Source organism: Ipomoea nil, unplaced genomic scaffold (genome assembly GCF_001879475.1).
Source record: "Ipomoea nil cultivar Tokyo-kokei standard unplaced genomic scaffold, Asagao_1.1 scaffold1026, whole genome shotgun sequence".
Lineage (NCBI taxonomy): Eukaryota > Viridiplantae > Streptophyta > Magnoliopsida > Solanales > Convolvulaceae > Ipomoea > Ipomoea nil.
In genome coordinates, this window is record NW_017617454.1 from 1,893,667 (window position 1) to 1,954,614 (window position 60,948).

The following is a 60,948-nucleotide window of genomic DNA, read 5'->3' on the forward strand; positions in this document are numbered from 1 at the left end:
GCCAAAACTTAACACGTTATCTAGCACGCTCTTCGGTGAACGGTATGCTTTATACATTACTTTTCTTACAAAGTGCATATTTGTTGTTAATAAAATATGTACTCTGTATGATTGAATTATATGCATTGTCTGTAAATGCTATGCGTATCCTTTATAACATAAACTGAAAATATTGCATACAATATTTTATTCAAAAATGCATATAAATATTCTGCCATGTTTATTTGTTCAAATACACATGCTGGCATGAACAATGTTGCTAATTTTTTTTTATCATTCCTAGTTGCCAAAAATGCCTATAATTGCATATTTTGTGTTCTATGGATATGTGGATATGATTATTGGTTATATGCCTTTTGATTCCTTTTGAAGATATTGTTTTATATGATACATATTCTTCTGAAATTTGAAATATGAATTGCACATATTGGCTCATATATGTATGTTTGTGTAAATTCATGAATATATTTTTCCAATTCTATATCCTGCGAATTGAATGAAATATATGAACACAATATGCCTGGTTATCTTCCTAATATATTATATTATATTGTCTAGATAAGTATGATATTGTATATGTACGCATAGTTTGTATATATGCTTGCAAATTCTTGAATAAGGAAATCTAAAATCTTTGTCTCTTCGGAAGAAATGTACGTACTGCATATTTGGCTCATAATGATTATATTTGATCCTTTGTATTCTTGAAATTTACTTTCATATGATAAATAATGTGTGTATATAATCCACTATTAGATTGTATATATTTTCCCAAAAAAAAAAAAAAATAGATATTTATATATTTTGTGAAAATTTTGCATCTAGAAAGTTTTAATTCCTTCTCTTTGTGAAAATAGAATATGGTTCATTAATTTTGTTTTTGAATAGCAATTACAATTAAAATGGATTGTTTCTTTAGATAAACTGTTTTTTTTTTTTTTTCTAAATCTTTTTGGATGCATGTCATAAATGAATTATTTGGATGTATGTTATAATCAAAATTTTGGATGTATGTCATAATCGAAATTTTGTAATATATATATTTCTATTTTATTTTGCTTCTGTGAAAAACAAATGTGATTTTGCTTCTACAGTGTGTTCGTACATTTAAAAAAAAAAATTGTCTTGTCTTGTCCCTCTTGATTAAGTATTGTATGATGGAAGAATTGATTACATATACATAGCAAGAATAGATTTCTATACGTATTGTCTTTTATTATTATTATTATTATTTTGATCTCTAAGAATTTACTTTCTTTATTCATTCATATTCAAAATTCATTTTTTTGCATTGTACACATGAATTTTGATAATGTAATGTGCGTACACAATATAATGTATTGATAATGTATGATGCGCATAAGAGCATCCAAATTAAATTGCATAGATGCTATTGTTAAATTATGTTAATCATGGCTATTTTGTGATTTATTACTGCAATATGAGCATGTTACTAATAAGGTTGCTATGCTTCAATATGGAAGTTTCCCTCTTGCATGAATCTGAAAGGTCAATTTGTTTTTCAGTTTTTACCTTTCAATTTCATCTCTTGAAGTTTGCTTTGCATCTAGAGATCCTATTAAATTCCTTATTTTGCTATGAGAACATATGATTTTATGAATGTATATGAAACCATACGATATATGTTTTGTAGATCATGTCTTCTATCGCCAAAAGAGAATTTAATGAGCTCGCACTTGACGGTAGCAACTATTTGACTTGGGCTTTAGACATCGAGATTCATCTCGCGTCTAAAGAACTAAGCCAAACCATTGTTGCTGAGTCACAGTGTACAAACGCCCAGAAGGCGCAGACTCTCATTTTCTTACGTCACCACTTGAACCACGACCTGAAAAATGAATACTTGACTGAAAAGGACCCTTTGGCATTATGGGAGTCCCTGAAGGACCGCTTTGACCAGCAGTCATCGATTGTCCTCCCTCAAGCCCAATTTGACTGGCTTCACCTGAGGTTTCAGGACTATAAGTCAGTTATTGACTACAACTCGGCCCTTCATAAGATAGTTTCGCAACTAAAGCTCTGCAAACAAGAAGTTTCAGAGACAAACTTAATTGAAAAGACTCTGTCTACCTTTCATGCGAGTAACCTTGTACTCCAGCAGCAGTACAGGGCAAAGAATTATGAAAAGCATTCTGATTTGATATCTGCACTTCTTGTGGCCGAGAAGCACAACCAGTTGTTGACGAAAAACCATAATGCACGACCTGATGGGTCTGCCCCCGCGCCTGAAGCACATTATATTGCCCAGGGAAGCAATTCTAGAAGGGGTCGAGGAAAGGGTCGTGGTAGAGGTCACGGTCGAAACAATCGAAGTGGTAAAGGCAAAGGCAACAATGACTCCCGGGCCCAAGATAAGAAACAAAGTGATCAAGGTTCATCAAGGTCACAAACATGTTATCGGTGTGGATGTACGGGACACTAGTCTCGTACATGTCGTACACCAAAGCATCTGGTTGAAGCTTACAAAATGACGCAAAAGAAAAATGATAAGCAACCGTCAAGAAAGGAATCTCATCACACCAACACTGATTTGCCTGAAGCAAATGCAGTGATGAATGATGATGATGATCTTTTAAAATATGAGCTTGAAGACTTTGGTGATCAAGAATGATCTGTCTTATGCTCTTGGTTTATGAACCTATTTTTCGTATCGTTTTTTTTTTTTTGGATTATTATGAACTTATGTTTTTTTTTTCATATCGTTTTATGACTTGATTTCTATGTTTTCTATTTTATCATGATGAATGGTTCACCTCTTTTTTTAACCTTCACATGCTATTTTTTGTACCAAGGCATTGGTTAATTAGTAACGAACAACCACTGTTCGAGAAGTAACCCCGAAGATCTTACAACATTACAAAGTTGTTGTTCGCACAATGGAGCATGAACCAACATTGTGTTTGGTGGATAGTGCAACCACGCATACTATCCTAACGGATATGAGGTTTTTTCGTACCTTAAACAAATCAAGTAGTAATATTACTACCATTTCTAATGATCAGGTACAAATAGTGGGCTCCGGAAGAGCATCCATCATCCTCCCTAAGGGTACAAAGCTACTAATTGAAAATGCTTTGTTGTACCCTCAATCTAAACGAACCTTGCTGAGTTTCAAGGATATTCGTTCAAATGGTTTCCATATTGAAACCAAGACTAAGAACAAAGAGGAGTTCTTGACCATGACTCAGTTGATCACTGGTCAAAAGCGGGAGGTTGAGGAACTTGCCTCTTTATCCTCTGGGTTATATTATACCAATATACAACCCAATGATTCATTTGTGGCACTTACCATGAAACTAAAAAATCCACATTCTTTTCAAATGTGGCATGACCGTCTGGGTCATCCTGGGCAGAATATGATGGGTCGGATCATATCTAATTCTGCTGGACATAACCTGTCTAGATCTCAGGTACTTTCGCCAAATATGTTTACATGTGTGGCTTGTGCGAAAAGTAAATATATTGTACGCCCGTCGCGTACTAAGGTTGGACATGAATCGCCTATATTTCTGCAGAGATTGCAGGGCGACATTTGTGGACCTATTAGTCCACCTTCTGGACCATTTAGATATTTTATGGTCCTTATTGATGCTTCCACTCGTTGGACTCATGTTAGTCTACTGTCCACGAGGAACAAAGCTTTCGCTAAATTTGTTGCGAAAATTATTGAGTTGAATGCCCAATTCCCAGATTATCCCATTAAATCAATAAGAATGGATAATGCTGGAGAATTCACATCAACGGCTTTCAATGATTATTGTATGGCCTTGGGCATCAAAGTGGAACATCCTGTACCTTATGTCCATACTCAGAATGGCTTGGCTGAGTCTCTGATTAAGCGTATTAAATTAATCGCTAGACCATTACTGCAGAAGTCTGGTTTACCAGTCTCATGTTGGGGACACGCAGTATTACATGCTGCAGCTTTAATTCAAATCCGACCTAGTGCATATCATGATTATTCCCCCTTGCAACTACTACGTGGCGTAGAACCTAACATTTCCCATCTGCGTGTATTTGGGTGTGCAGTTTATACCCCCATACCACCTACAAATCGTACCTCCATGGGCCCGCAACGAAAACTAGGTATATATGTTGGTTATGAATCTCCTTCCATCATTAAATACCTAGAGCCCATGACAGGAGATCAGTTTACCGCGAGGTACGCTGACTGCATTTTTGATGAAGATCATTTTCCGGCATTAGGGGGAGATAAAAGACCTTATTTAACGAAATGCCGAGAAATCTCATGGGATGAAAATGATCTTCAGTATCTAGACCCACGTACTAGTCAAACTGAACTAGAAGTTCAGAAAATTATTAATTTGCAAAATTTAGCAAATAACCTGCCAGATGCTTTTACTGATAACAGAGGAGTGACTAGGTCCCATATCCCTGCTGTGAATGCTCCTTCGAGAGTTGAAGTCCCCGTGGGACCAAGTATGCACACTGACACTCCCCATCGCCAGAAGCGCGGGAGACCACTTGGTGCAAAAGATTTAAATCCACGGAAGACGAGAATTGGTAAAATATCTCAGTCACTCCAGAAAAATGTTAACCGTCCTGAAGACGACCGTCCCGAAGACGGAGAACCCATGAACCTGCATGTGCTCTAAATAATACGAACACTGGGAATGCGGAACATCCAGATCAAAATATTTTGAGAAATGACGATGATCTGGTTGATGTCAATATAGAAACGGCCATAAATTTTGTTGATACAGGAGAAACATATAACAGAGATTTAATAGTCGTCGACGACACTTTTGTCTATGCAGTTGCCTGTAATATTCCACAAAATAATCTGGATCCAGAACCAAAGTCAATAACCGAGTGCCGGAAGCGCTCTGACTGGTTGAAGTGGAAACAGGCAATTGAGGCAGAGCTCAACTCGCTTAATCAAAGAAAAGTTTTTGGTCCCACCGTACTTACCCCAAAAGATGTGATCCCAGTAGGATCCAGGTGGGTATTCGTACGGAAGAGGAATGAAAACAATGAGGTGGTTAGATATAAAGCGAGATTGGTAGCTCAGGGGTTCACGCAGAGACCCGGAATTGATTTTGATCAAACATACTCTCCTGTTATTGATGGCATCTCATTCCGCTATTTAATATCATTGGCAGTAAGTATGAAATTAGATATGCAGTTGATGGATGTAGTGACAGCTTACCTTTATGGGTCACTAGATGCTGATATATACATGAAAATACCCGAGGGTATTCAAAATTCCAATATGAGGGATAAAGATCGAAACATGTATAACATCAAACTTCAAAGGTCATTATATGGCTTGAAGCAATCTGGTAGAATGTGGTATAACCATCTGAGTGAATTCCTCCTGAAGAAGGGATATGTTAAAAATGATATTTGCCCTTGTATATTCATTAAGAAGTCATCTAATGGCTTCTGCATTATATCTGTCTATGTCGATGACATGAACATTATTGGAACAAAGGAAGACCTTATAGAAGCATGTTCATGCTTAAAAGCAGAATTTGAAATGAAAGACTTGGGAAAAACCAAGTTCTGCCTCGGCCTGCAGATCGAGCATCTTCCAAATGGAATTTTCATTCACCAAGCCAACTACATTAATAAATTATTGGAGAAATTCTATATGGATAAATCTCATCCCCTTAGCACCCCAATGGTGGTCCGATCCCTTGAAGCGGAAAAGGACCCATTTAGACCTAAAGAGGATAATGAGGAGGTTCTAGGACCTGAAGTTCCTTACCTAAGTGCTATTGGAGCCTTGCTTTACCTGGCTAATTGCACAAGGCCTGATATTGCCTTTTCAGTGAATTTACTTGCTAGATTTAGTGCATCTCCTACCAGAAGACATTGGAGTGGAATAAAGCATATCTTTAGATATCTCCAAGGGACAAAAGACCTTGGTCTTTATTTTGAAAACAACCAGGACATTACTTTGAAAGGGTATTCAGACGCTGGTTATATATCTGACCCTCATACTGCTAAATCGCAAAATGGTTATGTTTTTCTTTGTGGAGGTACAGCTATATCTTGGAGGTCCATTAAACAGACCTTAGTTGCTACCTCATCTAATCACTCGGAGATAATTGCTTTATATGAAACCGCACGCGAATGCGTATGGTTGAGATCACTGATACAGCATATTCATCGCTCATGCGGAACAATGAGCAATGTTGATTCCCCGACTGTCTTATATGAGGACAATGCGGCATGTGTTGCACAGATGAGTAACGGGTACGTTAAAGGAGGTCTTACTAAACATATTGCTCCTAAGTTCTTTTACCCACATGAACTCCAGAAGAGTGGTGAAATACTCATTGAAAAGGTTCGGTCTAGTGAAAATCTGGCAGATTTGTTCACTAAGTCCCTGCCTACATCCACTTTTGAGAAGTATGTTTATAAAATTGGGATGCGGAGTCTAGGAAGACTGTTGTCTTCAGGGGGAGCGATAAACTCGGTCTAGGAGACTTCTAAATCCTAAAGATGATGCCCAGAAGGCTTATGGTTGTACTCTTTTTCCCTTAGCTAAGTTTTTTTTTTTCCCACTGGGTTTTTCTTAGGCTAAGGTTTTTAACGAGGCAACCGATGCAACACATGATTGATACTACATGTACTCTTTTCCTCGACTAAGTTTTTCCCACAGGGTTTTTCTAGCGAGGTTTTTAACGAGGCATGAGTATAATTATTTAATGGCCAAGGGGGAGTGTTGTAAATATTTATATTTATGGCCATTAAACTATTTAGACCTTTCATTTGCTTATCATTTAATCATGTATTGATGTTGTGTACTTGAAAGGTTGTATATGACCACTATATAAAGTGAGTGAAGATGAATGAAAGGGACACACTTACATGATGGTTATACTATAACTTGGTGTTCTTCTCCTCCTCCTTTTTCTTCTCTTTACATATACAAACACTATACGCAATTCCGGGTGTATAATTGTGCAAGCATCACGCGGGGACTAACGAGTGAAAAGGCCAAAACTTAACAGTTTTTGTTTTTTTTTTTAAAAAAAAAAAATTTAGGTGATTCCAGTTTCACCGTAGTAATCCTAATTTCACTGGATTCTACTTACGAGTAGCGCAATCAGCTCACCTGTCAAATTATAGTCTGACCAATTACCTAAGCTATGGGCATAATTTTTTTGTTTGATTATAAGGGCATCCCGATTAGAAGTTCTTAATGTGATTTTTTAGGAAGGCTGATGTGGAGTAGAGATAAAGAGGAGATATAAGTTTTTAGGTCTTTGCAAGAGAAGATGGTTTAGGACTTAGCATTTAGGGCCTGCTTGGAAAAATGACACCTCCGTGATTCGCGGCACATAGTGCATTTAAAAGCTGATGTTTTAATTTTTAATTTTTTAATCAAACTTTCTTTTTTTTTTTACCTTTTTTTTCTTCTTTCTCATATTCTTTTTTCTAGTCACATTTGTAATTGGGATACTCTAAGTTGTGTTGGATGAATATTGGGTCGTTATAGTATATAAATTTGACTTTAACTTCGACCAATAAGAAGAGATTAGTTAGCTTAGTATGACATGTTGTACGTACTGGTAACTCCACTTGCCATTATCTTTGCTCGTTGTTTAATGGCATGACGTGTATCCAAAATTACAGTATTTTGTCTTATTATCCGTGGGTTGTGTTAAAATTGGATCATTTTGGTATAATGATTTAGCTATATTAATATTTCGGTCATCGGTAATACCAGATATTATATATTTATATATATAGTTGAGTCATCAGCACTACTCACATGCAAGCAATTAAGCAGTAGGTACATTCATTTGCCACATCAAATCCATTTTCAAAGAAGGAACACATAATCATTTTTATTATTTACAAAAGCCCATAATCTTTACCTTTTAATATTTTTTTCTCAACCTACTAAAACACAAAGAATCTATGACACTTTCACTGAAGCTCAAATTCACAACCTCTCATATAGAGGTTCAATTCTTGTGTCATTAAATCATAATAAGGTCTTATTACTTTTTAATATTTAAATGTGTGTTTTCTTTAAAATTTATTTTGTGATTACGGTAACTCAATGACTCTACAAAATTAACTAAATATTGATGCATATAAGAGATTTGTCTAACTCAAACAAAACCCCTACATAATTATTGTTGATGATTAAACCTTAATTTCTTTTCCAAAATACGGAGTATATATTGTCTATTGAATTAATGTCCGTGCAAACAAATTCTGCATGATTTCTGACAACCACGTACACACGCGTCAATCTCATCTCATCTTTGTTCCAGATTTCTTCCTCATCAAACCGCACCGTACGCCTATCAACAAATGGAATCTATCCCAAGAATCTAAAAAGAAGGGAACTGAATAAAAAAATAATTATCTAAATTTTAAAAAAAAAATCCGGCCTGGAAGTATCTGAGCAGAGGGATATTCATTTCCAGAAGTATCTTTCTAATTAAAGTTAGACCCACACATAATATACTATCTTAAGATAAAGTTATAAATTGTGGGACTTCCTTTAGACAAGATTATAAATTGTGGGACGAAAAACACTAGACTCCTAATATTTTCTTATTCTAATTAAACTTTTTATAATGTGACAACATCTAATTATAGGTGGTAGCTAAATTTTATTGTAACTTTGTGATGGTGTACATTAATTTATATATAATACTCAATAAATGAATGTCATATCAGGAGAAAAAAAAATTAGATGTGCAATCTAAAAGGGAAATAAAGTATTTTCTTTATGGAACAAAAATGAACCTTAACCATAATTAGTTAGATAATATTATAAACTCTGAAACAATCTTGAACAAATTACAAACTGTGAAACAGTTCTAATCGAATTCGTCAGACTGATTTGACAATAACAAAATGATCTGATTGGGTAGCTCATTATTAAGAGACTATATTAGTTCTTTCATAATTAAGATCTACTTGTATTATTTGTAATCTAGCTAGCTCTAAACATATATATTTTTAAATATTAAATAAGAAATGAAACACAGAAAAAAGAAATTAGGAATGAAATGCAGATGATATTATTTATAGATTATTATAAGAGTGGTAATGTAATACATAGGAGTGCACTAGCTAGCAACGAGCCAAATATTTACAAATTTTACAGCCCATTCCATGATCATATCACGCAAGAAAATCTTCACGGCGGCGGCGTGCTCCGATGGCCGGCGGCGACAACGCATATATGCTAAGGGGAGCAGAAAACGTCACCCATCTGCAGCAGCTTGTGTTCGTACGCCGACATATCATCGGTGTCGGCCAAAGGCGGCGGGCCGCCAAACACCGCCCGTAGATTCCTGCGAGCCTTCTCCATGCGCTTGTGGTGGCGGATACGCCGGAGAACGACGTCTCTGTCGAGAGCCTGGGAATGATGGTCGCGAGACGATGGCGATTTCTTCAGATAAAGATGGCTCGTCACTGAGGCTTTGGTTTCAGCACTGTTCTCCTGATCCGAGAGGGGATGAGACGACGAAGGTTGATTCTTGGATATCGCGAACGCCATTTTTTCTTTCTTCTGTGTGTTGTTTTCGTGATCTCTGAGGTTGTTGTGAGAAGTAGGAGAGAGAGGACGACATAGATAGTATAAATAGAGGAAGAAGGTTTCTGTGGGTCGGATCGGACACAGTTTGGTCGTTTAGTTTATGTGAAACAGCGACCCAACACAAGACAGCGGGCGTCTGCCAGTAGTTTGGAGTCCAAACCGGGGGCGGGCGGGCCTGCACGGCTACATTCACGTTAGTCTTAGCTTCAAATCCATAATTCATTCCAAATCCAAATAAACAATCAAATTGGTATATATCTCTACAATTGTTATGCCGTGCAACCGTGTGTACCGTTCTTGGTACACACGGTTGAAAACGGCACCGTATAGTGCCAGGGAAGTAACGGTGCCGTTAGTGGCACCGTTTCACTCATCCCGATATTTAAAAAAAAAAATATTATTATTATTGCCATAAAACGCCACTATACTCCTTTTTCCGCCATTTCCAACGTTTCGTCTCTAACAAGCTACACACTTCCTTCGCACTGTAGCAGTCTTCATCTCTCTCTCTGTCTACTCGGAGTCGCGATTTTCGTCGTCTTCATCTCATTGTCGCCGGAGCGTGTTTTGTTCACCATTGTTGCCATTTTCGCCATTTTCATTCTAGCATTGTCGCCTTTTATCATCGCATTCTCCATCAGGTATAATGTATTTTTGTGTTTTTTGACTGTTAACATTCATATTCGCTGTATATTCTTGTTATTTTTGACTAGGGTTTTGCAACACGATTTTGCATTTTTCTCAAACAGATCAATACTCTGTTTTTTTTCTGTTTGTTTGATTGTTTTTTGGTGTTTTCTGAAATGTTTGTGGACAAATAGTTGTGATATTGTGGATATATAGCTTTATACTTGTGGTTTTATAGTTTAATACTTATGCATGTTCGAAAATATCATTCCTGTCTTCAATTAGTGTGTTTCTGAAATGTTTGTGGACAAATAATTGTGATATTGTGGATATATAGCTTTATAATTGTGGTTTTATAGTTTAATACTTATGCATGTCTGAAAATATCATTCCTCTCTTCAATTATTGTGTTTCTGAAATGTTTGTGGACAAATAGTTGTGATATTGTGGATATATAGCTTTATAATTGTGGTTTTATAGTTTAATACTTATGCATGTATGAAAATATCATTCATGTCTTCAATTAGTGTGTTTTCTGAAATGTTTGTGGACAAATAGTTGTGATATTGTGGATATATAGCTTTATAATTGTGGTTTTATAGTTTAATACTTATGCATGTGTGAAAATATCATTCCTGTCTTCAATTAGTGTGTTTTCTGAAATGTTTGTGGACAAATAGTTGTGATATTGTGGATATATAGCTTTATAATTGTGGTTTTATAGTTTAATACTTATGCATGTCTGAAAATATCATTCCTCTCTTCAATTATTGTGTTTCTGAAATGTTTGTGGACAAATAGTTGTGATATTGTGGATATATAGCTTTATAATTGTGGTTTTATAGTTTAATACTTATGCATGTCTGAAAATATCATTCCTCTCTTCAATTATTGTGTTTCTGAAATGTTTGTGGACAAATAGTTGTGATATTGTGGATATATAGCTTTATACTTGTGGTTTTATAGTTTAATACTTATGCATGTATGAAAATATCATTCCTGTCTTCAATTAGTGTGTTTCTGAAATGTTTGTGGACAAATAGTTGTGATAATATGGATGTATAGTTTAATAATTCTTATTTACAGAAATGGCTCATGAACCTACACTGGCTGAGGCTTTTAGAGAAACAAAAAGAAGAAGAACAGAGTACCGGACAGCAGCAATTCTAGATTCACAAGCAGCTCAGAGCTCTAATCCAACTAGTGAACAACCAGCAGCAGCCCTAAATTCACAAGCAGCTCAGCGCTCACGCCCTGCTAAGGAAACAACTGTTGCAGAGACTTCAACGAGACGGCGCCGACGAACTAGAGAACACAGGAGAGATTACTTCAATACGAGGATGGGGCCAAAGCTGATGTTTGATCTTGTCCAGAGGCTCTCACCACGACAGAAACAAGCTGTCGTAGAAACTGGATTTGGTGGACTTCTTCATCTCCAACTCTGCACCAATGAATCAAAGTTGGTGCAATACCTGCTGGACAACTTTAATGTTTGCAGGTGTGATTTTGTATTAGAGGATGATAGTCTCCACATTGAAGAGGAAGATGTCGAATACACGTTGGGAATCCCGCGAGGGCCTCTGAAGGTCAATGAGGGGACAAAGATGGAAGACACCTCAACCCGTGAATACAAACTGCTGCTGACTTCATGGAGAAGGAGGTGGGGTATTACAGCAGGCTCGCCAATAACTACACAGATGCCAGATGAGATTGTTAGGAGAGCTGATCATGGTGATGAGTTCAAGAGGGATTTCGTAGTCTTTGCCGTTTCCTCCATGCTTCGAGGAAACACAACACGCTACTCCAAGTACAGGATCTTAAACTCATTGATTGATGTTGATATGATTAAAGAGTACAATTGGTGTGCCTACACATACCAATCTCTCATTGACTCGATAGATAGTTACAATGAAGATAGAAAGAGAAGCTTTTGGGGGCCAATGACATTGATATTGGTCAGTTCTTATTGTCTTTAATCTAGTTGCATGAATTTTATGTAGTTGTACGTGTATAACTAACAATTTATTATGGATATATATGCATGAAACTTGGAATATACTCAGTTTAATAAGATCCTTTATGTAGTTTAATTTGTGGATATATAGTTTTAAAATTGTGGATATATAGTTATGTGATTATGGATATATAGTACTCTGTGAATATATGAATGTATTACTCTGTGGACATACTGTTAATAATTCTGGATATATATTAATGTGTTTTTGGATGTATAGTTATGGGTTTATGGATATATATGCATGACACTTGGAATACACTCAGTTTAATGAGGTCCTTTATGCAGTTTAATTTGTGGATATATAATTTTAAAATTGTGGATATATAGTTATGTGATTATGGATGTGTAGTACTCTGTGAATAAATGTATGTATTACTCTGTGGACATACTGCTAATAATTCTGGATATATATTAATGTGTTTTTGGATGTATATTTATGGGTTTATGGACATATATGCATGAAACTTGGAATATACTCATTTTATTAATATCATTTTTTATTTCTGAATTTTGTGGATATATAGTTTTAAAGTTATGGATATATAGTTATGTGATTATGGACATATAGTTATGCATTACACTGTGACCATGCAATTAAGAATACATGGATAAATTGTTCTAAATTCATCTTTAACATAATCTTCTGTAATTTGTAACTGTTCTACTTTGATCGAGTAGAATTCAAAGGAATGAAGATCAACAGGACATACCCTAGCATACTTGCTTGGACAACCACGCTTGTAAGAAAGAGAGTCAAGGCTGAAAAAAGGGCTGGTGGGTTTGGAAAGGGAAGGGTTATCCCTAGAGTTAAGAAGCCAAGGACTAATGCTACCACCTCACTGCAACAACTTGCAGGCACTGCTGCTGCTACAACCTCACTACCACAACCTGCATTTACTGCTGCTGCTACTACTTCTTCTACTCCTGCTACTGCAACACCGACACCAACTACAAGTGAGCCACTCTCAAGTGTTGATCGGGTGACCCGTGTGCTCCAAAAGCTAGCATCAGATGTCCTGGAGTTTGGTGAAGCTATGTCTGAAATTGGAAAGCAGGGCGCACCTATTGAAGTCATGAAGAAAGCGTTCTCAGGGATATCAAACATGCTAGGTGCTGCAAGCGCAATTGAATCAACTTCCATTCCAACTGAATCTCAGTTGGATGACATATTCTTTGGGAGTGGAACTTTCACCGCTGCAGTGGATTCATTGGTGGAAGCATTTCAGAAGACAACAAGAACCATGGAATTTGAAGCTCCATCATTTGATTTGGGAATACACTGCAATGAATCGCAACCGCAGCCATGTGAGCAACACACAGAGCAAGTAGTTGAAGAGGACCTACCATTGGATGCTTTGGTTCAACAAATTGGAGAGGATGCAGGACTGTCAACGACCTTGGAAGCACAAGTAACTCCTCCACTTGTTAGGGTCCCATTTCAGAGATATGTTCGTCATGCCGCTGCTACTGATGCTGATGTTGATGACTTTGATTGGTAAATTTACAGTTTGTTATTTGCATTTGGCTTTAACGTTATGAATTTATAGTGCTAAAATTATGAATATAAACTTATGAACATTTTTACAACTGTGGACATATAGCTTTAAAATTGTGGATATATAGATATAAAATTATGAACATTTTAAATCTGTGAATATATAGTTCTATGATTATGTACATATATGTTTAATATTATGGATATAAAGTTCTAATGCTGTGGATATATAAACAACAGTGCCATGCAAGAAAGTGAGTCTGATGTTGATGACGTGACTGTTAGGATGAGACCCCAGCGACGATTCAGGAACAAACCTCTTTGTTTGAGGTCACCATACTGGACACAGAATGCAGGTTTTATACGCACTACAACTCCACGGGAAAAAATCATTTCAAACTATGCATTCTTGAGTGTGTCTACCGAACACCCAGAAGAGTATGTTTGAACACATATATTTATAATAACCTTTAAATTACTTAGATAGTTCATATTATTATAACTATTGGTGTTATTATTATTATTGTTATTTTGGTGCTGTAGTGAGTTGCTGTTCAGCTATGGTGACTACTACCTAACAAGGCGTCACTTCTCAACTTTGAGCAATGGTGAGTTGGATATAGACTTCTTGAATGTTTGGTCTTTGCGGCTAACTTTGAAGAACACAGAACGTGATGTTGGGATACCAAAACGCGTATTCTTCACCACACTGCCACATGTAAGAGTTATTTTTGACATGCAAATGCGCATTTTTAAAAATCTAGTACTCTAAGCCTTTTGAATACTCATTTTTTGCATTTCTGTGTATTCAAAAACAGCTGCAGCTTGATCCATCTGATGATTGGATGAAAAGTCTCCCAGCTGAGAAAAGGATGGAAAATTTCAATGATAGATTGAATTATGAAATATCAAGTTTTGGAAACCTGGAAATCAGTGATGCAGACCTTGTAAGATCTATTACACACACTTAATTTAATAATTTAAGATTTTATTATTGATATATATGCATGAAGCTTGGAATATACAAAGTTTAATAAGATCCTTTATAAAGTTCTGAATTTGTGGATATATAGTCTTAAAATTGTGGATATATAGTTATGTGATTATGGATATGTAGTACTCTGTTAATATATGAATGTATTACTCTGTGAACAGGCTGTTAAGAATTCTGGATATATGGTAATGTAGTTTTTGGATGTATAGTTATTAATTTGTGGATTTATATGCTTGAAGCTTGGAATATACTCGGCTTATTAGGATCTTTATAAATTTCTGAATTTTGTGGATATATAGTTTTATAATTATGGATATATAGTACTCTGTCAAATATGAATGTATACCCATGCAGTTAACAGTACCTGGGTATGTAGTTGTTTCAAATAATAACCTTTTGTTTTGGAATTAGATATTTTTCCCAGTGCATCGCCATGCACACTACTTTGTTGTGTGCATAAATGTCAAGGAATCCAAGGTTCAGGTGATAGACAACAAGGAATTGCCTGCTGGTGTTTCAGAGCTTGATAAATATGGAGACTGTCCATACAAACTGGTAGCTTATATTATATTAAAAAATCTCCTTATTGTCACCTATATATTGAATTTAAAACATTATGAACATTGAGCTAATTTTTTACCAGATTGAAGCATTCAAGGCGTACCTGGAAGCAGGACAATCCACCTTGACTCACAAACTGAACAGCATGCCAGTAGAGTTCCTTGCCATGCACTGGAAAAATGCAGAGAATGTCACCGACTGTGGCATATATGTAATGCGGCATATGGAGAGTTACATGGGTGGAGCTCTCGAGAACTGGGATCCTGGGTTCAAGAAACATATGCGCACGAATGTAAGAGTAACATAAATATATTACATTCCAACTACATCAAAAAGTGATGAAAAAATTACAATGAACTAGTTATTTATTTTTCTTATTTTACAGGCTAGCTTCATTCTTGAGTTGAGGGCAAAGTATGCTGCTTGTATCATCATGTCAAAGCTGAACAGCGTCAAAGGCGAGGTCAAGAAAGCTGCAAAGATTGAAGACAAGAAGAAGTAAAACTGGAAAGATCAATGAATGTTTTTGTGGATGAATATTTTAATATTTTCTGTTCTTATGGTTGTTTTGTAACAACTCTATCACAATTTTTGAAATTCGATCTATGAAATTCACTGAATATATAGTTCTCATATTATGGACATGTAGGTTTAAGATTGTGGATGTATGGATATAAAATTATGAACATCTTACATAAGTATAAACATACCGTTCAAATATTCATATATTCATATTTCAAGAATTATGGACATATAGGTTTAAGATTGTGGACATATTGATATAAAGTTGTGAATATTCGTTCAACTGTGAACTTACATTTTACATAAGTGATCAAGTTCACCAGTTTACATATTGATATATAGCTTCAATATTGTGGATATAATGATATAACATTATGAACACTTTTACTAATTTGACACACAATTCCAATATTTTGTGGTCATATAGTTCTCAGAATTATGGACATATAGGTTTAAGATTGTGGACATATTGATATAAAGTTATGAATATTCGTTCAGCTGTGAACTTACATTTTACATAAGTGTAAACATCAAGTTCACCAGTTTACATATTGATATATAGCTTTAATATTGTGGATATAATGATATAACATTATGAACACTTTTACTAATTTGACACACAATTCCAATATTTTATGGTCATATAGTTCTCAGAATATGTATGTATAGCTCTAATATTATGGATATATAGCTTTAGTATTATGGATATGTAGCTTTAATATTATGGATATATAGCTTCAAACCTGCAAATCAACAAGTACTAAAATTTTGAATACACAGATCAAACAACTTGTAAATTGATATCCTCAAAACAGCTAGCTACCAACTGGTATTAACCCCACTCTCAATCTACAACTGCATTATCATCTACATCATTACTATACTGACAAAACTCCGAACTCCCAGAACTTGGATGTACAAGGTACCCATCCCCGGCAATCTCAGATAGACTTTCCAAAACCAACGACTGAACAGCACCTTTTGTACTCGAAGCAACTTTATTTGCAGCACTCCTCCTCTCCCTTGCAGCACTGTACTTCTTTTCAATAACACTACTCCTCCTTACGTTACGCTCACCTTTTGATCTCCGGTTTGAAGGATTTTGAATGACACCACTTGAAGATGAAACACCGCACTCTTCAATTTGCACATAGCCAATCTCAGCTTCAACCTTTTTCTTTGCTTCCTCAACTGCTTCATCACAGAACTGCCTAGTTACACTGTTATCTTGACTAGATGAAATCAGTCTTTGAAACTTTCTGCAAATCTCCACAACCCAAATTGAAGGAGGGACACCAGCTCTACAAAACATTGAACCAGTATTCACATCCCTACCATCAGCAACCTTTTTAGTCCACCTTTTCATGATATATTTGTTAGGAATACTTGAAACACAGTGTATATGAAGAATGCGTAAACAATGGCAGCATAAAATTCCTAACTCCGAAATCAACTTGCAACTACACGAAATGTCTAAGGTTGACAACTTAAAACTGACTTCATGCCTTATAATATCTATATCTGGACGCCATACGTGATACTTGAACTGACAACCTTCATTCAACACCATTTCTTGATGACAGGCATTGCCTTTCATGAATTGTTCCTCAAACAAAAAATATATCTCAATCGTATATACATCTCTAGCGTGTAACAGAAGTTTCACGTGCTCCATCATCATGTTGGGTACCCCTTGAGTACAACGAAAGTCTTCACCATTCTCTTTGCTCCTCCATTCAGAAGTTACACTAACAAACGATGAATAAAAATCACATAGACCTGCAATCTTGGACAACCTTCTTGAAATCGAATGGTTAGTAGTTTCACTCCTTTGCGATGATAAAATGCCCCCTGAAAAATAGTCCTTATTGAATGCTGGACACCACTTCTCCCTACAGTCATACAGCTTTTGTATCCAACTATTCTTGTGGCACTTGTAGTCAGTCACCAACCTGAAATGATAAGATATATGTTTAGAACTCTAATGCTATATATCCACAGTTCCAATATAATAAAACCACAAATTGAATGCATATAATACAAACAGAAAGCTCACTGCTTCACTACTACATGTTCAGACAACTAATACTATATATCCATAATTGTAATATTATATATCCACAATTCCAATACTATAAATCCATAAATTGCATGCATATAATTTAGAGACAAACAGGAAGCTCACTGCTTCACTAATACATGTTCAGACAACTAATAATATATGTCCATAATTCTAACACTGTATATTCACAATTCCAAAACTATAAATCCATAAATTAAATGCATGTAACTCAGGAAAAATCAAGAAGTTCCATTCTATACTACAACATGTTCACATAATTCTAATACTATATATTCATAATTCTAATACTATATGACCATAATTCTAATACTAAACATCCATAATTCAATTACTAGAATCGAAAAAGGAAAAAAAAAAAAGTAGTGGACATACCTTGTCCAATAAAATTCAAACTCAGCTTCAGTCTCTGTGTATTTCAACACACAGTTAAACATATCTAAGAAATCCTTGTTATTCCTTAACGCCTTGATATGCTTCTTCGAATTCTCGCCAATATGCCATATGCAAAGACGGTGACGTGATGTTGGAAACACCTGACAAATAGCAGCAGCCATGGATGCACATTGATCTGTCATGATAGTCTGTGGACATTTCCCATTCATAGACCTTAAAAATGCTCTAAACAGCCACACAAATGATTCTATCCTCTCATTCATCAGAAAACCACATCCAAACATTACATTCATGCAATGGTGGTTCATCCCTACAAAAGGGCCACAAATCATATCATATTTATTAGTGCGATAAGTTGTATCGTGCACTAATAAATCCCCAAACAACTCATAGTCTTGTCTCATCCGACCATCCCTCCAAAAAAAACTGCATAGTCTTGAATCACAATCAACTTCAAAATCAAAGAAAAAATCAGACTCAGTCGACTGCCTCTTCCTAAATATTTCAATTAATGAGTTCGAATCGGTTCCATCCAAACGCTTTGATGTATCAGAAGCAATTGAATTATAAGCATCTCGATTAGTGAAGCCAACTAATGGAGACCCCCCTGCTTGATGTTTCAAGAACCTAATACCATCTGCCATTGCAACACCACTCTTCTTCAAATCTTTTAAATATAACAGTTGATTATCACCCACATTTCTATGTGAACGCAGAAGATGACTCTTGTCTACAGCACATAACTCGTGATTGTGCACTTTTACATGTTTTGTAACCGTCCACAACCCATCCTCACCGACGTCAAACTGAACACATGCACCACACCCTGACCTTGTGTCAATTTTTGAATATGCCCTAACACCAGCATTTGCCTTAACCTTAAAACCAGCTTTAGAACACATAAACATCTTCATTTGGACTGTTTTGCTATATACCTTGCACCGTTGATTACCCTTCCTCACACTAAAACCAACTCTATATGCATAATTGTTATACAACTCATACGCTTCAACCCCGTTACTTACAACAACACCAACCAAATCTTCATCAACTGCAAATGCAATATATAACCTCAAGTATACTAAATAATACACGTTCCATTGAAAATATAATTCCTATGTAGAGGGGGTGCGGGGAATGCCGAATAAATCCAGCCATGCTCTACAAAAGGAATAACATTTTCCATGGAAAAAGAATGAACATATAACAATGCTGAACACTGTGAATTATGATCATATAAAACTACATATAGACCTGGATTAGAAGAAGAACCATCAATGTCTAACTCTATTGGATCTGAACTTGGTGAATCAACAACAACATCTTCACTGACTGCATAGTGTTAAAAGCCAGAACAGAGTATCAGTTTAGAAATTTGTGGATGTATAGTATTATAATTCTGGATGTATAGTGATAGAATTCTGGATATAAAGCTCACAGTTTCTGGACATAAAAGTTCAATAATTATGGATATACAATCCAGAACAGAGTATCCATTCACAAAATCCTTGATATATACTACTATAATTCTGGATATATAACTCACAACTTCTGGATTTATAGTTCAAAGATTATGGATATATATTTCGTTCATTCAGAAAACCATAAACACATAAACACCAAGAGTTACGAATGATCTCAGACTAGAATCACATAAACATCACATACACAATAAACATCACACTAAATATAAACACCTACACAATATATCACACTGCAAAAATTGCAAACGACCACAAATCCATAAAAATCAAACTGCAAAATAACCTGGAACCGTATGCAATTCATCGCCTGCTTCATCTCTCTGATCTAATGCCTCGTCTCTCTGGTCTACTGCATCATCCATCATGAGATCCATACAATAAATCAGGAAAACGACTGCGATCGCTATTGCGATTGCGATTTTACGTATACTGCAATCAAAACGCCAAACTACCAAAAAATCGCAAAACTACCAAATATGATATGAATAACGCCGCTAACGGCCATCCAATTTTTTTTTTTTTTTTGATTTTGTGCGCGCCGTGTCGTTTTTTAGTAAAACGGCGCCGTTTTGCAACCGTATGCACCTTGCTAGGTGCATTCGGTTGCACGGCATAATTTGCGATATCTCTAACTACTATATCTAATTAAAGATTATATAGGAAAAATATATGATGGATGTAGGTATATGATAACAGTATGTGATGAAGTTATTATTAAATAATAACGGAGTTATAACTGTGTGAGAGTAATTTTGTTTATAAAAAATCAATATGAATAATTTTGTCAAATAAAATAAAATGTATAACATTTAAAGTAAAAAGTATACCTTTATTAGCACATAAAAAAATGACAAAAATAAGGAATATATCCTGGATGGAGAGATATTATGTTTGTTTTAGATATTTATGTATATTGCATGAAAAAATTAATTAAAACATATTATGCTTTTAGATATTTATGTATATTGCATGAAAAATTAATTAAAATAGAATAATTTTGTTGGTGTTTATGAGCCTAGCTAGTAACCTGAACATAAATTATTCGATTATTGCAAGGGCGGTTGATAATTTAAATATGAGGATAAAGTAATGTACAAACAAATTCTTACTCACATGAGAATTTAGAACTATCAAAGTGGGTCAACTCGTTCCATATGGATTGGCCGGGCACAAGCATGCAGAAAATAGGTCGGGCCCGACCCTAACTCATTTTTATGTACGGGTTAGAACATGAACCAACTTGTATACACTAATAGGCTAGCGAGTTAAACTAGTCAATTCACTTTTCTTTAAAAATATTTTTTTATTATAATAATATTAATATATTAATTTGTGTAATACTCACTCTGTCACATTTTATCTGTCATACTTACTACAGTATTTATTGGTCAAACTAACTCTTTCTTCTTTGTTTTTTTTTTTAAGTATTTTTTACTTATTTTTATTTTTTTCTTTTGCGTTTAATAGTACTTTTAGTGTAGTTTATAAATATATACATTTTGTATACTAATACTAAACTTAAAATTATGAAAAATTGGATTAAAAATAACTCTAGTCAAGCCTCGTTAACCGAATCAGACACATAAAATGGGACGGGGGAGTATAAGATTTGAAATCTTTAACCTCACATATAACAACTAAAGGTGCGCACCAAAAAAAAAAAAAAAAAAAAAAAAAAAAACTAAGGGTGTGTTTGGAAACCAGGAAAATGACTTCTGATTTTTTTTTTTTTTTTTTTTCTGAAAAATGAGTTATTTTTTTAGAAAACATTTTTATTTCATTGTTCGATTGAATCTAGAAAACTGTTTTGGTGTGTTTAGTTAATTTTTTTGGAAAACCAAATTATATATTTTAATTGTATACTAACAAACCATAATTTTGTTGAATAATTTTGTTGGTGTTTAATTGAAAAATTAATTAAAATAGAATAATTTTGTTGGTGTTTATGAGCCTAGCTAGTAATCTCAACATAAATTATTCGATTATTGCAAGGACGGTTGAGAATTTAAATATGAGGATAAAGCAACATACAAACAAAACTTTAGTCACACGAGAATTGAGAACTATCAAAGCAGGTCAACCCGTCCCAAATGGGTTGCTCAGGCATGAGTATGCTGAAAAAAGGCCGGGCTCGAACCCGACTCATTTTTATATACGGGTTGGAACATGAAACTAACCCGTATATACTAGCAGACTGGCGAGTTAAACTAGTCAATCCACTTATATATATATATATATATATATATATATATATATATATATATATATATATATATATATATATATATATATATATATATATATATATAGGGATGCACTCAGGTGCGAATAAGTGCCCAGGAAGGAATATGCGAACGAATTAGCGCGCGACACGTGTCCATATCTAATAGCTTAAAAAAATGCGGTGGCATTTTCGTAAATAATTGAACATCGAAGTGCAAGTAAAATCACTTACAAGTGCACCTACTTTCACCTATAAGTGCATGTAATTTTGTCTTGTTAGCATTCACTTCCCGCAAACATTCATGCATTTGGGTGTGCTTATAACTATAAGTGCAACTATTTAAAACTATAGGTGCACATACTTTCACCTATAAGTGCATGTAATTTTGTCTTGTTAACATTCATTGATCTGAGTTCAGCGGGTAGCAATACCCCGAAAACCCCCCGCAAACATTCATGCACCTATGTGCAACTACTTATAACTATGTGTGCAACTACTTAGAACTATAGATGCAACTACTTATAACTATAGGTGCACTTCGTATTGATACTCGGTGTAAATTTTTACTTGCACTTATAATACATTTTACATGCACTTGTAATACATTTTACTTGCACTTCGATGTTCGATTATTTACGAAAATACCACCGCGCTTTTTTAAAAAAATCAGTGTTTCTCATCCATTAGATTTGGACACGTGGACAGACAGAATCCATTCCTATTTCGCTCCTAGGCGAAGCATTCGCACCTGAGTGCGATTATATATATATATATATATATATATATATATATATATATATATATATATATATATATATATATATATAATTTGTGTAATACTCATTCTGTCCCATTTTATCTGTCTTACTTACTATTCATTGGTCAAACTAACTCTTTCTTATTTGTTTTTTTTTTTTTACTTTTTTTTTTACGTCTAATAGTATTTTTAGCGTATTTTCTAAATATATACACATAAAATGGGACAGAGGGAGTATAAGATTTAAAATCTTTAACCTCACATATAACAACTAAGGGTGCGCAACAAAAAAAAAAAAAAAAAATTAAGGGTGTGTTTGGAAACCAGGAAAATGACTTCTGAATTTTTTTTTATTCTAAAAAATGAGTTATTTTTTCAAAAAACATTTTTATTTCAGTGTTTGATTACATTCCAGAAAACTGTATTGGTTTTGTTAATTTTTTTAGAAAATCGGATTATATATTTTAATTGTATACGAACAAACCAAAATAACCCTAATCTCATCAGTTTCTCAAAGCCCAGCTGCCACTGCCTCCACCATGCCCAACCGACGCTGCATGTACCGTAGTTTCTCACCACAACATACAGCAACCAGAGCTCCACCGCTCCTCACCTCCACCGTCGTTTCTCCTCCAGCGACACAGCTCCTCACCTCCACTGTTGTTTCTCCTCCAATGACACAGCTTCGTCACCTCCACCGCTTCCAGCCGGCAACCGCCACTCAAATTTGCTTTTTTGACCGTCAGGAAGGAGTGACCGACGACTGTATACAATTTTGGTTGATTGGCTGTTGGACGATGGAAAATGACTTCAAAAAAAAAAAAGTCATTTTCCTGAAAATATGTATATTTTTTATTGACCAAAGCTTCATTTTCCGTTGACTTTAAATTTTTGTCATTGCCAAACACTTGAAACTCAGAAAATGATTTCCGAACACATCCTAAGATTTGAATTAACTCTCTATTAACTTATAAAGTTTATAAAAAATATATGTTATATAATAGATAAACTTTATGCTAACTATATATTTATATTAATATCTATATAAAGATATAATTAATCATATAATTAAAGCATATATGTAAACATAGCTAATTGAATTGCTACAAAGATGCTAATAACAAGCAGATCATTGTCCATAGACTAGCTTCATCCTGAATATTAGAATTGTTAAAACGGACTCAACTTGGGGGGCTAGACCCATTTAACCCGTGTTTTGGACGAGTTGATTTGGAGAAATTTCAACTCATCCCTATATGATCCGGGCCCCATATATATATTTTAAAAAAAAAAAGTAATATACATTATACTGCTAATAGCATCATGAATGTTGTGTTGGGGTGGGTTGGGAACTAGAATGGGGAAGAAGTTCAACACTTTTGCATTACAAAGCATGGGGTTTTTATATTTCAAACACTTTCTTAAACATAATATATATATCTTGATTTGAGTGATTTATTTGAAAAGAACATCTTCATTTTAATGAAACATCGCTAATACATATCTGCACATCCGTTACTCTTGTACGGGGCGCGCTTTCTGCATAAGGAAATATGAGTATCATCTAATTGCTTAGCTCCAAATAATTGATTGTGGAGAAACATAGGTATACCTAATGCAGCTAGCTTTTTGGAAATGATTTTAATATTATGTTGAATTTTATGAAAGTTGTGGATATGTTATGCACATATATGCTAAGTTACGTTACTGGTGCTTGAATATTTCATTGTGGATTTTTTAGAGAATTTTTCAAGTATTGCATGGGAAGGATTCCTAATTGGATGCCAAATTGTAATTTCAACTGTATTTGACAATTTCAGTTTAACTAGCTTGGTAGAGAAATTTGATCATGCCTGTCCCTTTGATCAGAGAAAGCTTTTCCGATTTTCCTTGTTTTTTTTTTTTTTTTTTTTTTTTTTTTTTGAGGAACTTTTCCTTGTTTTATTTCTTACTGCTAGAGTCTACTAAAACTCTAGTATATGTATATCTTCTTTTTTTTTTGAAAATAACGTCATAATTTTATTAAATCATAGATTCAATACAAGAAGGAACAAAATTAAGCCAGATAGAAGGACCAGTAGATGAATGAGCAGCTCTAGCAACAACATGAGCCAGCTTATTCACTGATCTAGAAATATAATGAATGGACACTACTTCAAAGTGTCGTTTGAGATCACGGCATTGGCTAAGAACGCAACCCGTACAAGAATAATCCATAGCCGAGCTATTGAAAAGGTGACAAACCATTTGACAATCACTGAAAAGCACGATCTTCTGTAACTCTTGTTCAATCGCCCAAGATAACGGTTCCTGATTTAATTGGTCCATGTATTGGTTTGATTGTGTGTGAGTTTTTTTAATCAGTTCACTATATCTGCTATTAAATTAGCTGGGAGCATCGAATCATTGGACTTGCCTTGAGGCTTCTATGTCTCTGGCCTGAAATGAAGAATTGAATGCTTCTTATTGTGTATCATCTTACTCTATTGTATTCTATTGGTAGTGTGAATTTATTAATTATAACAATTAAATAATTCCTTTTAGGATCACATTTAAATAATTTTTTTTATTAAAATTTAATACGGGCTGACGGCATGTCTATAGCCCGGTCCGTCAGCCCGTAAATCACGGGTTGGGTTTTCCAATAAAAAATGGAGTCTTGTGCGATATCTTAATTTGGGCTCTCTTTTTTCAAGTAATTTTTATATATAAATAATAGTTGTTCAAAAAGTTGTGTCAAAAATTCAAAACATAAATATTGTATAAAAAATACATCTAAAATTTCATTTAAAAAGTTACATGCGCCGTGCACACTTAGACGCAAATCATCCACCAAACTTTTGATATAAACTTCTTCCAAAATCTCATATTCAATAGAGATTAAAGCTAATCCATTGAGTCTGTCTTGCAACATATTTGATCGTAAGTAAAATTTTACTGTGACCAACATCATCTAAACAACTACCAACGTTTTTATTATTTTCATTGTTACAATGATACCTATCATCGTTGTGCACACTATCATTTAAATTTTTTCCTATCTCACAATCATCTTGATCTTCTATATAAAGATTAACATCTAACAATTTTTTCTTTGCAACATCTTTTTGCTCATCTATTTGAGATTTTTTTTGTAATGAATTTTTCAAGAGTTCCCTTTTGAGATTGAGTTAGTTGCTCTATTCTTTTTTTCTTTTTACGCTTCTTAACCCAGATGAATATTTTCTAGAAGACATAAAATCCTAAAGAATAAAAATTTATTTAGAAACTCTATCAATAAATAATTAATCAAGAAACGAATTCTTGAATATATTATTTTGAAATCAGAATTATTAAATCATGTAAATAAAACAATAAACAAGAATTATGAAATAATACGTAATTTTAATTACTTATCAAAAAATTGAATAACTTGAGAGTTTGTATGATAAAAAAAAAAAAAATTAAAGAATCAATAGCACATGAGCTAAGTCTGTCGTTTTTGTATCAATTCACTAAATTGCGCTGCCTAAGAGATGTGGAACAGTAAAGAATACAAATAAACAACCAAATTGAATATTTAAATTATTACATAAAGAATAAAAACAACCAAATAGCAAAGAATTAAGAATATAATTGACCCACTTTAATTTACCTAATCTAAGGCTATAAGCACTACAGCAGCCTCAATAATGCAAATAAGTCAAATTAAATATTTAAATTACATCATCAATTACCTATGCAAATTGAAATTGTAGTAGTCTCTTTAGTCTCTTCTGTTACTCTGTGTCTCTATCTACCGCTAGACGCTAGATTAGGGATTTAGGGTAGGTTTGTGAGTTTCAGAGTTTGTCGCTTAGTTTGTTCGGAGCTGCAGCTGTCGATATTTTTATTTGTTCGAAACCGCAACTACCGATATATATATACACACAATTTTTTTTTTAAATATGGGGCCCCCAAAATTTGGGGGCCCTGTGCGCCGGCCCTGGGAAGACTTGCCCAGGGCCGGCCCTGGTAAAGAATACAAATAAACAACCAAATTGAATATTTAAATTATTTCATAAAGAATACAAACAACCAAATAGCAAAGAATTAAGAATATAATTGACCCAATTTAATTTACCTAATCTAAGGCTATAAGCACTACAGCAGCTTCAATAATGCAAATAAGTCAAATTAAATATTTAAATTACATCATCAATTACCTATGCAAATTGAAATTGTAGTAGTCTCTTCTGTTACTTTGTGTCTCTATCTGCCGCTAGACGCTAGATTAGGGATTTAGGGTAGGTTTGTGAGTTTCAGAGTTTGTCGCTTAGTTTGTTCGGAGCTGCAGCTGCCGATATTTTTCTTTGTTCGAAACCGCAACTACCGATATATATATACACACATTTTTTTTTTAAAATATGGGGCCCCCAAAATTTGGGGGCCCTGTGCGCCGGCCCTGGGAAGACTTGCCCAGGGCCGGCCCTGGTAAAGAATACAAATAAACAACCAAATTGAATATTTAAATTATTACATAAAGAATACAAACAACCAAATAGCAAAGAATTAAGAATATAATTGACCCAATTTAATTTACCTAATCTAAGGCTATAAGCACTACAGCAGCCTCAATAACGCAAATAAGTCAAATTAAATATTTAAATTACATCATCAATTACCTATACAAATTGAAATTGTAGTAGTCTCTTTAGTCTCTTCTGTTACTTCGTGTCTCTATCTGCAGCCAGACGCTAGATTAGGGATTTAGGGTAGGTTTGTGAGTTTCAGAGTTTGTCGCTTAGTTTGTTCGGAGTTGCAGCTGCCGATATTTTTCTTTGTTCGAAACCGCAACTACCGATATATATATACACACAATTTTTTTTTTAAAATATGGGGCCCCCAAAGCGCTGGCCCTGGGAAAACTTGCCCAGGACCGGCCCTGGTAAAGAATACAAATAAACAACCAAATTAAATATTTAAATTATTACATAAAGAATACAAACAACCAAATAGCAAAGAATTAAGAATATAATTGACCCAATTTAATTTACCTAATCTAAGGCTATAAGCACTACAGCAGCCTCAATAATCCAAATAAGTCAAATTAAATATTTAAATTACATCATCAATTATCTATGCAAATTGAAATTGTAGTAGTCTCTTTAGTCTCTTCTGTTACTTTGTGTCTCTATCTGCCGCTAGACGCTAGATTAGGGATTTAGGGTAGGTTTGTGAGTTTCAGAGTTTGTCGTTTAGTTTGTTCGGAGCTGCAGCTGTCGATATTTTTCTTTGTTCGAAACCGCAACTACCGATATATATATATATACACACAATTTTTTTTTTAAATATGGGGCCCCCAAAATTTGGGGGCCCTGTGGCCGGCCCTGGGAAGACTTGCCCAGGGCCGGCCCTGGTAAAGAATACAAATAAACAACCAAATTGAATATTTAAATTATTACATAAAGAATATAAACAACCAAATAGCAAAGAATTAAGAATATAATTGACCCAATTTAATTTACCTAATCTAAGGCTATAAGCAATACAGGAACCTCAATAATGCAAATAAGTCAAATTAAATATTTAAATTACATCATCAATTACCTATGCAAATTGAAATTGTAGTAGTCTCTTTAGTCTCTTTTGTTACTTTGTGTCTCTATCTGCCGCTAGACGCTAGATTAGGAATTTAGGGTAGGTTTGTGAGTTTCAGAGTTTGTCGCTTAGTTTGTTCAGAGCTGCAGCTGTCGATATTTTTCTTTGTTCGAAACCGCAACTACCAATATATATATACACACAATTTTTTTTTTTAAATATGGGGCCCCCAAAATTTGGGGGCCCTGTGCGCCGGCCCTGGGAAGACTTGCCCAGGACCGGCCCTGGTAAAGAAAACAAATAAACAACCAAATTGAATATTTAAATTATTACATAAAGAATACAAACAACCAAATAGCAAAGAATTAAGAATATAATTGACCCAATTTAATTTACCTAATCTAAGGCTATAAGCACTATAGCAGCCTCAATAATGCAAATAAGTCAAATTAAATATTTAAATTACATCATCAATTACCTATGCAAATTGAAATTGTAGTAGTCTCTTTAGTCTCTTCTGTTACTTTGTGTCTCTATCAGCCGCTAGACGCTAGATTAGGGATTTAGGGTAGGTTTGTGAGTTTCAGAGTTTTTCGCTTAGTTTGTTCGGAGCCGAAGCTGCCGATATTTTTCTTTGTTTGAAACCGCAACTACCGATATATATATATATATACACACAATTTTTTTTTTAAAATATGGGGCCCCCAAAATTTGGGGGCCCTGTGCGCCGGCCCTGGGAAGACTTGCCCAGGGCCGGTCCGAGTAAATAATACAAATAAACAACCAAATTGAATATTTAAATTATTACATAAAGATTACAAACAACCAAATAGCAATGAATTAAGAATATAATTGACCCAATTTAATTTACCTAATCTAAGACTATAAGCACTACAACAGTCTCAATAATGCAAATAAGTCAAATTAAATATTTAAATTACATCATCAATTACCTATGCAAATTGAAATTGTAGTAGTCTCTTTAGTCTCTTCTGTTACTTTGTGTCTCTATCTACCGCTAGACGCTAGATTAGGGATTTAGGGTAGGTTTGTGAGTTTCAGAGTTTGTCGCTTAGTTTGTTCAGAGCTGCAGCTGTAGATATTTTTCTTTGTTCGAAATCGCAATTACTGATATATATATACACATAATTTTTTTTTAAATATGGGGCCCCCAAAATTTGGGGTTCCTGTGCGCCGGCCCTGGGAAGACTTGCCCAGGGCCCGCCCTGTCTCTCTTGAACCTGTTTATAACTCCGAGCATTTGGATATGTATCAGATACACTACAGTTGCTTAGCAGAGACATTCTGAACCGCCATGTCTGACGCCTCTTCCATATCACAAACATCCATGGATCAAAGATTCCAACTTCTTCTAACTTTTGTATCAACTCTCTGCGCCTTGATTTTCTTGGCTCGTTACTTTCAGTCAAGGCGGAGACGGGTTTCTGACATAAAAGGCCGGAGTTTGCCGCAACCGGACGGCGCTTTGCCGGTTATCGGCCACCTTTTCTGCTTCGGCGGTGGCAAACTTACGTATAAAGTCCTCGGCGCCATGGCCGACAAGCATGGACCGGCGATGGCGATAAAGCTCGGCAGCCATAAAGCTCTGGTCATAAGTAGTTGGGAAATGGCGAGGGAGTGTTACACCACTCACGACAAGGCATTCTGCGACCGTCCGAGAATAGCCGCCTCTAAGTTTCTCGGCTATGATTATGCTTTCTTCGGCGTCGCTCCTTACGGGGAATATTGGCGAGAAATGCGCAAGATTGTCACTCTCCATCTTCTCTCTAACCGGCAAGTTGAGATGCTGAATCCCATAAGAACATCAGAACTGGAGACTTCCATTAGAGAGCTGTATGAGTTGTGGGTTAGCAATGGAAATCCTGAGCGTGGTTTCATTATGGCGGATTTGCGGCCCTGGTTTGGAAACCTGATCCGGAACATGTCGGTGAGGATGGTCGGAGGGAAGAGGCTCACCGGAGACGGCGTGGATTGCAACAAGGAAGAGGCAAGAAGGTGCGAGAAAGTGATCAAAGAATTCCTCTACTTCTTTGGCGTGTTTGTGTTGTCTGATTCTTTCCCTTTTCTTGAGTGGCTGGACTTGCAAGGGCACAAGAAATCGATGAAGAGAATCGCGAAAGAGCTCGACAACCTCGTAGCAGGGTGGTTGGAGGAACATAAGAAGAGGAGGATGTCCGAGGAGGGCATGGGACCACAGGATTTCATGGATGTAATGATTGAAATCATGGAAGACGATGCACAAATTTCTGGGTTTGATGCAGATACCATAATCAAGGCAACATGTTTGGTGAGTTCTTGAAAAAGCAGTTCATATATATATATATATATATATATGCAAAATCGATCTGAATTCTGAAGTGGTATTATTACAAATTTACAAGTTGTTTACTCACATATTAACCAGAGGTGTTTTAATTTATTTTGCAGAATATGTTAGTAGCAGGAAGTGATGGAATAACTGAGACTCTAACTTGGGCACTATCTTTGCTATTGAACAATCGCGCTATGTTTGATAAGGTTCAAGAGGAACTGGACATTCAGGTTGGAAGAAATAGAAATGTGGATGAATCTGATATAAAGAATCTAGTTTTTCTCCAAGCTGTGATCAAAGAAACATTGCGTCTATACCCTCCTGGTCCAGTCAATGCTTTGCGTTCTTCGCTCAAGGACTGCACCTTGTCACAAGGTTACCACGTGCCAGTCGGTACTAGATTGATGGTAAACATTTGGAAGATTCATCACGATGAAAACATATGGCCCGAGCCATATGAGTTCCGCCCAGAGAGATTCTTGACAACCCATAAAGACATTGATGTTAGGGGACAACATTTTGAACTCATTCCTTTTGGATCTGGGAGGAGATTTTGCCCTGGGATACAACTCTCTTTGCAGACCTTGCATCTTTGTCTAGCCACCTTGCTACATTGCTTTGATTTCACACTCCCATCCAATGAAAAAATAGACATGAGTGAGAGTGTAGGGTTCATAAATGCGAAAGCCACTCCTCTTAAGGTGTGTCTTACACCGCGTCTTAAGTCTACTCTGTTTGAGCATTAGCTTAATCTTTTAGTTTCAGAAATATATATATGATGATCAATATTCATGTATCAGTTTTCAAATGTTGTGTTTAATCTATATGAAATACCAAAGTATGTAGACATTGTGGTTTGTTATTACAATGTATGTCAAGATTAGTGTTGTTGATTTACGAACAATATGTCTACTTCATATTTACTATTTAGTTTTTCGATTAGTCCACAGCTTAAGCTCTTGGCTTCAGTTTGAAACGACGACGCTTCATACCATTCATCGCCCTCTCTTCTCCCTCCTGCCACGGCCGCGCCGCCCGTATCTCCACCGCAAAGTGGTGGCAGAAAAGCTCACATCTCTCGAACTTCACAATCATATTAATTTTTGAGCAGTCCACCTTGCATTTACACTCATAAGCCGTAACTCAATGGCTTCAGAAAACACCAGCATATAACTCATAAACTACCCTTCTTTAATAACCCCAGAACCAAAATTCTCTCAAGAATGCCGCGAACTTTGGGCGCAGCTTCGGAGAAGAGGAGCTCAATTGAGAACAAGCGTCTACTCCTCCTTGTCTTCCGGGTAATAAATCGCCCTCTCGAGCGGCATTTCTCGGTACATTCAAGATGGGAATGAGCTCAATTTGGTACGTGTTGGCGTAAAACATGCTTTCTTTATTGTAACTTTTAAGGTGGTGTTCGAATGTCTTTGGGTGTGCTTTTGGTGTTCAAAGATTGGCTTCGCAGTTATAAAGTTCAGATTTTTTTTTTTTTTTTTTTGGATATTTATTGGTAGCAGTATTGTTAGGGTTCCAAAACACAGTTTATTTCTGCAGTCATGCCCTTGTCAGACTAAGCAATGCCTATTTTTGAGTAGTCTAATTGAATAATCTTTTCTGTTTTAATGTGAAAGGATACCATAATGTGTTTAAAGTGTCCTAGGAGTGATTGCTTTGATGGGAAAAACATACCAGGGAGAATCATCTCAATCTTAAACTGGTTCTTATGACAACTTTTGATTTGTGAATTGTATCTAGGCAATGTTTCAAGCAATTGGAATTGGCCATTCTCATTTACTTCCATCAGCTGCTGGGCTCGATTTGAATCTTGAAAGATGGATTCTTATGACTTTAATTTGTAAGTGCCGCATCTTCTGATCTGCAGTGCTATTCTGTGATCTAAATTAGTATACAAAGTTTCTGAATTAAAAAGCCAGAACTAATCGAAAAATTAAAAGTAGGACTAAAAGAAACAATTTAGATCATATAATTTGTCCCTAATGCACAAATATCTTTGTATACATTTCTACTTTTGTAGCTATATATGACTTTATTAGCCTATCATACACTCATGATTCGTTCTTAGTCAATATTTCTCTCAATAAGACAAGCAAAGACAATGACCAGTCCAGCTCAACACGCCTTTCAATGAAATTATGATAAACTCGTTGATTTTCTTGAAACTGTTTAGTCCAACCATTTGGATATGGAGATGGATCAAAGATTCCAACTTCTTCTAACTTTTGCATCAACTCTCTGTGCCTTGATTTTCTTGGTTCGTTACTTTCAGTCAAGGAGACAAGTTGCTGAAATTAAGGGCCGGAGTTTGCCACAGCCTGATGGCGCTTTGCCTGTTATTGGCCACCTGCTTTGCTTCAGCGGTGGCAAACTTATTTATAAAGTACTCAGTGCCATGGCCGACAAGTATGGACCGGCGATGGGGATAAAGCTGGGCAGTCATCAAGCTTTGGTCATAAGTAGTTGGGAAATGGCAAGGGAGTGTTTCACCACTCACGACAAGGTATTCAGTGACCGTCCGAGACTAGCTGCTTCTAAGCTTCTTGGCTATGATTATGCTTTCTTCGGGCTTTCTCCTTACGGGGAATATTGGCGAGAGGTGCGCAAGATTTCCACTCTCCATCTCCTGTCTAACCGGCAGGTTGATATGCTGAAGCCGATAAGAGCATCAGAACTGGAGACTTCCATCAGAGAGCTGTATGAGTTATGGGTTAGCAGTGGAAATCCTAACCGTGGTGTCATGGTGGATTTGCAGCCGTGGTTTGTAAACCTGATCCGGAACATGTCAGTGAGGATGGTCGGAGGGAAGAGGTTCACCGGAGACGGCGTGGATTGCAACAAGGAAGAGGCGAGAAGGTGCGAAAAAGTGATCAGAGGATTCCTGTACTTCTTTGGTGTGTTTGTGTTGTCTGATTCTTTCCCCTTCCTTGACTGGCTGGACTTGCAAGGGCACAAGAAGTCGATGAAGAGAATTGCGAAAGAGCTAGACAACCTTGTAGGCAGGTGGCTGGAGGAACATAAGAAGAGGAGGATGTCCGAGGAGGGCAAAGGAGCACGCGATTTCATGGATGTAATGCTTGAAATCATGGAAGATGCACAAATTTCTGGCTTCGATGCAGATACCATAATCAAAGCTACATGCTTGGTGAGTTCTTGAACGTTAAGTTTATGCAAAATTTAAAGGGTTTTATTTAAACTGCAATATTAACCAGCAGGAGTGTTTTAATTTGCAGAATATGTTAGTAGCAGGAAGTGATGCAATAGCTGTGACTCTAACTTGGGCATTGTCTTTGCTACTGAACAATCGTTCTATACTTGATAAGGTTCAAGAGGAGTTGGACACTCAAATTGGAAGAGGCAGAAACGTCAATGAATCTGACATAAAGAACCTAGTCTTTCTCCAAGCCGTGATCAAAGAAACCCTCCGTCTCTACCCACCAGGCCCAGTCAACGGTCTGCGTTCTTCACTCGAGGATTGCACCTTGTCACAGGGCTACCATGTGCCAGCCGGTACAAGATTGATGATAAACATTTGGAAGATTCATCGCGATGAAAGCATATGGCCCGAGCCAAACGAGTTTCAGCCAGAGAGGTTCTTGACAACCCATAAAGACATCGATGTCAGGGGCCAACATTTCGAACTCATTCCATTTGGATCTGGGAGGAGATCTTGCCCCGGGATACAACTCTCGTTGCAGACTCTACATATTTGTCTGGCCACCTTGCTACATTGCTTTGATTTCGCCCTCCCATCAAATGAAAAAATAGATATGAGTGAGAGTGCAGGGCTCATAAATGTGAAAGCCACTCCTCTTAAGGTGTGTCTCACACCCCGCCTTCCTGCTACTGTGTTTGGGCATTAAGTTTATTTTTATTAACAGTAACGTTGTACCTGGTGATCAGTACTCATGTATCAGTCTGCAAATGTTGTTTTTTACTCCAAAACACCCAAGTAAATAAGAAACCATGGAACTCTGTAGACATGGTGGTTTGTTACTACAATGTATGGAACTCTGCATACATGTCCATTTTCATTTGAGTAGTTTTTTAACCAACAGAACCATAGTTTCTGTGCTGTCAGGATTAACCAAGGTGAAGGAACACCTATCCCCATTCTTGATCTTGTTGGCTTCTTGGAAAGACTTCCATCAGTTGATCAGACGGACTCTCTTCTCCGACGATGCTATCTCCATTTTCTGAGTCGCCCCATTTTCACACCTCAGATTTATCATCTTTTCATGCAATATTCCGGTGAACCGAGCAAACTCCATTGGAACAGTCTAAAACAAATAAACAATAAATTAAAGGTGTTGATGGATTTAATTTGTTGCATATCCACAAAAAAAAAAAAAATATATATATATATATATATATAATAAGCATGGATGCAAATACCATGGAAGATTTATGGCTCTTTTTCACAATGATTTCAAAGGAAGGTTGTTTGTCGCTGAGATTTACTGTACTGAATCTACTGCCGCTTCTCGCTTTCTTCACTCCCTCTGCAGCTTCCTTTTCACTCTCGCTGTCAGGGGTTTCTTCCTCCTCATCCCTTGATTGATTAACCATATTTTCCATGTAGAAAGCTATGGCAAGGTTGCAGCTAGTATATGCATTGGTTAATAACAATGTTTGTGCTTGTATTGCACTTGCAAGATCAAACTCAGCATCCGATGATGATGAGGAGGAAGATGAAGAAGAGGAGGAGGAGGAGGATGAAGAAGAAAATGGCATAGGACGTTTGCCACTGTTGGAATTCATGTTTAGGGATATATGCTAAAATGATAAGGGGATGAATGCTCAATATGTGGGTGATGAAAGGACTTTTTTATAGGCATATCAGAATTGTTTACAACCGTTAGATTAGATTCCAAAGATCTCATCCGTTAATTGGTATGCATGTCTTTTTCACACATATTCCAATAAAAGATACCAAATCTTTGAATAAGCTTTATCAGAATTGTTTACCACCGTTAGATTAGATCGCAAAGATCTCATTCGTTAATTGGTATGCATATCTTTTTCACACATATTCCAATAAAAGATACTCAATCTTTTGAATAAGTTTTATCAGAATTGTTTGCAAACGTTGGATTAGATCGCAAAGATCTCAACAGTTAGTTGGATTCCTTATAACTCTATAAATACTACAATTAGATTTTAGAAGTAATATCACCCCTCTTTTGAATCTCAAAATCTCATTGAAATATGTCAAACCCCTCACGTTCAATTCGAATTGCCTCATACTCAAATGAGGAAGACAAACTACTTTGTAGTATATTTATGGATATTACCCAACATCCTGTAAAGGGCAACGATCGCTAATTATGGGAACTCATTGCGCAAGAATCTAAACAAATGTTACCGGCACACATTGATATTGATCAACCATGGAGATTGCTGCAAACTCGCTGGGCAAATATATCGACAGCGATCAGCAAACTAAGAGGATGCATTCAACAACTAGAGAACATGAACCAAGTGGTGCATTTGAACAAGATATTGTGAGTATCTTGTAAATTTGTGTTGTTTAGTTATCTCATCTTTTTTGTCTTAATTTCGTTGTTTAATTTGAATTATAATTTTTTTTTATAACTTGATAGAGCAAATGAGTTACTAATGCAAAAGTCCAAATACAAAAAAGAATTTAAATTTGATCATGTATGACATATTGTCAAAGACATGCAGAAATTTTGTAAAACTGGGAGCTCGCCAAATGTTGGAGGTCGAAAAAGAACTACGGAAGGATCACAATCACAATCTTTGAGAATCGAGAAGTCAATAAGCTCATGCTCATTTGCTATTGATTTGAATGATGATTTCGAAACTGATGATCATTGTAATGAAATGAACAATGTAGATGAACGTCCTACGGGAAGGAAGAATGAAAAGATGAAGAAACAACTCTATGATGAGCGCAATCAATTTATTGCTGCAATGGAACCAACAAACTGCACAGTTCAAAGGAATGTTCGAACACAATCATTTGTTTGAAGCTCAAACTGCAACAGACAAAGTAATTGATACTACAAATACGGATGCGTATGTAGAGTACTGAATACGGGCACTCGGTTGCGGGGCCTCGTGACAGTGGGTCGGTAGCCTCCAATCAAGTGGCCTAGGTGTCAAGTCAGTCCAAAAGTCCCCCTCTGTAATAAATGCGGGTATTTATAGGGGATGTAAGGGGACATAGCCCGGCCCTCGCGACACGTGGGGTTAGCGTTCAGACACACGCTTCGCCGCTGTCTTGCCGACCAGTCCCAAAGTGGTCGAGATGGAGCCGAGGGTCGGTGACAGTCGGTTTAGGACCTGCGTGACGGCACCCTACGGAACCGACCGTAGCATGCCAGGAGGCAAAGGTATATCCCTAACAGTAACAATAGCAAAAGAAAAAATAGCATTGACAAAACGTAAAGAAGAAAACAAAATTTTGAAAATGAATTTACATTTGATAGAAGATCTATTTGTGCATGAGTCTATTAAACACCAACAACTACAAATTGCAAAGAGAAATCAAGAGCATAGAGGAGTGGTTGGATCAAACCGACAAAAATGCATATTATGATTAAAAAATACGGGAATTAAAAGAGAGATTGGTTTGCACAGCCATTGAAACAAAATATATACGTATAGTATGCAAGAAGTTAAATACCATGAAAGTCTAGTGACTATTCTTTACAATGGTTTCATTCGAAGTAAGGGCATTTGGTTTTTAGATTCACAGTACAGTACTGCACCCAGAAAGTCAAAAAGCTTGCAAAAATTATACACTGTAGATTCAATCTACCCAGAAAATTTACACAAAAACATAGTAGCAGAAAAGATCCAAAAACTTGTGCTTAACATCAATTCATTCCACGTTTTGTCGGCGCAGCAATGAGATGATATATATTCGATCTTAATTTATCCATTTTCATTTGAGTAGTTTTTTAACCAACAGAACCATAGTTTCTGTGCTGTCAGGATTAACCAAGGTGAAAGAACACCTATCCCCACTCTTTATCTTGTTGGCTTCTCGGAAAGACTTCCATCCGTAGACCAGACGGACTCTCTTCTCCGACGATGCTATCTCCATTTTCTGAGGCGCCCCATTTTCACACCTCAGATTTATCATCTTTTCATGCAATATTCCGGTGAACCGAGCAAACTCCATTGGAACAGTCTAAAACAAATAAACAATAATTTGTGCAGAAAGAAGATGGAAAGGAAGAGTTTACAGTGAAGTTTTGAGTATGCAATGCAAAGTTAAATGGAGAAGCTCATCAACTCCCAAGTCCCAAACTCCATAATAAGAAATCTGAACATAGACTTCCTTTACGTGAAGGTAGCTAGACTTGTTTGACGTCACTGCTGGCTTGTCACCTCAACTGAGATCTCCAAGAAGATAAGGCCATCGGATCCGCAGGGTTCATTAACTGTATTTTAAGAAATTTGATGTTACTAATTTACGATGTATGTGAACATTAGTGTTACTAATTTACGAACAATATGTTTACTCCATATAAATACTAGTTTGTTTGCCCCAACTAATTTGTAAATCAATGGTACTTTTATAGTTCTTTCAAATGAGAGGTCTTAGGTTCGTCTTGTAACTTAGGTTAAGTAAAATGATTTGAAAGCAAAGCATTAATAATTAATTGAGAGTCTGTTTCTACATCAACGTCACTCTACCTGCTAAGATTTTCAAACTGCTCAAAGAACCAATCAATTAGTTCCCCGCCACCTTGACTCGATATTGATAGCCCCATCGTAGACTACATGCATGCGACTTGATGGCAATCCATGAACATATATATGCTTGGCTGACTCTAACACCTCCCCACACACACATGCGTGACACAAGATTAGTTACTCATACTTCAATCACTGCACGAAGAAAATTCGCAATTCATTAGTAAAATTTACAACATCCTGATTATCAAGCTAATAGTCTAACCAACTCATTCATTTATTTCATATCTAAAGAAATAAAAATATTTTAATTAAGAAAAAAAATAGGAATAAAGTTCAAATTGGACACTGAACGTAACCTGAAAATGCAATTAGGTCACTGAACGAAAAAAAAAAAAAAAAAGTGCAATTAAGTCACTGAAAACTCTAAAAATGTGCAATTAGGCCATCAGACACTCTAAATGTATGCAATTTCACCGATAGCAGGTTACCTACTTACGTGACAGTTGAGTTGACATTTTTAATAATTTGTAATAATTATTTATTAAAAAATTGAAAAAAAAAAGTAATAAAAATAATAAATAAATAAAATGCCCGCCACCGTGTTGTTTTTTTTTTTAATAATTTATTAAAAATGCCAATTTAGCTGCCACATATGTAGGTAACCTGCTAAAATTGATGGTAACCTGCTATCAGGTGAAATTGCATACATTTAAAATGTTCAGTGGCCCAATTGCACTTTTTTTTTTTTTTCGTTCAGTGACCTAATTGCCTTTTCATGTTACGTTTAGTGGCCAATTTGAACCTTATTCCAAAAAAATAATATGTTCTTTTGCATTTTTTTTAGATTTAGTTAACAGTTTAAGACATTTAGTGAGAAGATTGAAACGCGCAAGGTTAGCTTAAGAGATCGATCACATGATAGTGACAGGGTGGGGGTTGGGTGACTCCATGCGTAAAGCCAACGACAGATATTGACGGAGAATCTACGTAGAGGATTCGTGATTTACCTATTACAGCTAGACATGATCACAGCAGGGTTCCAATTCGGAACTGATGATTGATGGTTCAGGAAAATGGCAAATCAAAACTAGCAGTTCAAACTATTTTTTAATTATATTATATATTTTTATAATAGTCCAAATTTAACAATTAATTTTTTTATATTATTACGTGACATTTAAATTGATAATTTATGTGTGAAAATAATTATATTTGAATAGTGCTTGCCCTCCGCACCATTAATGCCGAAGTACTATTCATGTGCATGTTATTCTAGATATTTTTGTACTATAATCACTAGAAAATATAAATTATATGCATCATATATACTAATATTGTATTTTTCACATGAAAAAATATTGTATTTTCACATGAAACATGCATGACATCCCTCTTCGGTGGGCCTATACACTATACAAGTAGACAAAAAAGTCTTATCATTGATTTTTTTTTTTTTTTGAGAAAATGATTTGATATAATTCCTATGTGGTCCTAAATAATACTAAGAGCATCCATAATAGTGAATTTTTTTTGTGATTTTTGAGGAGTTTTTATAAGTGTGATTAGGAAAGAGAATATGAAAATGGAGAGGAAAAAAAAACATTTTTGTTTGTTTGTTTGTTTGTTTGTTTTTTTTTTTTTTTTTAAGAAGAAAAGTTAATTGTCAGCGCGCCTGACGTGCTGGGCGCACTTGCGACACGCACGCGGCGTGCGCACGACTGACATATTTTTTCAGTGGGTCTCACATTTCTACAATAAACTCCTCTCTTACAAATAAACAAATATCTTCTCTCTTGCATTCTCTCTCCACCACCTCATCCGCTACTGTTCCAAAAATCCCTCAATATTCACTGATATTGATGCTCTAAGTTATGTAGTGGCATAGTTTTATTTTGTTTTGTTTTGATTTTTTTTTTTCAGTTTGAACGAGATTCCGGTTTCTTATATTATCTAATCAGAATTGAAATCGTCCCTACAATTATCGTTTTGCTTTAGTTTGAACTGAATCGTAGTCATCCTTGTACCTCAAATCCCATTCTCACCATCACCAATTATTTAACCCCCCCACCCCCCACCCCCCCCCCCCCAAAAAAAAAAAAAAGAGTAAAGAATCACTTCAATTTGGACACGAAACTTTGGTCGACATGGTGAATGATGACAAATTATACCATGGATCAAGGTCTATCTTATATTATAGAACATGATTTTAAAATAGCCTTCGGATTTTGTACCTGCAGTAAATACTATACATTTTGTACTAACAGTTTCTGTACCTGTAAAAATTGAAGACATATCACATGGTAATTGCGTATAGATGCATAACATGATAACTACATAGGAATAAGGGTCAAATAGGCCACTCAACTACACACCAACATGCAATTAGGTCATCCAACTCAAAAAGAATGTAATTGGATCCTTAAACAACACAAACTTATGCAATTTGACCCAAAATTTACTTGTTTACCTGAATAGAAGGTTACTAATTTAAAAATAATTTTTAACAATAATTTTAAATTAAAATAAATATTTAAAATAAAAAAATTAAAAAAAAAAAAAACTGCCGGAGATGAAGAAATCTTCGTCTCCGGCTGGTCGCTTTGTCTCCTGGCCGGAGACGAAATTACCTTCGTCTTCTCCGGCCATGGAGATGAAGTGACCTTCGTCCCCAGGCCATGGAGGCGAAGGTTTCTTCATCTCCATGGCCGGAGACGACGAAGGTAACTTCGTCTCCGGCCAGGAGACGAAGACTTCATCGTCTCTGGCGGTTTTTTTTTTTTATTTTTTTTATTTTAAATATTTATTTTAATTAAAATTATTGTAAAAAAATATTTTTAAATTTAATAACCTCCTATTCAGGTGAACAAGTAATTTTGGGTCAAATTGCATAATTTTGTGTTGTTTAGTGACCCAATTGCTTTTTTTTTTTTTTGAGTTGAATGGCCTAATTGCATGTTGGTGTGCAGTCAATCGTTATACCCTACACCACGGCGCACATAGCACTGTGCGTCGCGCGCCTCCCAAAACGACGTCGTTTTGGGAGGCGCGGTAGGAAGTTGCTGGGATTATGTGTATTTGTTCACACAGTTATGTATATTTGTTCATACAGTTATATGTATTAGTTCATACAGTTATGTACATTTTTTATACAATTATGTACATTCTTTTTATACAGTTATGTACATCCGAATCAGAAAATTTGTGTGTATTATATTAATAGTTGTCTAGTTGATGTGTATTATGTTAAAAGTTTATGTTTATTATGTATTATGTTAGATTATGTGTATTATCTTTTTAAAAGAGTGTATATTTTGTTATATAATTATGTACATTCATGTATACAATTATGTGTATTCTAGTATAATATTATGTACATTCTTGAACAGCAGGTTTTTTTTTAAAGAAAAAACTACTACCATTCACTGGGGCGGGAAATTTCAAAAAAAAAAAAAAAATTAAAACGACGTCGTTTTGCATCTGGGCGCATAGTGCAACGCGCGCCGTGGTGTAGGATATAAATTGCCGTGTGCAGTTGAGTGGGCTATTTGACCCTTATTCCTAACTACATATACATAATTGCTAATTGTATGTACATATTATATTAATTACAGATACATAATATGTTAATCAATATGTGCATTCAATTTGTTTATAAGTATAAAAATTGTTAACCGCAAATTCACAATAAAATATCAGCCAGTCCCTACCGACACTTGAAATTGTTTAGTCCGGCCACTTGGTTTAAACTTGCTTTCCATGTTACAACCTTTCGATCATGGATCAAACATTCCAATTCCTTCTAACATTTGCATCAAGTCTCTGCGCCTTGATTTTCTTGGTTCATTATTACTTTCAGTCAAGGAGACGAGTTGCTGAGATAAAGGGCCGGAGTTTGCCACAACCAGATGGCGCTTTGCCGGTTATCGGCCACCTGCACTGCTTCAGTGGCGGCAAACTTATGTATGAAGTCCTCGGCGCCATGGCCGACAAGCATGGACCGGCGATGGCGATAAAGCTGGGCAGTCATCAAGCTTTGGTCATAAGTAGTTGGGAAATGGCAAGGGAGTGTTTCACCACTCACGACAAGGCTTTCAGCGACCGGCCGAGAATAGCCGCTTCTAAGCTTCTTGGCTATAACTATGCTTTCTTTGGGCTTGGTCCTTACGGGGAATATTGGCGAGAGATGCGCAAGATTGTCACTCTTCATCTTCTCTCCACTCGCCAAGTTGATATGCTGAAGCCAATAAGGACATCAGAACTGGTGACTTCCATTAAAGAGCTGTATGAGTTATGGGTTTTCAGTGGAAGTCCTGAGCATGGTGTCATGGTGGATTTGACGCTGTGGTTTGGAACCCTGGCCCAGAACATGTCAGTGAGGATGGTCGGAGGGAAGAGGTTCACCGGAGATTGCAACAAGGAAGAGGGAAGAAGATGCAACAAAGTGATTAGAGAATTCTTTAACATCTTTGGTGTGTTTGTGTTGTCTGATTTTTTCCCTTTTCTTGAGTGGCTGGACTTTGGAAGGCACAAGAAATCGATGAAGAGAATTGCGAAAGAGCTAGACAACCTTGTAGGAGGGTGGTTGGAAGAACATAAGAAGAGGAGGATCTCCCAGGAGGGCAAGGGAGCACGCGATTTCATGGATGTAATGCTTGAAATCATGGAAGATGCACAAATTTCTGGCTTCGATGCAGATACCATAATCAAAGCTACATGCTTGGTGAGTTCTTGAAAGTTTATACAAAATTTAAAGTGTTATTATTTACTGCAATATTAACCAGTTGGAGTGTTTTAATATAATTTGCAGAATATGTTAGTAGCAGGAAGTGATGTAATAGCTGTGACTCTAACTTGGGCATTGTCTTTGCTATTGAACAATCGCACTATGCTTGATAAGGTTCAAGAGGAGCTGGACACTCAAATTGGAAGGGACAGAAATGTTGATGAATCTGACATAAAGAACTTAATCTTTCTCCAAGCTGTGATCAAAGAAACCCTCCGTCTCTACCCACCAGGCCCAGTCAATGATTTACGTTCTTCACTCAAGGACTGCACCTTGTCAAATGGCTACCATGTGCCAGCCGGTACAAGATTGATGATAAACATTTGGAAGATTCATCGCGATGAAAGCATATGGCCCGAGCCAAACGAGTTTCAGCCAGAGAGGTTCTTGACAACTCATAAAGACATCGATGTCAGGGGGCAGCATTTTGAGCTCATTCCATTTGGATCCGGGAGGAGATCTTGCCCCGGGATACAACTCTCGTTGCAGACTCTATATATTTGTCTGGCCACCTTGCTACATTGCTTCGATTTCGCCCTCCCATCCGATGAAAAAGTAGATATGAGTGGAAGTGCAGGGCTCGTAAATGCGAAAGCCACTCCTCTTAAGGTGTTTCTCACACCGCGCCTTCCTACTACTGTGTTTGGGCATTAAGTTTATTTTTATTAACAGTAACGTTGTACCTGGTGATCAGTACTCATGTATCAGTCTGCAAAAGTTGTTTTTACTCCAAAACACCCAAGTAAATAAAAACACCATGGAACTCTGTAGACATGGTGGTTTGTTACTACAATGTATGGAACTCTGCATATATATATTCTTAATTTATCCATTTTCATTTGAGTAGTTTTTTAACCAACAGAACCATAGTTTCTGTGCTGTCAGGATTAACCAAGGTGAAGGAACACCTATCCCCATTCTTGATCTTGTTGGCTTCTCGGAAAGACTTCCATCCGTTGATCAGACGGACTCTCTTCTCCGACGATGCTATCTCCATTTTCTGAGGCGCTATTGGAAAACAGAGGGGAAGCTCACGGCTGTTTGAGTTGGATGAGAGGAAAGAGAGTCATGAAGAATGGTAACTGTTTTATTCAATCTGAAGAGGGGAACAAGAGAACTATTTATACAGAGATATGGCGGGAAGGGAAGTTGTAACAAACTTATTCCCTTTACTAACAGAAGAGATTACAGGCTTGTTAAAGTTCTTCTCTATGCATTCACCATTTGCAGCTTCATGCGTCAATACCCCCCCGTAAGCTGGGGCATGCAGATTATGTATCCCCAGCTTAGACGTGAAGCTTTGGAACAAAGAAATAGGCAGAGGTTTAGTGAAGCCATCAGCCACTTGATTCGCCGAGGTCACGGACAGAAGCTTTATCAATCCTTTGCTTAATTTCTCCCGCACTATATGACAATCGATGTCAATGTGCTTTGTTCGCTCGTGGAAGACATGGTTTTCGGCGATGGCAACTGCAGATTTGTTATCACAAAACACTGTGGCTGGCATGGATGGTTTAATCTGCAAATCAGTGAGTAAATACTGAATCCATTGGACCTCACATACAACAGCAGCAAGGGCACGATACTCAGCTTCAGAGGAGGATTTCGAAACTGTGGCTTGCTTCTTCGATCTCCATGAGACTAGAGCAGATCCAAGGAAAACGCAATAACCTGTAATGGATTTGCGAGTCTCACAGCAGGCTGCCCAATCTGAGTCGGAGAAGGCCTTAAGGTTGGGACTGGTTTTTGCAGAATACAGTAGCCCTTGGCCTGGTGAACTTTTTATATATCGTAACACACGATGAGCAGCTGAGAGGTGCACGTCAGTAGGAGCATCAACGAACTGGCTTAATTGTTGAACAGCGTAAACAATATCAGGCCTAGTGGCTGTGAGGTAGAGCAGTCTTCCTACCAATCTTCTGTATGAAGGTGCATCAGAGAGGGGGGTGCCTTCATTGTGTAATAGTTTTAGGCCCTGCATCATAGGAGTCTTCACTGGTTTACATCCAATGAAACCAGATTCTTCCAAAATGTCTAGAGCATATTTTCGTTGACAGAGATTCAAGCCTTCTGCTGACATGGTTGCCTCAATTCCTAAAAAATAGCCTAACTGCCCCAAATCTTTAATCTTAAACATGTTATCCAGGAACTTCTTGAGAGAATCAATGAGATTCATTTTAGCACTGGTAACTAGTATATCATCAACGTAAATGAGCAATGCAATTAGATCATCACCTTTCCCTTTTATAAACAAAGATGGATCAGCCGAGGACTGCTTGAAACCAACTTGAACAAGAGCAGTGGTGAGTTTGGCATTCCATTGCCTACTTGCTTGTTTGAGTCCATATAAAGACCTGAGTAATCTACACACTTGGTTTGGTTTCGTGCTTTCAAAGCCTGGTGGTAAAAGCATGTAAACCTCCTCGTTCAATTCACCATGCAAAAAGGCGTTGTTGATGTCCATTTGATGGATGAACCAGTTTCTAGATACTGCTGCAGCAAGAAAAGTACGGATGGTGGTTAACCTTGCAACCGGAGAAAAAGTTTCCAGATAATCGATTCCAAGTTGTTGTGTGTAGCCTTTAGCTACGAGGCGAGATTTATGTCGTTCAATCGTTCCATCGGCTTTGAGCTTTACTTTGAACACCCATTTGCACCCTATAGGTGTTTTTCCCGGGGGCAAATCCGTGAGTTCCCACGTCTTGTTTTCTTGGAGGGCACTAATCTCCGCATTCATAGCTTTCTGCCAACAGTCATGCTGGGCAGCTTGTTTGTAAGATTTTGGCTCGTTGGCAGTGGTGACAGCCATGGCAAAGGCTTTGTGAGAGGGTGCAAGATGATCATAAGCCACAACTTTTGACAGAAAATGTGGTGAACTGGAGCTGTTTTGGAATAGAGCATCACAATAATAGTCATGTAGCTTGCTGGGAGCTTGGCGTTGCCTAGTAGACCTCCGAGGCTGATGATCATGATTTGAAGCAGGAGCTGTGTCCACTATGTTGTTTTCATCAACATCATGCTCATCATTATTTGGAGAATTGGACCCATCATTATAATCAACATTCTGCAAGGAATGATGGGAAGGAGATGGTGTGTCTGACATGATATTTAGAGGATGCTGCATAGTCTCATGATGTGTCTGAGTGGGAACTTCTTCACAATCCATAGTAGAAATATTTGGCAGTGAAGGGTTTATAGCTTGTTCTGTTCTGCCAACCATATGCTTGTTCTGTTCTGCCAAAGGGAATTGATCCTCATAGAAAACCACATCACGAGATATAAGTGTAGACTTGTTGATTATGTCAAATAACAAGTACCCCTTTATTCCTGCAGGCATTCCAATTAAGACACACTTCTTGCTTCTAGTGTCCATCTTATGACGAGAAGGAGACAGATTCGCAGCATAGCACAAGCAGCCAAGAACCCTGAGATTACTAAGATCCGGTTCTCTTTCATATAACCTGAAATAAGGGTTAGACCACTCCAAAACAGCAGTGGGGAGTCTGTTTATCAAGTAGACAGCGTGAATCACACACTGTCCCCAGAACTCAAGAGGGAAACCAGCTTGGAACCGAAGAGCACGAGCCACACTTAGTACGTGTTGATGTTTGCGTTCAACCACAGCATTTTGCTGGGGTGTATACACACAAGTTCTCTGGTGGATAGTGCCATTGTCAGCAAAAAAACTTTCCATATTGAATTCTAATCCATTGTCGCTGCGTATGGCCTTGATGGACATACCAAATTGGGTTTGAACGAGCTTATAGAAATCTTTTATTAAAGCCCTAGTTTCTGATTTGCATTTCATCAATCTTAACCATGTATATCTAGAGTAGTCATCAACTATAGTCAAGAAATACCTTTCTCCACATAATGATTTAACTTGAAAGGGGCCTCAAATGTCGACATGTACCAGATCAAAGCAAGCATTTGATATAGTTGTACTAACTGGAAATGAGGATCGCTTGTGTTTTGCAAACTGACATACATCACAAGCCAATTTTCTATTATTTGATGCAGGAATATCACAAAGCAAATGAATTTTATTGGTGGGATAGTGCCCCAAACGTTGATGCCAAAGATCAATACTACACTGCATAACAAACTGATTACAAGTATTAGTAGGGGGTATGCTAAGCAAATAGAGCCCTTTCTCTTCTTTAGCAAATCCAATCGTCCTCCCATGGACCTTCAGATGGCACTGATCAGAAGCAAACATTAATGAGTGGGGTGAATTTTTCAATAACTTGCTAGCAGAAACAATATTGAAGTTAAAAGATGGGATGTGCAACACTTCTGTTAACCATATATCCTCAGTCAGTTTAATTCTTCCCACATGTTCCACAGTAACACGATCTCCATTAGGTAAGCTCACCATCATTCCCTCAATAGTGTGATACTCATCAAAAAACTTAATAGAACAGGCTATATGATCAGTTGCTCCTGAATCTAAAATCCATGTTGAGGGAGACAAGCTAACAGAATTAATGCAAGAAAGATCAGAAAACTTGCCTTCATTGTTGAGGTCAGGTTTATTAAATTTTGGTATGAGAGACACAGTTGCTGCGGTGGAAGTCTGACCATGTCCTGCCTGAGCTTGCAGAAGTGTGATTAATTTCTGAATCTGTTCAGATGATACATTACTGTCAGAAGAAACTGCTGCAGTTTGCTGTTTGCCCTTCGATTTGTAGCCTGGTATCCACCCTGGTGGATAACCATGCTTTTTGTAGCATTTCTCGATGGTGTGCCCGGACATGCCACAAAATGTGCACTTAGCACTTTTGTTTCCACCACTTGAATTAAAATTCTTCCTGCTGTTGAAGTTATTGAAAGCTGCAATCATCTCATCTGTGGAATTTTGTGTAGTTTGCATGGCATTGGCATGACTGCTTTCTATAGTTCCGGTGCTCAGTTTAGTGATGGCTAGCTGTCTCTCATACTTTTCGGCCATAACAAAGACCTTATGCATCTCAGGTAGCGGATCGAGAACAAGCACACTAGATTTGAGAGAATTGTAATCTTCGTCTAATCCTTGTAAGAATCGGATGATTTGATCGATTTCTCGATCATTTCTGATCTCATCAACTAGATCACACTTGCACCGCGGCTCACACTTGCAGATCGGAAGCGGTCTCAGCGAATTCATCTCCTCCCACAAGGTGCGGCACTCGGTGTAATAGTCATTCACAGATCGACCTCCTTGTTTCAGATCATATATTTCATTCTGGAGGATCGAGATCCGCTACGGATCTCGTTGTGAAAATCGTCTTCGTAGATCATTCCAGATGTCCTTAGCCTTCTCCATATACATTACGCTTTGAGCTATTGACGGATGGAGGGACCTCAGGATCCACGAACAGGTTATCAGATTACATCTTCTCCACGATGAGTACTGAGCGTGATTCTTCTCTGGCATGGCAACACTTCCGTCTACGAGGCTCCATTTGTTTTTGACTTCTAGGGCCACACGCATAGAAATGCTCCAGGATCCATAATTTCCACTGCTTGTGAGTGGAGGACTCACGAGAATCGCGTTCGGATTTTCGTTGATGTTCAGATAGAGCGGATTCTCAATGTTGTCGAGGCTAGCATTCCTCTGCGGAACAGAGTTTCCTTGCAGATCAGTTGCGAAGGGAGTATGAACAAGATGTTCATCGTTTGGTGTTGCCGGAAAAGGATGAGTTCTCTGGCTAGACTCATCGGTGCCGGTCAATGCGGCGGCGTAACTGCCTGGCCGGCGCTCTGATACCATATTGGAAAACAGAGGGGAAGCTCACGGCTGTTTGAGTTGGATGAGAGGAAAGAGAGTCATGAAGAATGGTAACTGTTTTTATTCAATCTGAAGAGGGGAACAAGAGAACTATTTATACAGAGATATGGCGGGAAGGGAAGTTGTAACAAACTTATTCCCTTTACTAACAGAAGAGATTACAGGCTTGTTAAAGTTCTTCTCTATGCATTCACCATTTGCAGCTTCATGCGTCAATAGGCGCCCCATTTTCACACCTCAGATTTATCATCTTTTCATGCAATATTCCGGTGAACCGAGCAAACTCCATTGGAACAGTCTAAAACAAATAAACAATAAATTAAAGGTGTTGATGAATTTAATTTGTTGCATATCCACAAAAAAAAAAATAAAATATAATAAGCATGGATGCAATTACCATGGAAGATTTATGGCTCTTTTTCACAATGATTTCAAAGGAAGGTTGTTTGTCGCTGAGATGTACTGTACTGAATCTACTGCCGCTTCTCGCTTTCTTCACTCCCTCTGCAGCTTCCTTTTCACTCTCGCTGTTAGGGGTTTCTTCCTCCTCATCCCTTGATTGATTAACCATATTTTCCATGTAGAAAGCTATGAAAGGTTGGGGCTAGTATATGCATTGGTTAATAATAATGTTTGTGCTCGTATTACACTTGCAAGATCAAACTCACCATCCGATGATGATGATGAGGAAGAGAAAGAAGAGGAGGATGATGAAGAAAATGGCATAGGACGTTTGCCAGTGTTGGAATTCATGTTTAGGGATATATGCGAAAATGATAAGGGGATGAATGCTAAATATGTTGGTGATGCAAGGCATTTTTATAGGCATGATCAGAATTGTTTACCACCGTTAGATTAGATTGCAAAGATCTCATTCGTTAATTGGTATGTATGTCTTTTTCACACATATTCCAATAAAAAATACCAAATCTTTTGAATAAGCTTTATTAGAATTGTTTACGACCGTTAGATTAGATCGCAAACATCTCATCCGTTAATTGGTATGCATGTCTTTTTCACACATATTCCAATAAAAGATACCAAATCTTTGAATAAGCTTTATCAGAATTGTTTACAATCATTAGATTAGATTGCAAAGACCTCATTCGTTAACATATAGTAATAAAATTACAGTTATGAACGTACAGTTATGGAGTTATGAATGTACAGTTATTAACATATAGTAATAAAATTATGAACATATACTCCTATAACGAAGCGGCCGGAAATTTTTCTTTTTTTAAAAAAGATAAGGCACTGTTACCCGTGTCCAGCATGCATGTTGGACACGGGTCCATAGCATAACGATTGTCACCTGTCAGCTCCGCTATAGAAGTTTTGATGAAGAAGATGATGAATGATAATTACGGGCCAGGTCTGGCCCAATTGGGCTAGACTTGGGCTCATCATAAAAAAAATTACTGGGCCTGTTTTGGTTTTGGGTCAAACCTGAATTGATATTTGAACTACATCAATTAATTCAGTTTAATATCTTCATCATATTTGGACTTCTTCTAACTAAATTATCCAATTGAAATTTTTTTTATTAAGTCTATTATTAAATTATTATTCAACTTTGAATAATTATTCAGTTGAATTTTAATTTAATAATGTTTTTCAGTTTAAATTGTATTAAGTGTTGCAATTTAATTGTGGAGTATTTGTGAGTAATATGCATAATCTGAGCATGCTATTTATTTCTTTATTGCAATAATTATTTGACTGTTATAATTATGTATGTAGAAAAGCATGTTCATTAAGAAAAATTTAGAGCCTTTTAGGTCTGAATTATATGCTGATTATGCATGATTTAGTGCCTTTAGGTGAATTAGTGCCTTTCAGGTTAGATTATGCATATTATTACTCACTCTTCAGTTATTACTCCACTCGTGCTTCTAAAGTTCCTAAAGCACATAAAGTACATAAACAATTCGTAGTTTACCCTATTCAAAGCCTTATCCATAGGTGAAACTACAACTCTTTAGATCTCTCAAACGATTTTACTTCAAAAATGAGAACACATGAATTAGGGAAGTTTCTTGGGGAGGAATACTAGTTCTATGGCCCTGGCTTAAAAGCCTTGTTGCTACTAGTCCCCTTACGACACTACTCTGTCTAAGGAGTTGGTTTTTAACCGAGCTTTGTCTTGACTAACTTTCCTTTGGGAGTATACCTAAGGATTGTCTATCATATTTTGGTTTAATCTGTTTGTTTATTAGACTTTCTTGCTAATGTGATTATGTTATTTGGTTAGTTAAAGAGTAGCCACGGCATCTTTAATTTATCAAAATTACATATTAAGTTTTACTCACATAAAGCTAAAAACAAGAATATTGTAGTTAATTCTGCGTGATATGGCAAAATTTAGCCCACAGGCAATTTTGTTATATTTGTAGGGTTAATTATGATGAAATACCATACTATGATCATAATTTCCCCACAGGGATTATGTATCGGCATATAGTTTTGGTAGTTTTGTCATTAAGGGTGGAAAAATTAAAGTCGCACCCATTCCGTTTCCACCATTCGGTTTTGGTAAATTCATTATGTGTAAAAATTTAGCCCACATGCAATTTTTATGGCATCCGAATTTATCTTTCGCATAATTTTACATTGGTAATATTATGTACTTTAGTATCTCTCTCTAATTTTTGGTGCCTCGAAAATTCTAACCAAGCATTAATTATTATTCTTTATAGCAACTCATCCTATCACCCAAACACAAACTATTAATGTTCCAATCCTTAATGAAGATAATCACAAGGAGTGGAAAGATGCAATTCTCCTGCAATTAAGATTATTAGAGTTGGATTACGCTGTTCTCAATGAGAAACCCCCTGAGGTTACTGAAGAAAGCACTGGCGAAGCCAAAAGTGAAAGTCGAACTAAGCACATCGACATCAAGTTCTTAGCAATTAGGGAGCGTGTCAAAAATAAAGTTGTATTTATTGAACACATTCATACTGAGTTGATGTTAGCAGATCCCTTGACTAAAGGCATGCCACCGTTTAAGTTCAAGGATCTGATTCAGAAAATGGGACTTTCGCCCAATTTGTAATTTGTATATATACATTCAGTTTTAATAAAATTCTTTGACATTCAGACTTGTTCTCAATTAAGTGTGTACACCTTCATTTGCTTTATATTGATGAGAAAATGTACTTCAGGGACTTGGAATAAACATAGAGTTTATTTCGTTAGATTTTGCTAATTAAGTACTTAATGGCAGTTTGCATTTGATCATAATGGATACTGCTCATGCTAATGAGAACATATCATTATGGTTGATGTTTTTCTGTTATTGAGTGTAGTGCTTGCACCAAGTGAGAGAATGTAACGTTTATCCGTTACTATTATTATAACATTAGGATAAGTAGTTATGATAATATTCAGTATTTAATATGTGGTGCAACACTAATAACCTAATAACTAGACTACCGGTCCGGATCGTTCAACCGTATCAAGAACTATGGCTGAAGGTTAGTCGATCCTGTTATCACATATTATATGATGCATGTGATATTTTAATCTAACAAACATTACTTCTGCAATAGCTAGTTTAACCATCTTCCATACATAAAAGGCAATCCATGCACACCTGCTAAGCTAGAACTAAAAGATGGCCTGGAATCCAACATTTCCAGATTAGAACATAATACAGGAATTTAGATATACCAAAAATATACCCACCAACAGAAAAGATCCAAAACAGCTTTCCAGTTATCATCAATTCATATGCCCCATTTGGTAGGGGCAGCCATGGCTGATGATATTCTTATCAGCTTTAATGGCGGAGTTTCTTGACAAACAGACTGTCGGGATTAACCAAAGTGAATGAACACTTGTCTCCGCTCCTTATTTTATTAGCTTTCTTAAAAGACTTCCACCCTTTGATCAGATTGACTCTATTGCATAAGTGCCCAATCTGCACTGTCTCCCTCCTCCCATTTTCACCTCTCAGCACAATTCTCTTCTGATTAATTATCCCCGTCTCCCGTGCAAAATCCACAGGAACACACTAACATCCACATTATTATGAATAAACAATATTATGACCATTAAAAGAGATATATTAATCTGCACAGTATAATATGCAAGAAGCTAATTTAAGTACCATGAAAGTCTGGTGACTCTTCTTTACAATGGTTTCAAAGTAAGGGCATTTAGCTTTGAGATTCACAGTACTGTATCTCTTAGTCTGCAACCCCTCTTCTTGCTTTACATTCTTGATGTCAAAGATTTCTTCTTTCATATCTGCAGCACAACAATGGCCTCATCTTTAAGGAGAGAAACCCAAGAAGAAAGAAGAAGAAATACCTGATGAGCCTTTTGACTTGTTGCGAAATACATACTTCCTCTTCTGTTTCTTGGCATTTCTTGAAGCTTCTTCATTAGCAGTAGGGTGAGGGTTGGGATATAGAACCCGGCAACAAGTAGTTTGGCTGTAAACCATAACTTCAAACACAGAATTTCCCACAAGAAAAGCCATAATCTGGTCTCCAAACCGTAGGTCATGATGCTTTGCGAACTTCTCCCAATCCGCTCTGCCGAAGAAACATTCTGTTCCTTCTCGTATGATCTCCATGGACCATGATGTTCCATCTTCTGTTCTCAGAACCCATGTGCTTCCACCCAGCTTGTTCTTATGAGTGTCCACAAATTTAGAGGGTATTTGCTGCAAAATCAAACACAAACTAAAGTAATTAAGAACAAGGATGCATGGATTCATGGATGGTGTTTATATAACTTACAATTCTTTCCCAGTAGCGTGCTTCACCAAGATAAGTCTTCAAGAAGGACGGGTAGCCATGAGGATTAACCTTCATTTTGGACCGGTGCCAGAAAGCCAGCAATGAAAGAAGTTACAGAGGAGAAGCTAAATAGGGAAGATCATCAACCCCCCATACTTGCAACAGTAAGAAACTTGATTCGACTTGCTTGATGTGTTTGGCTTGTCACATCAATGATATTTGGTTTTAGTTTAGTTGTTGGAACTTGGGAAAGAAACGTATGATTTTAATGAAGAGATAGAATGTCGTTTGGTTTCTCAATATGGCTAAACAAATTCTTTTGGTCTGGACTATATTTAAGGGAGGGACAAAGAGAACAGAAACCAAATGTCAGAGATAGATACTAAAAGTCGGAGCTTTGATTCATAGAAAAGGTTGCAGAAAAGATAAATTAGTAGGAGACATGCATGCTAGAAGCCTGGCCAGAACAGAAGGACGGAATCCAACGTTTCAGTACGTTTTCAAGAACTAACGAATTGAACAAAAAAGACAAAAGGTTGCAAATAGCACAGTAGATTAGATCCACCCAGAAAATATACACGTACAAAACATACTTGTAACCGACAGGACCATAGTTTCTGTGATCTACTGTACTAGCTGCCAGGATTAACGTAACCAAGGTGAAGGAACAATGGAACATATATAGACTTCCTTTACGTGAAGGTTAGATTTGTTTGACGTCACTGCTGGCTTAGCTTGTCAACTCAACTCAGAGAGAGATCTGCAAGAAGATAAGCCCATCTCCTCCCAAAACTACTCTACCAAAGTTTAGTACGGAGTATATTTTAATATGGCTTACCAAAAATTATGTAAGCAGACTTCCTTAGTTCCTTTACACTCTCTGGGGCATTTGGTTCAGGTTATATAACATAACTAAGGGAATGTGACATTTAAAGCTCACATTTTCAGTGTTTGGTTCATATTATCTTAGAGTATCTACATCAGAGGAGAAATGGGGGAGAATTCACTACTTTTGAGGCCAAAATGCCATAATGGCAGAGAGAGAATCAAGAGAGAGAAGGGGTGGAGAGCATCTGCAAATGTTAGGATATTACTTTGCCCAAGAAAAAAAATTAATGATGGAGGAAAGAAAACCAATAAAGAAATGACATGCTTATTTTTTATATATTTTTTTTATAAAATCAGTTTTGATTTTTTTTTTCCCTCCCCTCCCACATTATTCTCTTTCCTACTCACTCTTACATTCTCCCCCTAATATCTCCAACTGATATGGATGCTCTTAGGGAATCTAACATTCCCAAGGAATGTCACATTCCCTCCATATAAGATTTTGAAGGGAATGTGATTCCCTTCAAAATTTTAGGTGATGTATGATAACCTTGGTTATGTTAGTTTATATATATATATATATATAATTATTTTTGTAGTTATATTTTTTTTTATTTTTATTATGTTATGTTAGCATATAAAAAAATTTTGTTTTTCAAGTTCAAGATTTTAGTTAATATTTTAAAATCATGTAATTATATATGATACCGTTATCTTACTTTTTTATTTTAATTTTTAAATTTATTAAAATATATGAAAATATGTTAAGGATATTATATAGTGTATAAAAGATAATCCTAAACCAAACATGATTATATTACATACCCCAATTTTAATCAAACACAGGAATCTAATATTCCCCAGTAATCTAACATTCCCAGCAATCTAACATTCTCTAGGGTAATCTGACATTCCGTGAACCAAACGACCCCTTAATACATGTAATGCCAGTTCTCCGCGCAAACGCAATCGGCACACTCTAGAATACAACGGCATAAACTGGTTGGTTACCGGCAAAAATTTGTGTAGTTTTATTGGTTGATATCAAATTGAAATATGTATTTTGATTTTTTTGAGTAATACTCAAGCACAAAAGTTAATACCGCTCAAACCTGCAATCTCTCATATAAGAGAGCAACTTGATGTCACTAGACCACAAAGTCCTTGACAAACATGTACTTTGATAGTTGAACTAAAATGTTTATATATTATATGCTTAACGAGAGAGAGACACGTTACGAATTTTATTGCAAATTTTGTAAGAGTTGTGAGGTACTATGTATCATTTTCTTTTCCTTTTTTTTTTATAGGAAAAATGACAAATTTTGTAAGAGCTGTGAGGTACTATGTATCATTTTCTTTTCCTTTTTTTTATAGGAAAAATGACGCTTTTTCACCTGTAGCACATTTATGGGGTAAACATCGATGAAAATTGGAAATTGATAGCTTCAAAAACAGGCTGCCCGCCCCCCCCCCCCCCCCTCCCAAGACCATTTTAGGCTTCTCCTATGTAGTAGGTTCAACCAAGCCAAACATGAAAAGGTAGTGTTTGAGGACCCCCGCCATTTCATGCACCAACCCATCCAAACCACAAAAAGTAGCAGTCATAGTGCAATGAACCAACACACAATTATTACCAAATAAGATTTGTGTGACCCTTCAATTATATGGCTTATAAAGCTACCCTCCATAGGGGTTGCACTTCTTATATGTCACACTAATTCAAATTCATTTCAAAAAACCGGTAGAGAAGATGAAAGACATCATAACTGTAAAAAACCCAGAAGTTAAAGAAATAATGATATGTAATATATATACAGCAGAGAATAACAGCCTGGTAAATAGCAAAATGTAGTTGAGAGGATGATGAACCAACCCATTGATATATGCTTTAGTTCGTCATGACTACCTAAAGATATACAAATTCCTAAATCCAACTCCACATCAGAATCCCAAAATTAAAGCTGAAAATCAGAAACCAAAACAAGAATCAACAAATTATCCTAAAATGCATCAAAGAGGCAGAGGGTGCTGCTAAAGAATCCACCTTGAATCTTGCCAGGCAGCACACACTTCTCTGCATCTTTGTCCTGCGGCAAAAGAAAGCTCGAGCATTGAAATGGCGTTCGGGGTTTCAAGCGTCAGCCTCTTCTTCGACAGTAGGGAGGAGAGTTTGTTTGATGAAGTCTGGGTTGAGGAATTTAGCCACGAAAGCCCACAATTGGTACACGTCTTCGAAGTTAGAAAGGAAGCCGAGTGATGCAGTGAGGACCTCGACTCTGATGAACCCACTTTTAGCGTCGTGCCTGCCATTGTCCATTGTGACTTCGAGATTTGAAGCTCCACGCTGCTGTTTTGAACTATCGAGAATCCGAATGTGACTGAGGATGCCAATGCCGAGATAAATACCGTGCATATCGGCCAGTTTCTGCACAACTTCTGGTCTTATAAGACCCCGATTGCTGTTTCTCACATTGAAAGCAACAGCTGCACCTCTCTCGTATTTTATTTTGGGTCCATAGATGTGAACAAGTGATACACTGTTCTCTCCGTTTGAACCGGGCAGTCTTAATTGCAGCAACGAGGTCACGAGCCAATTAACGAGATACCGTAATCGAAAAGTAGTCTTGTTGAGACCCAACATGTTTATATGATCCAGATGCTTGCATATTATCTCGGGTTCTCTCCTGTCTGATTCTTGCCCATCATATTCCCCGTTACTCATGTACTCGTCATCATCTAGACTCGTGGCTGATAACTCCCCAGGTTCCAGCGTGTGACCTAGACGAACTTTGTGGTTATCCTCCATGCTAAAGGAAACCCTTCTTCCCCGGCTCCCAGGTTGATCAATCTCTTCTATGCCAAAAAATCTACCACCAGAAAATTTGTTCCCTTCCCTTCTTCCGAGCAATCTGAACTCACCTTCTGTCTCTCTTCTTATAGCACTATCTTTAATCTCGTGACATTTCTCAGAGGTCGAACCATTCTGAAAATGTTCAGAAGTAGAAGCCTTGTTAAGACCATACCCTTTCACAGCAGAGTTCATTTGATCAGGTTTTCTAGTTTCCACTTCTTCTATCTCACGAACAAGCCGGTTATTTGGGGTCCTATACTCTCTTGAACCAAGATTCCCTTCAGTGAACTGTTCTTCTTCGGGAATATCCTGGAAATGGTCCAATTCTTGAGACACGGAACGCACAGCAGCATCAAATGATAGCATATGGTCTTCACGATGCCCTGGGTTCACCTCTTTGTCATACATTGGGCTGTTCAATATCTTTGAAGGTTTTGGAGATAGACGCTTATTATTCCTCCTACCGGCAAACCAAAACGGGGGTACGGGAGAGGCCATCTTTTGTTTGTTTGAATGGCCAGCACTATCTGAACCCAACGGACTTTGGCCCAAATCTATCCACAGTGAGTTATCTGATGATTCATCTTCACTAAAGACAGGACTTCTCATTACCTCACCAACAGATACGCTTTCAGTCTCTTCGAATATTGTGCTTGTTCCATCCCTATCTGAACTGTTATCATGCTCCATTTCTGTCTCAAATACATCCCTGACCTGGGCAGATGTGAAAGCGCCAGAAAAGGCAGGCAACTGAGACCCTGGCCGAGATTCCTTGATAACTTCACTATCCCCTCCATCTTCACCATCTTCAGCCAATCCAGGGAAACCATCAATTGAATCGCTCAAATATAAGGGGTAAACCGGAGTGATTTTCACTATACCAGAGCCAGCATGGCCAGACTGATTTTGAAGGCTCGCCATCACAGATTTTTTTATGAGAAGACATCCGAAACCAGTTGGGTCATACCCAAACACCCTATAAAATGACGTGATGATGAAATCTGGTCGAAACAAAGACAGTCCTAGGGAATCCATGTCTTTGGGACCTAGTGCACCAGCATCGAGCAGGACATGCCAATTGTTTTGCTGAGCCAGAGCCATCCATTGATAGGAGTATTTTGCACCGGTAACTCTAGATTGAACAGGAAAAACAAAAAGACCAGCAGCCGAGTCTTTCTTTCTCCTCTTTTTGTTTGAAATTTGTTTTCTCAAATCAGTTGAACAGAGCTTGAGGGTCGGCCATTTGAACCATGCACTGTAAACTTTGGCACCTTTCTCCCTAGCAGCTTGAGCCATCCAATTAACTGACTGGCTTTCATGATCAAACATTGTCAACAATTTCTTGTTTGTGTGAAAAGGGTATGATTCAGCCAGCAATTTAAAAGCAGACCCACGACTAACAGTAAAAACTAGGCCATACTCATTCTCAGGGATGTTCAAGTAATCCATTATTCTGGTTTTAATATCATGTTCCACGGTACCCTTATCAGCACCCCCATATAAAGCATGATTGCTCAAATTGGCAGTAATCTCAGACAAGCTAAATGTAGATGAATCCCAATAGTGAACAGTTTGAAGAAACGAAAACAGCCCAAATCCACAGTAGTCAAGACATACCTTGGGACCAGACCCAGAAAGGTGAGAGTACTCATCTGACCTCAGCTGATCAATCCTCTCCGATGACTGGTACTTGGGGTACATGGTGAGGAACTTGGCAAAGGATTCGATGAGTTCCGGGATGGAGTCTTCTGACTCAAATATGCGCTCTGCAGCAAGAGCGGTGGCTTTGAGGAATTCCTTCTGGGCATGTAATCTGGCAAGTGAGCGCGATCTCCCCAAGCCCTCATCTTGATTTTCGATGGCCTCAGAGTCCATCCCTTGGGATTTAACAAGAGACCCATCTTCAGATGCTTCCTCAAGTGCCTCCCTGAGCTTGTGTTCTATCACTTTCCTCAGAACTGATGGGTTCCTCTTAACTTCTTCTGAGGAATGGTTAGACCCATCTCTCTTTCTGCTCTTTTTGTCCAATATCAGAGCAGCACAGAGAGATATTGGCTTCCATAATGAAAGATGCATGAAAGCTTTCTTTTCTGTACAGTCAATCACACAGAGTATATGTCTAAAGAAGAAGTGAATAAAGCTCCAGTTTAACACCAGAGACAAGCAGCAGTATCCTTAGCCCATTAAACAAGAACCCTAGAAAAGGAGGCCAAGTTTCAAACTCTATCTTCAAAAAAGCAAAAGGGAATAAATCTTAAAGCTCTCCAGGATGAGAGCTCTTTGTTTTCAAAAACCAAACACCCTGTCTTAGGAGGGAAAGCCAAGAATCCTTTGCTTTATGCAATATTCAAATACAAATACCAAGTATTTGTGCTCAAAAGAATGACTGGAAACACCCCAGATTTGACCTTTCTTGAAGATTCAGAAACCAGAGATTCCGCTATCTGAAAAGAGCAAAAGGAAAAATCTAAAGTTAGGGAGAAGTGGAGAACGGTATTTGCTGATTTAGCAAGATAAATTCACTGAATCTATAAGAAATCGCAGGGTAAAGGCAAGAAAATCAAACAAAACTGCAAGAAAATTTTAAGAACTAAAAAACAAGTTAAGATTCAAAGACTGGTCTTTTTTCGAAACCCCACCACATAGAAGGGATTTAGGGAAGGTCAACTTCTATTCACATCAGAATTTCAAAAAAGCCAGTAGAGATAGGAGTCAAACCTCAAAATTCCGAGAACCCAAACTTCCAGATCCCCCACAAATGGACAAGAAGAGTGACCAGAAAACCCGGAATTTGTGCGGAGAAATTCTTCTGAAAGAGCTTCGCTCGCTCGCTGTGTCTTTCTCCCTTCAATCACCTGAAACTCTGAAACACCTTAAAGCTTTCTCTCTCTCTCTCTCTCTCTCTCTCTCTCTCTCTCTCTCTCTCTAGCTTTTCAGGAAGCCAAATTAAAGCCAAAGACTCAAAACCAAATGCACATTTACTGCAGTTGGGAGCCCAAGAACATAGCGATATTGATTATCTATCTCCCTTCCCCCACTGGACTCTCTCTCTTTCTCTCTCTCTCTTGTCATTTGGCCCTATCATCAGCCTATAAATCTATGAATCAGGAAAAGCTCAAAGGCATACTGCTGCACTTCCCTCGCTAAATGATAAAAGCATTGAGAAATGATATTGACTTTCACACTCACTGAAAATGCGCTAAATGCTCGTACGTTCTGTTATCTTTCTTTAATTATATAATTATTATTGAGAAAATCTTTGATTATTCACAAAAACTAATCTGCGCGGTCCCCCATGACGTTTTCTCTCAACACTCATCCCTCAAGTCAAACAATCTGCTCGCTGGTAAAGATGTTTTCTGTCTTAGCTATTCCTCCGCTTCCATATGTCTAGTCTTCTTTGATTTACAAAAAAAGTTTATAATTGTTATCTAATAAAAAAACTACATATATAGGGCTTGTTTAGTTATTACGGATTCGTCATCATCAAAACGTTAAAAAATAATTTGGTAAATGACGATTTGGAGTAGCAAATTTGCTCCAAATCGTTAAATTTCTACATGCTACAAATAGTAGCGTTTTACCATGACGTTTCGTGGAAAGATCTTTTTTTTTCTCAAAATGCCCCAATTTGTTTCAATTACATAGGAAACAAATTTTAAATCA

The 60,948-nt window shown here is 36.9% G+C and overlaps 9 protein-coding genes and 1 pseudogene across 9 annotated transcripts; 6 read left to right on the forward strand and 4 right to left on the reverse strand.

The window, feature by feature from the left end:
- The first annotated feature begins 1,657 nt into the window (after positions 1–1,657).
- LOC109180237 lies at positions 1,658–2,632 on the forward strand. The gene is made up of 2 exons (XM_019329725.1): positions 1,658–2,393; positions 2,481–2,632. The coding sequence occupies exons 1-2, from the start codon at positions 1,658–1,660 to the stop codon at positions 2,630–2,632; spliced, it is 888 nt and encodes a 295-aa protein (XP_019185270.1).
- An 11,757-nt stretch (positions 2,633–14,389) lies between these two features.
- LOC109180238 lies at positions 14,390–15,755 on the forward strand. The gene is made up of 5 exons (XM_019329726.1): positions 14,390–14,416; positions 14,517–14,645; positions 15,104–15,247; positions 15,336–15,545; positions 15,639–15,755. The coding sequence occupies exons 2-5, from the start codon at positions 14,544–14,546 to the stop codon at positions 15,753–15,755; spliced, it is 573 nt and encodes a 190-aa protein (XP_019185271.1). The 5' UTR covers positions 14,390–14,416; positions 14,517–14,543.
- An 864-nt stretch (positions 15,756–16,619) lies between these two features.
- On the reverse strand, positions 16,620–19,723 carry LOC109180239 (protein FAR1-RELATED SEQUENCE 5-like). Its single transcript, XM_019329728.1, has 3 exons — positions 19,506–19,723; positions 18,231–19,302; positions 16,620–17,727 (listed from the first exon to the last, which is right to left on the reverse strand). Exons 2-3 carry the CDS (start codon positions 19,163–19,165, stop codon positions 16,620–16,622), a joined length of 2,043 nt encoding a protein of 680 aa, XP_019185273.1. The 5' UTR covers positions 19,166–19,302; positions 19,506–19,723.
- Positions 19,724–29,563: 9,840 nt separating this feature from the next.
- On the forward strand, positions 29,564–31,464 carry LOC109180319 (cytochrome P450 CYP82D47-like). Its single transcript, XM_019329830.1, has 3 exons — positions 29,564–30,583; positions 30,724–31,363; positions 31,394–31,464. Exons 1-2 carry the CDS (start codon positions 29,591–29,593, stop codon positions 31,351–31,353), a joined length of 1,623 nt encoding a protein of 540 aa, XP_019185375.1. The 5' UTR covers positions 29,564–29,590; the 3' UTR covers positions 31,354–31,363; positions 31,394–31,464.
- A 103-nt stretch (positions 31,465–31,567) lies between these two features.
- On the forward strand, positions 31,568–43,028 carry LOC109180240 (annotated as a pseudogene).
- LOC109180320 (cytochrome P450 CYP82D47-like) lies at positions 32,771–34,535 on the forward strand. Its single transcript, XM_019329831.1, has 2 exons — positions 32,771–33,767; positions 33,856–34,535. Exons 1-2 carry the CDS (start codon positions 32,811–32,813, stop codon positions 34,483–34,485), a joined length of 1,587 nt encoding a protein of 528 aa, XP_019185376.1. The 5' UTR covers positions 32,771–32,810; the 3' UTR covers positions 34,486–34,535.
- Positions 34,640–35,399, reverse strand: LOC109180326 (putative uncharacterized transmembrane protein DDB_G0281883). The gene is made up of 2 exons (XM_019329837.1): positions 35,018–35,399; positions 34,640–34,902 (listed from the first exon to the last, which is right to left on the reverse strand). The coding sequence occupies exons 1-2, from the start codon at positions 35,381–35,383 to the stop codon at positions 34,771–34,773; spliced, it is 498 nt and encodes a 165-aa protein (XP_019185382.1). The 5' UTR covers positions 35,384–35,399; the 3' UTR covers positions 34,640–34,770.
- Positions 43,029–43,081: 53 nt separating the features above from the next.
- Positions 43,082–43,872, forward strand: LOC109180325 (cytochrome P450 82C4-like). Its single transcript, XM_019329836.1, has one exon. It carries the CDS (start codon positions 43,107–43,109, stop codon positions 43,731–43,733), a length of 627 nt encoding a protein of 208 aa, XP_019185381.1. The 5' UTR covers positions 43,082–43,106; the 3' UTR covers positions 43,734–43,872.
- An 8,677-nt stretch (positions 43,873–52,549) lies between these two features.
- On the reverse strand, positions 52,550–53,709 carry LOC109180241 (B3 domain-containing protein REM9-like). The gene is made up of 4 exons (XM_019329729.1): positions 53,601–53,709; positions 53,167–53,524; positions 52,964–53,103; positions 52,550–52,867 (listed from the first exon to the last, which is right to left on the reverse strand). Exons 1-4 carry the CDS (start codon positions 53,673–53,675, stop codon positions 52,634–52,636), a joined length of 807 nt encoding a protein of 268 aa, XP_019185274.1. The 5' UTR covers positions 53,676–53,709; the 3' UTR covers positions 52,550–52,633.
- A 2,506-nt stretch (positions 53,710–56,215) lies between these two features.
- LOC109180317 lies at positions 56,216–60,485 on the reverse strand. The gene is made up of 2 exons (XM_019329828.1): positions 60,001–60,485; positions 56,216–59,726 (listed from the first exon to the last, which is right to left on the reverse strand). Exon 2 carries the CDS (start codon positions 59,356–59,358, stop codon positions 56,563–56,565), a length of 2,796 nt encoding a protein of 931 aa, XP_019185373.1. The 5' UTR covers positions 59,359–59,726; positions 60,001–60,485; the 3' UTR covers positions 56,216–56,562.
- Between the last annotated feature and the right edge of the window lie 463 nt (positions 60,486–60,948).

Bases quoted from the DNA above. Each gene is read 5' to 3' on its own strand.
- LOC109180237 (XM_019329725.1), top strand. From the start codon at position 1,658: ATGTCTTCTATCGCCAAAAGAGAATTTAATGAGCTCGCACTTGACGGT. The intron at 2,394-2,480 runs GTTCATCAAGGT...ATCTGGTTGAAG, and splicing joins TAAGAAACAAAGTGATCAAG to CTTACAAAATGACGCAAAAG.
- LOC109180238 (XM_019329726.1), top strand. From the start codon at position 14,544: ATGAAAAGTCTCCCAGCTGAGAAAAGGATGGAAAATTTCAATGATAGA. The intron at 14,646-15,103 runs GTAAGATCTATT...TTTTGGAATTAG, and splicing joins AAATCAGTGATGCAGACCTT to ATATTTTTCCCAGTGCATCG. The intron at 15,248-15,335 runs GTAGCTTATATT...ATTTTTTACCAG, and splicing joins GAGACTGTCCATACAAACTG to ATTGAAGCATTCAAGGCGTA.
- LOC109180239 (XM_019329728.1), bottom strand. From the start codon at position 19,165: ATGAAGATGTTTATGTGTTCTAAAGCTGGTTTTAAGGTTAAGGCAAAT. The intron at 17,728-18,230 runs GTATGTCCACTA...TTATCATTTCAG, and splicing joins TTTGAATTTTATTGGACAAG to GTTGGTGACTGACTACAAGT.
- LOC109180319 (XM_019329830.1), top strand. From the start codon at position 29,591: ATGTCTGACGCCTCTTCCATATCACAAACATCCATGGATCAAAGATTC. The intron at 30,584-30,723 runs GTGAGTTCTTGA...TTTATTTTGCAG, and splicing joins TAATCAAGGCAACATGTTTG to AATATGTTAGTAGCAGGAAG.
- LOC109180320 (XM_019329831.1), top strand. From the start codon at position 32,811: ATGGAGATGGATCAAAGATTCCAACTTCTTCTAACTTTTGCATCAACT. The intron at 33,768-33,855 runs GTGAGTTCTTGA...TTTAATTTGCAG, and splicing joins TAATCAAAGCTACATGCTTG to AATATGTTAGTAGCAGGAAG.
- LOC109180326 (XM_019329837.1), bottom strand. From the start codon at position 35,383: ATGAATTCCAACAGTGGCAAACGTCCTATGCCATTTTCTTCTTCATCC. The intron at 34,903-35,017 runs GTATTTGCATCC...TATTTGTTTTAG, and splicing joins AGAGCCATAAATCTTCCATG to ACTGTTCCAATGGAGTTTGC.
- LOC109180325 (XM_019329836.1), top strand. From the start codon at position 43,107: ATGTTAGTAGCAGGAAGTGATGTAATAGCTGTGACTCTAACTTGGGCA.
- LOC109180241 (XM_019329729.1), bottom strand. From the start codon at position 53,675: ATGAAGGTTAATCCTCATGGCTACCCGTCCTTCTTGAAGACTTATCTT. The intron at 53,525-53,600 runs GTAAGTTATATA...TTGATTTTGCAG, and splicing joins CACGCTACTGGGAAAGAATT to CAAATACCCTCTAAATTTGT. The intron at 52,868-52,963 runs GTACTTAAATTA...TGTGGATGTTAG, and splicing joins AGAGTCACCAGACTTTCATG to TGTGTTCCTGTGGATTTTGC.
- LOC109180317 (XM_019329828.1), bottom strand. From the start codon at position 59,358: ATGCATCTTTCATTATGGAAGCCAATATCTCTCTGTGCTGCTCTGATA.